General features: G+C 44.1%; 1 protein-coding gene, 2 long non-coding RNA genes and 1 other non-coding gene across 5 annotated transcripts; 2 read left to right on the top strand and 2 right to left on the bottom strand.

Moving 5' to 3' along the window:
- Nucleotides 1–38,073: 38,073 nt before the first annotated feature.
- LOC123159055 (uncharacterized) lies at nucleotides 38,074–47,699 on the top strand. Its single transcript, XR_006479460.1, has 4 exons — nucleotides 38,074–38,362; nucleotides 38,467–38,555; nucleotides 40,016–40,237; nucleotides 47,455–47,699. It is a non-coding gene; the product is annotated as an uncharacterized lncRNA (long non-coding RNA).
- On the bottom strand, nucleotides 40,411–50,899 carry LOC123159056 (uncharacterized). Of its 2 annotated transcripts, XR_006479461.1 has the most exons (5): nucleotides 50,426–50,899; nucleotides 50,270–50,351; nucleotides 49,985–50,164; nucleotides 40,798–40,892; nucleotides 40,411–40,700 (listed from the first exon to the last, which is right to left on the bottom strand). It is a non-coding gene; the product is annotated as an uncharacterized lncRNA (long non-coding RNA). The 2 variants fall into 2 exon arrangements; XR_006479462.1 differs by lacking the exons at nucleotides 49,985–50,164; nucleotides 50,270–50,351; nucleotides 50,426–50,899 and adding an exon at nucleotides 41,121–43,233.
- On the top strand, nucleotides 45,335–47,410 carry LOC123159054 (glycosyltransferase family 92 protein Os08g0121900). Its single transcript, XM_044576855.1, has one exon. The coding sequence runs from the start codon at nucleotides 45,516–45,518 to the stop codon at nucleotides 47,250–47,252; it is 1,737 nt and encodes a 578-aa protein (XP_044432790.1). The 5' UTR covers nucleotides 45,335–45,515; the 3' UTR covers nucleotides 47,253–47,410.
- A 185-nt stretch (nucleotides 50,900–51,084) lies between the features above and the next one.
- Nucleotides 51,085–51,167, bottom strand: TRNAL-CAA (transfer RNA leucine (anticodon CAA)). Its single transcript has one exon. It is a non-coding gene; the product is annotated as a tRNA-Leu (tRNA).
- Nucleotides 51,168–72,089: the final 20,922 nt, after the last annotated feature.

The following is a 72,089-nucleotide window of genomic DNA, read 5'->3' as shown; positions in this document are numbered from 1 at the left end:
GTTCGACCCCTTTAGCTATCAGGTCATTCTCAGCCTTGTCCCACAAAGGTCGGGTTTTGAGGTAGCCACCTGACCCTGTGCGATGGTGATGCTTCTTCTTTTCAGCATTTTTCTTGTTTATCGCTGACATCTTCTTACTCTTTTCCGATGTCTTGTGGGCCACAAATGCGGGCCAGTGATCTCTGATCTTCTCATACTTTCCGGTGAATTTTGGTGTCAAATCTTTGTCGACAAACTCTGTTTTCAGCTCATTCTTCCACCTCCTGAATAGTTCTGCCATCTTCTTAAGAGCATGAGACTTGATCAATTGCTCTTTAACTGGCTTCTCCAGATCATCCTCTGGCGGTAGGGTGAAATTTGCCTTAAGCAATGTCCAAAGATCTTCTTTCTGCATATCGGAGACATAAGACACCTCAGGGTCTTCCTTCTTAGGCTTTAACCATTGTTGGATACTGATCGGGTCTTGTCCCTACCAAGAACCCCACACTGAGCATGAAATGCATCCCTTGTCCAGATGGGTTCAATCGGATTTCCATCGCGCGCGATTGCTGTGATCTCAAACCTTTCATCCGAGCGCAACTTTTTCTTCGGGCCTCATTTCTGTATCGAAGTTGTGCTTGATCCGGAGGGCTAGAGAAAAGAAGAAAAGATGAGAGTTAACTAATATGTGTACATACAAAAACAATGAATGCATCAATTAGCTAGTCAGCACAGGCTATACTAATATATATACATGGTCGGACTCGGTTCAGTCATCGGTGCCGTCATGACGGTCTACTTCTTGTACTGGCATTGGGTCACCGGAGCCATCTAATCATAACCTTCTTCTTCACTACCCTGTCCTTCCAGACCATCGGTGTCGTTGAGAAATGATGCAACGACATCACTTCCTTTTGCGATTATGTCCCCCAACATCTCTTCTGTTTCTTCGTCTCGGGGGTGCTCCATAGTTTCTGCAAATATTTACAACATGGCAATTATTATTCAAACATGACAGCTGGATATATTAGTGGCAAACGTAAACTAGCTAGCTAATATAATCACAATAAGGAATCATATTAGTGGCCTCGATGCTGCTTCTCTAGGGTTTGGGGTGGCCTCGGCAACGCTTCAAGGGTTTGGCGTGGCCTCGACAACGCTTCAAGGGTTTGGGGTGGCCTCGACGACAACGCTCTTTTAACTTGGTAAATTTGGGTAGCCTCAAGAGAGTTTGTCGGGTAGGGGCGCGATGGGAGGGGGTAGGAGACAAACACCATTTTTTCTAGGGGTTTGGGTGTCCTCGAGAGTTTTGGACGAGCGAGAGGGCCGAGGGGGGGTGCTCCCGTGGTATAAGTTATCACGGTCGGGAGGGGGTATATATATCGACCGCCCCTCATGTCGAAGTTATCTGGGAGGGGGTTATATCGACAATGACGCGACATACATACATGGGAAAATAATGTTATCGGGGAGGGGGTATATCGACCCCCCCTCGTGTTGAAGTTATCGGGAGGGGGTATATCAACAATGACATACTCGATAAAAAATAAGAAGACAAAAGAAGAAATAAAAAGAGGAGAAGAAGAAAGGAATAGAAGAGAAGCAATCGAAGAAAAAAAAGAAGAAAAAAAGGAGAAGAAGAAAAAAAATAGAAAATTTTCTATTTTCTTCTTCTTCTCCTCTATCCCTTTCTTCTTCTCCTCTTCTTTTTCTTCTTTTTTCCTCTTCTTATTTATTTATCCTCTTCTTCCTCTCCTCTTCTTCTTTCTTCCTCTTCTTATTTTCTTTTTTCCTATCCTTCTTTTTCTTCTTCTTCCTTCTTAATTAATATCACTTAGCAACTTTTGCAACGATAGGGGGGGTGCTCCCGTGGTCTAAAATTGGTCTATGGACGATAGAAAATTCTAAAAAAATTACATCCATGATCCCTCGACGTCCCCGCCTCTCTCATGAACAAAAAAAATCTATGAATAAAAAAACAAGCATATATATATATGTATATATGAAAAAAAATGCTAGATGGCGCCTGCCGGACCAAGGTGAGGAGGAGCGCGGGGTCGGCGGCGAGGACGGTGACGGGGCAGTGGGTGCGCGCTTGGGGTAGGGATCGACGGCGACGGTGACGACGGGGGCGGGCCGGGGCGGCGCGCGTAGGGGCAGGGGATCGGGCGAGGGCGAGGGTGCGGGCAACAGCGAGGGCGCGGGCGACGGCGACAGCGGGGGCAACGGCGACGACAACGGCGGGGGCGGCGGGCGGCGTCGGGGCTGCCTGGCAGCGTCGGGGCTGCCTGGCGGCGTCGATGTCGTTGGTGTCGTCGGGGCGGCAACTGCGAGATGAGAGTGAAAATTTCCTAAGTGTGAACTTATATAGCAAAGACTTTAGTCCCGGTTCGTGGCACCAACCGTGACTAAAGGTGAGCATTAGCCCCGGTTGGTGCAACCAACCGGGACCAAAGGCCTCTTTTCAGCAGCCCAAAGGGCGGGAAGCAAGGCCTTTAGTCCCGGTTGGTGCCACGAACCGGGACTAAAGGGGGGTCATTGGTACCGGTTGGTGTCACGAACCGGGACCAATGCAGACCTTTAGTCCCGGTTGGTGGCACCAACCGGGACCAAAGCCCTTGTGCTGGCGCGGTGCGGTGGGAAGTTTAGTCCCACCTCGCTAGCTGAGAGAGCTCAACACCTATTTATAAGCTGCGTTGCAGCTCAGGTGCTGAGCTCCTCTCTAATATGCAAGCATTAGTTGCCTACCCTTGCCATTGCCATGTTGGGTCTATTGGGCATGCGGGCCTGCATCCTGGCCCATGTACAGATGGATTTCTAGTCGTATGTAGGCCATGTGGTCCATTAGGCAGCATTTTTTTCCAGTATTTTTTTTTGTTTTTTGAATTATTTATTTTCTTTTGATTTCTGCTTTATTTTTTTATTCTTTTTGCTTTTAGCTCAGAATAATTATAATCTTTCTGTTACCCCATTAGTTTCCAAATTTGAATAGTTTAAATTTTAATTCTTTGAAATTTGTGTGAATCACTAGTTTGTGAATAACTTCACTATAAAAATATATATTGAGTGACTCTTTTTCCTGATATTTAATATTACTGTGTTTTATCATTATATTCAAAAACAGATTTTGTTATTTTAGTTTTTATCAAAAAAATCTTTATGAAAATTATTTTTGCTACTAAAGTTTCTAACAAAAAATTCTTTATGATAATTCTTTCTGCTTTTCATGTTTTGAACAGAAAATACTTTGATAATTTTAGTTGCATAAATTTTATTTAATTTTAGTTTAAAAAATACTAGAGGTTTATAAAAGCTTTTTAGTTGATTCCTTTTGCTATTAGAGTTTTATAAAAGCATTTACTGGTTTTTTTTGACCTATAAGACCTTGAAATTGAAAAGCATTTCAAATGAACTCTGAAAAGATTGAAAGTTGGCATGGTATCATCATTTCACCCACATAGCATGTGCTAAAAAGTTGACAGGGTCATTTTTTTGAACTTATTTGAACTCCATAGTTTTTCTGTGTTCAAAATGCACCATTCAAATCCACATCATCAATTTACAACCATTTTGTGACTTCATTTGTTAGTTTTCCTGCATTTACTGATTATTTTGAGCTATAAGACCATGAAATTTAAAAGCATTTGAAATGAACTCTGAAAAGGTTCCAAGTTGGCATGGTATCATCATTTCACCCACATAGCATGTGCGAGAAAGTAGAGAGGGTTACGGCAAAAATTGGATGCACTTCGTGTACAAAACGGACAATCTCTTTCGAAGTATCATGCTTTCATACGGAAACTCGTCTATTACAAAGGGATTTCTTTTCCGAACTTATTTGAACTCCATAGTTTTTCTGTGTTCAAATTTCACCATTCAAATCCACATCATCAATTTACAACCATTTGTGACTTCATTTGTTATTTTTCATGCATTTACTGATTATTTTGAGCTATAAGACCATGAAATTGAAAAGCATTTGTAATGAACTCTGAAAAAGTTCCAAGTTGGCATGGTATCATCATTTCACCACATAGCATGTGCGAGAAAGTAGAGAGGGTTACGGCAAAAACTGGATGCACTTTGTGTACAAAACGGACAATCTCTTTCGAAGTATCAGGGTTTCATACGGAAACTCGTCTATTACAAAGGGATTTAATTTTTTTGAACTTATTTGAACTCCATAGTTTTTCTGTGTTCAAAATGCACCATTCAAATCCACATCATCAATTTACAACCATTTGTGACTTCATTTGTTATTTTTCATGCATTTACTGATTATTTTGAGCTATAAGACCATGAAATTGAAAAGCATTTGAAATGGACTCTGAAAAAGTTCCAAGTTGGCATGGTATCATCATTTCACCCACATAGCATGTGCGAGAAAGTAGAGAGGGCTATGGCAAAAACTGGATGCACTTTGTGTACCAAACGGACAATCTCTTTCGAAGTATCAGGGTTTCATACGGAAACTCGTCTGTTACAAAGGGATTTCATTTTTTTGAACTTATTTGAACTCCATAGTTTTTCTGTGTTCAAAATGCACCATTCAAATCCACATCATCAATCTACAACCATTTGTGACTTCATTTGTTATTTTTCATGCATTTACTGATTATTTTGAGCTAAAAGACCATGAAATTGAAAAGCATTTGAAATGAACTCTGAAAAGGTTCCAAGTTGGCATGGTATCATCATTTCACCCACATAGCATCATTAATAGAAGTTCCAAGTTAGCAATTTTTCTGTTTTTTAGTTATATAAATATTAGAATTGTTATGGAAATGTTAGTTATATAATCATGAAATTTTAGAATTAGTTTTAGTTAGATGAATTAGATTAATGTCAAATTGTTAGAATTTGCATATATATATATATATATAGAATTTTAGTTATCACAATCCAATCATTTAAAAAATGTTACTTTTTGCGGGCATATAGTATTTGTTCTCGACGATATGCCCGGCCCGCATCCTTGCCGTCGACCCGTTCGCGACGACGTCATGCTTCAGGGGACCCATGTCCGGGACTGGGCTCCGCCGGGCTGGCACTGGGAGGTGCTACCTGGAGGGGCGCGCTGCTTGGTGAGGAACCCGACCTCGGGTCCCGTCGTCGACCCTGATCTTCTTTGGTGGTTCGCGTGGGCCACATTCGGTGCAGAGGCAGCCGGCCCCGCCGGAGGTGGTGCATCGCCGTGTCAGGGAGGAAGATGAGCACGTCCATCGCTACATGGCTGCTATGGACGACGTTAGGTTCTCCACTACTTGGCGGGTTCTTTGGGCAGATGACCGGAGATATGATCCTGTGATGGTTCCTTCTCTTTGGGTGTGCACCGCCCGCGCCCCAGGAACCGCGAGTGGCGCCCTAGATTCTTCTGTAGTACTCGATCTTTATTAGGTACCTAGCCAGTGATGTATTCAATATATAGTATTCGAGACGATGTATTCGAGATTATATATATTAAGACAATGATGTATTCGAGATTATATATTCGAGAGGATGTATTCAAGATTCAGATTTTCCTTATTGATTAATTGCATCCATGCATTGTAATTTGAATACTAAATTGTTTTATATTTCTTCTGTATTATTAGTAAAGTAAAAGCTATGGCGGACAATACCGGCAGAGAGAGAGAAGAGGAATTGTTCGACATCATACGCAGCCCTCACGGGCTAGAAGATCTGAATGAAGCAGATGACGGCTCCCAATATCTTAACAATACCAGTAAGGGTTATGAAAAGATATTCGATCTCGACGACCGGGCTGATGAAGTCATGAACTATGATTATGATTATGACACAGACAATGTTTGTGATGACACAGACAATGCTGATCTTCAAATAACAAACACTATCGGCAAGGTATATTTATATAAGCATGCATCATGGTGATCATCACATGTTTTTTTATTGAAGATATATTAACGAATCGATCTTTCTTCTTTCAGCCCTCCGGATCGAGCAAATCTGCTTCTACAGACAGCAAGACAAAGCGAGGCCCGGGCAGATTGTTGAAGGATGGTGTAAAGTACCACATCGAATCCATCAAACCTAGTGGCGAACCCCTCATGCCTAAGAACATTGCGAACAAGTGGACTCGTCAGTGCGGAGTTCTTGTGAAGGACAAACTCCCGATCTCCATTCAAGAATGGAAAGAGCCAAAGACTAAACGTCCAGGTGTTACTTGGGTCGATGGCAGAGCCAAAGAAGACCTGGTGAAATCTCTGATGGAACATTTCACCCTACCAGATCATTTCACTAAAGCAGATGTGGACAAAGTCAAGGCCGCTGCTCTTAAGAAGATGGCAATTGCATTCAACACCCACAAGAAAACTGTATGGGCCAACTACCTCGCTAATGAAAGGAAGACTCCAGATTTCAAGGGAACACTGGAGAAGCAAAGAGAACATTGGGACGATTTCGTGACCTTCAAGGATTCAGAAATATCTAAGGAACGGTCGATGAAAAACAAGGCAAATGCCGCAAGAAAGACGCAGTTCCATAGGCTGGGTCCAGGTGGCTACGCGGTGGCATTGCCTAAGTGGGATAAGTCTGAGCAAGAGATGGAGGATGCAGGGGTCACTCCGGTTACCCGGCACTGGCCCCCCAGGTGTAGAACTTGGTTCTATGCGCATGGGGGAGCGTTGGACCCGAAGACAGGCGGAGTTTCGCGGAAGGCAAGTCTAAAAGGAGCCGAACAAAAGATAATTGATGCAATAGATGAAGCTCGAAGGGGGGTGTTCACGCCCAATAGAGAGAACGACGAGCTTACGCGCGCCATGGGAAATCCTGAACACCCGGGAAGAACACGAGGCATGGGCGTTATTCCCTGGTATGAGGGCTTTTCAGAATGGAACGAGGACTACAGGAGCCGTGCAAGAAGGAAGATGGAGGAGGAGAAGAAAAGGAAGCTGGAGGAGGAGCAGAGGAAGCAGGACGCAGAACGCCTTCAAGGCCTAGAAGCAAGGCACGCGGACCTGGCACTCAAATTCCAGCAGCAGCAACAACAGATCGACTCACTTAGCCAGGAAAGGGGGTCTCAGCAGCGGCAACAGCAAGCGGATGATCGTCCAGCATTGGATAGCACCATCCCATCCATGCCGAGAAGCAGCGTTGGTTCTGCCCCGGGCGACACACTGCTGGATAAATACCCTGTGGATGACATCATAGAGAACACTATCTGCGAGCTACACTCCAAAATGAAGAACATATCCATGAAGGTGGCGGACGGCGTTGCTTTTCCAGTTACCCTCGAAGCAACCTACCATTGCATCCGGATTCCAGAGGGCTATGCTCGTGTCATGGTTGATGAAGTGGTGGACCCATATTCAGGGCTAACGCTTGACATTCCTGGAGGTGAAGACGAGCGCACACTCGGAGAGGCCATACATCGTATCATCCTATGGAGAAAGGATTGCATAATCTTTCGAAGTCCACCAACACCGCGTCATCTGCCGACTCCTCGAAGTCCGCCACCGAGTCAGCAGACTCCCGCTCCTCCAAGTCCACGAACGCGTGAGATGACTCCTCCTCGAAGTCTGCCACCTCCTCCAAGTCCCCGAACGCGTGAGCTGACTCCTCCGGTTTCAAGCCCGGCACAGCGTCATGCCACTTCTTCGGTTGCAAGTCCGGCACCGTGTCAGGCCACACCTCCTGCTTCAAGTCCGGCACATCATCAGGCCACTTCTCCTAGTCCAACTCCACGTCAGCCGTCTCCGACGTCTCAGCAATCGCAGTAGAGACATAACGCAGCTTGGGTGCGTAGCGGTACGAGTCGAGGTAGTTCAGGAAGTACAGGCGAAGGCAAGCGATATAAATATGGTCCAAGCCTCGCTCCTCTTCCTCAGAGGCCTTATGACATGACTAAGGAGCAAAACACAGCCATAGTGCAAGCCCAAGTGGACGCCCATTTTGGACCGAAACCGGCACCGCCGCCAAAGGAGAAAGTGACTGAGAAAGTAATTGACCACTTCATTCGTATGGCTAGAGAACCAGCTCCCAAGCCTGTTGACTCGGACTATGAGCGCCAAATCAGGAAGGCACATCGAGCACGACTACAGAAGGAAGCGAGCTCAAGCTCGAGCCAACAAGCAGCTGGCAAAAAATGCGGGAAAACCGTTCCCCAGTTGGGAGAACAGGCGGCGCAAGCGATCCCCCCGCTTGTTGTGCCAACAACACATGAGAGGAGTAGTACGCGCGCCAAATATTATTGTGGGCAAACCGTTAGCGTTCCCCAGCATGGCGATGTGGTAATAACAGAGGATCATATAATGCAGGCTCAAATGCTCAATATCTCTGTTGGACAACTCCTCGAAATCGAGCCCATGCCTACGCTTAAAGAATCGGAAATAGCATGGCAATATGTCCGGGGCAAACCTTTGGTCCATCCAGACAAGGTCAAGGACCTCCCAACGAGAATGTATCAATTGCATCAATGGTACATGAACATTACCAAGATTTCCAATCGAGAGTCCCTCATGGTGAATGTCAAGCATGAGCATTATTACCATGAGAAAGCTCTGGCCATTGAGTATCCAGAACTATTTCAGTTATTTAATCAAGACGCACTCGACAAGTCTATCGTCAGTTGCTATTGTCTGTAAGTGATTTCTTTCTGTAATTTAAGTCTCAAGCTAGTTATGTAGTGATAATTTTGATCAATCATTACATGTAATTATCCTCACTATATTCTTTTTCTGTGGTATTATATGCAGGATGAAGATGTATGAAATGAAAAAAGCTGGACGCTATGGCGTTGGGTTCATTGACCCAAATACCATTAATCAGGACATATGGGAGATTGAACATTGTAAAGCTGCTGTAGAGGAAAGCATGCTAGAGTTCTTGAAGCGCCTCAATACCTTCGAAGATATACTACTTCCTTACAACTTCCCGTGAGTCACACTGTCTTGTACTACAAATTCTGTTTTTGCTTACTAGCTAGCTAGATGTTAATAATTAAGTGTATACGGTTTACGGTAGTTGATTAATTTTATGCACATGCCCGCTTAATTAAGACATGCAAACGTGTGCGTATGCAGTTGGCACTGGGTCTTGATAGACATTAAAGTTGAGGAAGGAAAAGTTGAATTACTGGACTCACTAACTAAAGAAGATAAAGACTACACCATCGTGAAGGGGATAGTCAACAGGTAATTTCAATCATTATTAACTATTAGTTCCTGATATGAACTATTTAATAACCCCTTTATTAATTTTCTTTGCCGGCGGGCAGGGCATGGGCAAAGTTCATCGCGGTGACTCCAGGAGAATGGCCAAAAAAATTGTTTTGGCATCGACCCAAGGTAAGTAATTAAGTAGTACTAGCTAGCTACCATCTCTTTAATTCTTGTTTCAATATCATTAATTAATTATTATGCTTGATTAATCATTATCTGATTCAATTCCATTCTCGTAAAGGCCCTAAGGCAGGCGAAAGGGAATAATCTGTGTGCATACTACGTTTGCGAGAACATTCGCATGATGACGTGCGAAAGGAGCAGATCTGATAGACAGGACTGGGTATGTTTTTGTCAGAACACTATTCACACCATTATCGATATCTAGTCACACAACTAACACACATGCATATTGATCTCCTTCTTAACAGTTCAGATCGGTGTGGGATAAGCTCCTACCATCGGACCGCATACAAGCACTTCAAGAGGAAATAGCCGGATTTTTGCTCGATCAGGTCATAGATCCGAAAGGAGAATACTATTACCCGCTACCGCCCCCATGAACCACTTGTCATCATGCTCCGAAGGCACCAAGGCAACATGTAGTAGAAATTGTATATGTATATACATGTGTATATGTGTGAATAGTTAATGGTGTTGGCTGTGAGACATTCGATGATATTATATATATATATATATATATATGCGGTTCTACGTACGAGAAAATCTATTTAATATATATGCATAATGTGTACAATTTGTAGTATCATGAAATACCAGCAAACAAAAAAGAATTAAATGGAAAATAAAGCCAAATTGAAAACACAAAATTAAAGCAAAAATAAAAAAAACAAACAAACATTTAGTACCGGTTGGTGTTACCAACCGGTACTAATATCCTACACGCACACGGGCCTGGCTCGTGCCACGTGTTTGCACTTTAGCGTCGGTTCGTGACGAACCGGTACTAAAGGGGGGGGGGGCTTTAGTCCCCACTCTTTAGTGTCGGTTCGCCAACCGGCACTAAAGGCCGTCACGAACCGGCACTAAAGCCCGGTTCTGCACTAGTGAAACAAAAGATAAAAACACATCTAAAAAGAAAGTAGAAACAAAATTTAACACTAAACATGAACAAAAACAAAGAACATAAAGAAAATTAGGTTGCCTCCCAACTAGCGCTATCGTTTAACGCCCCTAGCTAGGCATAAAAGCAAGGATAGATCTAACTAGTGCCATCTTTGGCACTCGTCTTTTTAATTTGGTTATGCTCAAGTCCGGGAGGCTCTTTGCATTTCCCTTCATATTCAGAGATCCTAAGATCTAAGGCATCTAACCGCTTATTGTAAAGTGTGATCAAATTATTCATGCGGTTGATACTTGCAACAATATTCTTAAAAGGTTCAACAAGTTTTTGCAATTCAAGAAGTTTCTCTAAAATTTGGGTTCCTTCAAGAGATAAAGATGATCTTTCTTGTCGGGGAAGTATTCCTACTATCCCCTCTAAAATTTCATAAGCGGAACTAGGATCAATCTCAATAAATTCCCCTTCTGCGGCAACATCAAGGAGTTGTTTGTGAGGTAAGGTTAACCCAATGTAAAAATTGCGAATTAAAATCTTGAAATCTCCTTCTAGGGCACAACTACGATAAGATTCTAACATCCTAAACCAAGCATCTTTTAAATTTTCACCTTGTCTTTGTTTGAAGTGGAGAACTTCAAAGTCGGGAGACGAAAGGATAAAAACTGAGCTAGCCATAAAGACGGAGCCAATGAGCAAACACACGGGCAACGGAAAAAGGCAAGCGAAAAGAGAGGAGGAGATTGGGAAAGAGAGGGCAAATAAAACGGCAAGGGTGAAGTGGGGGAAAGGAAAATGAGAGGCAAATGGCAAATAATGTAAATGCGAGGGAGATGAGTTTGTGATAGGTACTTGGTATGTCTTGACTTGAGCGAAGACCTCCCCGGCAACGGCGACAGAAATCCTTCTTGCTAGGTCTTGAGCTAGCGTTGGTTTTCCTCGAAGAGGAGAGTGTGATGCAGAAAGTGTAGCCTAAGTATTTCACTCAGTTTTTGAGAACCAAGGTATCAATCCAGTAGGAGCCTCCTCAAAAGTCCCATGCACCTACACAAACAAACTGAGAACTCGCAACCAACGCAATAAAGGGGTTGTCAATCCCTTCACGGCCACTTGCGAAAGTGAGATCTGATAGAGATAGTATGATAAGATAAATATATTTTTGGTATTTTATAATATAGATGCAAGAAAGTAAAGATGCAAGTAAAAGTAGATTGAAAGCAAATATGATAAGAGATAGACCCGGGGGCCATAGGTTTCACTAGAGGCTTCTCTCGAGAGCATAAGTATTACGGTGGGTGAACAAATTACTGTCGAGCAATTGATAGAAAAGTGAATAATTATGATGTTATCTAGGCATGATCATGTATATAGGCATCACGTCCATAACAAGTAGACCGACTCTTGCCTGCATCTACTACTATTACTCCACACTGATATGTCTCCAACGTATCTATGATTTTTTATTGCTCCATGCTACTTTATCTACTGTTTTAGGCAATATTGGGCTTTATTTTCCACTTCTATTTTATTTTTGGGACAAACCTATTAACCGAGGCCCAGCCCAGATTTGCTGTTTTATGCCTATTTTAGTGTTTCGAGGAAAATGAATATCAGACGGAGTCAAAACGGAACGAAATCAACTGGAGAAATTATTTTTGGAAGCAAAGCCACCGGATAGACTTGGACTCTACGTCAGAAGATACGGGAGCTGGTCACGAGGGTGGGGGGCACGCCCAGCCCCCTAGGGCACGCCCCCCTGCCTCATGGGGCCCCCGAAGCTCCACCGACGTACCCCTTGCACCTATATATACCTACGTACCCTAAAACTTCCAGAACAGAAGATAGATCGGGAGTTCCGCCACCGCAAGCCTCTGTAGCCACCAAAAACCTCTCGGGAGCCCTTCCCGGCACCCTGCCGGAGGGGGGAACCCATCACCGATGGCCATCTTCATCATCCCGGCGCTATCCATGACGAGGAGGGAGTAGTTCACCCTCGAGGCAGAGGGTATGTACCAGTAGCTATGTGTTTGATCTCTCTCTCTCTCGTGTTCCCTCTATGGCATGACCTTGATGTATCCTGAGCTTTGCTATTGTAGTTGGATCTTATGATGTTTCTCCCCCTCTACTCTCTTGAGATGAATTGAGTTTCCCCTTTGAAGTTATTTTATCGGATTGAGTCTTTTATGAGAACACTTAATGTATGTCTTGTTGATCAACTTGCGGGTTTCGTGACATTGGGAACCTATGCATAGGGGTTGGCACACATTCTTGACTCTCCGGTAGTAGCTTTGGGGCACTCTTTGAAGTACTTTTATGTTGGTTGGATGAATCTGAGATTGTGTGACGCATATTGTATAATCATGCCCACGGATACTTGAGGTGACAATGGAGTATCTAGGTGACATTAGGGCTTTGGTTGATTTGTGTCTTGAGGTGTTATTCTAGTACGAACTCTTTTATAGATTGATCCGAAAGAATAACTTTGAGGTGGTTTCGTACCCTACCATAATCTCTATGTTTGTTCTCCGCTATTAGTGGCTTTGGAGTGACTCGTTGTTGCATGTTGGGGGCTTGTTATATGATCTATCTATGTTATTATTGTTGAGAGAACTTGCACTAGTGAATGTATGAACCCTAGGCCTTGTTTCCTATCATTGCAATACCGTTTACGCTCACTTTTACCACTCGCTACCTTGCTGTTTTTATTATTTCAGATTACAAATACCTTTATCTACCATCCTATTTGCACTTGTATCACCATCTCTTCGCCGAACTAGTGCACCTATACAATTTACCATTGTATTGGGTGTGTTGGGGACACAAGAGACTCTTTGTTATTTGGTTGCAGGGTTGTTTGAGAGAGACCATCTTCATCCTACGCCTCCTACGGATTGATAAACCTTAGGTCATCCACTTGAGGGAAATTTGCTACTGTCCTACAAACCTGTGCACTTGCAGGCCCAACAACGTCTACATGAAGAAGGTTGTGTAGTAGACATCAAGATCTTTTCTGGCGCCGTTGCTGGGGAGGCTAGGTAAATGGTACTCACACCCCGTCCACTAAGCTCTTTTCTGGCGAGGTGAGTGCTTGAAGGTATATCTTTAGATCTTGCAATCGAATCTTTTTGTTTCTTGTTTTATCACTAGTTTATTTTATAAAAGAAAACTACAAAAAAAATGGAGTTAAGTTTGTCTCATACGCTTCGTCTTTTTAATATCTTTCGTGAGTATGATGGAAAGGAAAATTGTGCTCAAGTGCTAGAAGAAGAATTACATAGAATTCTTGGCATAAAATATGTGAATGATGAGCATGATCGCAATGTTGTTAGTATGAATTGCTTGAATATCCACGATGCTAATGATATGCAAAGCCACAAGCTTGGGGAAGCTATGTTTGATGAAGATGATATTTTTTGTCCCCCAAGCTTTGATGAGCAAAATTACTATGATGAAAGCATGCCTCCTATCTATGATGATTATTGTGATGACACGTATGCTTTAAAGAATAATGATAACCATGAAACTTGTCATCTTGATCTTAATTTTCAATCATATGATAGTTATTTTGTTGAGTTTGCTCCCACTATTATTCATGAGAAGAATCTTGCTTATGTGGAGAGTAGTAAATTTTCTATGCTTGTAGATCATGAAAAGAATGCTTTAGGTGCTGGTTATATTGTTGAATTCATTCATGATGCTACTAGAAATTATTATGAGGGAGGAACATATGCTTGTAGGAATTGCAATAATATCAAGTTTCCTCCCTATGTGCTTAAATTCTTGAATCTATGCTTGTGTTACCTTCCTATGCTAGTTGATTATTGTTCCCATAAGTTGTTTGCTCACAAAATCCCTATGCATAGGAAGTGGGTTAGACTTAAATGTGCTAGTCATATGCTTCATGATGCTCCCGTTATGTTTCAATTCTTATCTTTTATGTGAGCATCATTGTCATCATCATGCCTAGCTAGAAAGGCATTAAAGAAAAGCGCTTGTTGGGAGACAACCAAATATTTACCATTACTGTTTTTGTGTGTCCACATGATTATGATACTGTAGTAATCATGTTTTATAGCTTTTGTTTCAATAAAGTGCCAAGTAGAACCTTTGGGAAGACTTGGGTGAAGTTTATATGATCTTGCTGTAAAAAACAGAAACTTTTGCGCTCACGAGAATGGCTGCCATTTTTTACTGAAAGTGCTTTTAGGTTGATTATTTTTGCAGATGATTAATAGACAAATTCCTCAGGTCCAGAAATTTATTTCAGAATTTTTGGGGTTCCAGAAGTATACGTTTGATACAGATTACTACAGACTGTTCTGTTTTTGACTGATTCTGTTTTCACTGTGTTGTTTGCTTATTTTGATGCATCTATGGCTAGTATTAAGTGGTATGAACCATAGAGATGTTAGAATACAGTAGATATTACACCAATATGAATTTAGAATGAGTTCATTACAGTACCTAAGTGGTGGTTTTATTTTCTTATACTAACGGAGCTTACGAGTTTTCTTTTGAGTTTGGTGTGGTTGAAGTTTTCAAGTTTTGGGTAAAGATTCGATGCACTATGGAATAAGGAGTGTCAAGAGCCTAAGCTTGGGGATGCCCAAGGCAACCCAAGGTTATATTCAAGGAAAACCAAGAGCCTAAGCTTGGGGATGCCCCGGATGGCATCCCCTCTTTCGTCTTCGTTCATCGGTAACTTTACTTGGAGCTATATTTTTATTCGTCACATGGTATGTGTTTTGCTTGGAGCGTCATTTTATTTTGCTAGTTTTTGCTTGCTGTTAGTTATAATAATGTTTTGCATCTTTAGTTTCAATAAAAAAAGTCAAGGATAGCCTTTGCCATGCTTATTTTGCTAGTATACATGTTTCTGTTTGAAAACAGAAAGTTTACCACTGTTGCAAAAATTCCTTAGAAGATTCAGAGAGTGATATAATGTTGAATCTTTTTGCATGATGAGCTCTGATAAATTTATTACAGTGGGAATTTTAGTTCATAATTTTTGGAGTCAGGGAAGTATTGTTACTCTTGCATTCTTTACAGACTGTACTGTTTTGGCAGATTGCTGTTATGGTTGCATTGTTTGCATATGTTTGCTTGTCTAATGATTCTATTTGAGGATAGGAGTATTAAATATGCAGAGACATTTAGTATTCAATGTTGAATAATAATGTTAGTGATTTGTTACAGTAGAAGATGATATGGTTTTGCATTGGTTTATACTAACCTATCTCACGAGTTCTTGTTGAGTTTGTTGTGAATGAAGCTTTTGATAAAAAGAGAAACCATGACATGAAAGGAATTAAGGAAACACAAAAGCTCAAGCTTGGGGATGCCCAAGGCACCCCAAGATAATATTTCAAGAAGTCTCAAGCATCTAAGCTTGGGGATGCCCCGGTAGGCATCCCACCTTTCTTCTTCAACAACTATCGGTTAGTATCGGTTGAGCCTAAGTTTTTGCTTCTTCACATGAGTTATGCTATCCTTGCATTGTCATTTTATTTTGCTTTGCTTGCTGCTTGAATACGATACCAAGATCTGAAATTATTTAATGAGAGAGAGTCTTCGCATGGTTGCATAATTATTTGACTACTTATTGATCTTCACTTATATCTTTCAGAGTAGTTTGTCATTTGCTCTAGTTCTTCACTTATATCTTTTAGAGCACAGTGGTGGATTTGTTTTAAAGAAACTATTGATCTCTCATGCTTCACTTAGATTACTTTGAGAGTCGTTAATAGCATGGTAATTTGCTTAATATTAATACACTTGGTATTCAAGATATGTGAAACTTTCTTTTGAGTGCGTTGAATACTAAGATAAGTTTGATGCTTGATAATTGTTTTGAGATATGGAGGTGATAATATCAAAGTGATGCTAGTTGGGTGATTATGAATTTAAAGAATGCTTGTGTTGAAGTTTGTGATTCCCGTAGCATGCACGTATGGTGAACCGCTTTGTGATGAAGTCGGAGCACAATTTTATTTATTGATTGTCTTCCTTATGAGTGGCGGTCGGGGACGACGAGCGATGGTCTTTTCCTACCAATCTATCCCCCTAGGAGCATGCGCGTAGTGCTTTGGTTTTTGATGACTTCTAAATTTTTGCAACAAGTGCATGAGTTCTTTTGATTAATGTTGAGTCCATGGATTATACGCACCCTTTCACCCTTCCATTATTGCTAGCCTCTCTAATACCGCGCACTTTTCGCCGGTATCATACACCCACCATATACCTTCCTCAAAACAGCCACCATACCTACCTATCATGGCATTTCCATAGCCATTCCGAGATATATTGACATGCAACTTTCCACCGTTCCATTCATATGACACACATTACTTTTGTCATATTGCTTTTTGCATGAACATGTAGTTGACATTGTATTTGTGGCAAGGCCACCTTCATAATTTTCATACATGTTGCTCTTGATTCATTGCATATCCCGGTACACCGCCGGAGGCATTCATATAGAGTCATATTTTGTTCTAAGTATCGAGTTGTAATTGTTGAGTTGTAAGAAAAATAAAAGTGTGATGATCATCATTATTAGAGCATTGTCCCAGTGAGGAAAGGATGATGGAGACTATGATTCCCCCATAAGTCGGGATGAGACTCCGGACGAAATATTAAAAAAAAAAGAGGCCATAAAAAAGAGAAAAGGCCCAACAAAAAAATGAGAGAAAAAGAGAGAAGGGACAATGTTACTATCCTTTTACCACACTTGTGCTTCAAAGTAGCACCATGATCTTCATAATAGAGAGTCTCATATGTTGTCACTTTCATATACTAGTGGGAATTTTTCATTATAGAACTTGGCTTGTATATTCCAATGATGGGCTTCCTCAAAAGTGCCCTAGGTCTTCGTGAGCAAGCAAGTTGGATGCACACCCACTTAATTTCTTTTGTTGAGCTTTCATATATTTATAGCTCTAGTGCATCCGTTGCATGGCAATCCCTACTCACTCACATTGACATCTATTAATGGGCATCTCCATAGCCCGTTGATACGCCTAGTTGATGTGAGACTATCTTCACCTTTTTTGTCTTCTCCACAACCACCATTCTATTCCACATATAGTGTTATGTCCATGGCTCACGCTCATGTATTGCATGAAAGTTGAAAGAGTTTGAGATTATTAAAGTATGAAACAATTGCTTGGCTTGTCATCGGGGTTGTGCATGATTAAATACTTTCTGTGATGAAGATAGAGCAATAGCCAGACTATATGATTTTGTAGGGATAACTTTCTTTGGCCATGTTATTTTGAGAAGACATAAGTGCTTAGTTAGTATGCTTGAAGTATTATTATTTTTATGTCAATATGAACTTTTGTCTTGAATCTTTCGGATCTGAATATTCATACCACAATTAAGAAGATTTACATTGAAATTATGCCAAACTAGCACTCCGCATCAAAAATTCTTTTTTATCATTTACCTACTCGAGGACGAGCAGGAATTAAGCTTGGGGATGCTTGATACGTCTCCAACGTATCTATAATTTTTTATTGCTCCATGCTACTTTATCTACTGTTTTAGGCAATATTAAGCTTTATTTTCCACTTTTATATTATTTTTGGGACTAACCTATTAACCGGAGGCCTAGCCTAGATTTGCTGTTTTATGCCTATTTCAGTGTTTCGAGGAAAAAAGGAATATCATACGGAGTCAAAACGGAACGAAATCAACTGGAGAAGTTATTTTTGGAAGGAAAGCCACCGGATAGACTTGGACTCTACGTCAGAAGATACGGGAGCTGGTCACGAGGGTGGGGGGCGCGCCCACCCCCTAGGGCGCGCCCCCCTGCCTCGTGGGGCCCTCGAAGCTCCAACGACGTACCCCTTGCACCCATATATACCTACGTACCCTAAAACTTCCAGAACAGAAGATAGATCAGGAGTTCTGCCGCCGCAAGCCTTTGTAGCCACCAAAAACCTCTCGGGAGCCCTTCCCGGCACCCTGCCGGAGGGGGGAACCCATCACCGGTGGCCACCTTCATCATCCCGGCGCTATCCATGACGAGGCGGGAGTAGTTCACCCTCGAGGCTGAGAGTATGTACCAGTAGCTATGTGTTTGATCTCTCTCTCTCTCGTGTTCTCTCTCGTGTTCCCTCTATGGCACGATCTTGATGTATCCCGAGCTTTGCTATTGTAGTTGGATCTTATGATGTTTCTCCCCCTCTACTCTCTTGTGATGAATTGAGTTTCCCCTTTGAAGTTATTTTATCGGATGAGTCTTTTATGAGAACACTTGATGTATGTCTTGGTGATCAACTTGCGGGTTTCGTGACATTGGGAACCTATGCATAGGGGTTGGCACACGTTCTTGACTCTCCGGTAGTAGCTTTGGGGCACTCTTTGAAGTACTTTTATGTTGGTTGGATGAATCTGAGATTGTGTGACGCATATCATATAATCATGCCCACGGATACTTGAGGTGACAATGGAGTATCTAGGTGACATTAGGGCTTTGGTTGATTTGTGTCTTAAGGTGTTATTCTAGTACGAACTCTTTTATAGATTGATCCGAAAGAATAACTTTGAGGTGGTTTCGTACCCTACCATAATCTCTACGTTTGTTCTCCGCTATTAGTGGCTTTGGAGTGACTCTTTGTTGCATGTTGAGGGCTTGTTATATGATCTATCTATGTTATTATTGTTGAGAGAACTTGCACTAGTGAAAGTATGAACCCTAGGCCTTGTTTCCTATCATTGCAATACCGTTTACGCTCACTTTTACCACTCGCTACCTTGCTGTTTTTATTATTTCAGATTACAAATACCTTTATCTACTATCTATTTGCACTTGTATCACCATCTCTTCGCCGAACTAGTGCACCTATACAATTTACCATTGTATTGGGTGTGTTGGGGACACAAGAGACTCTTTGTTATTTGGTTGCAGGGTTGTTTGAGAGAGACCATCTTCATCCTACGCCTCCTACGGATTGATAAACCTTAGGTCATCCACTTGAGGGAAATTTGCTACTGTCCTACAAACCTGTACACTTGCAGGCCCAACAACGTCTACAAGAAGAAGGTTGTGTAGTAGACATCACACACATCGACCACTATCCAGCATGCATCTAGAGTATTAAGTTCATAAGAACGGAGTAACGCATTAAGCAAGATGACATGATGTAGAGGGATAAACACATGCAATATGATATAAACCCCATCTTGTTATCCTCGATGGCAACAATACAATACGTGTCTTGCAACCCTTTCTGTCACTGGGTAAGAACACCGCAAGATTGAACCCAAAGCTAAGCACTTCTCCCATGGCAAGAAAGATCAATCTAGTAGGCCAACCAAACTGATAATTCGAAGAGACTTGCAAAGTTAACTCAATCATACATAAAAGAATTCAGAGAAGATTCAATTAATATCCATAGATAAATCTGATCATAAACCCACAATTCATCGGATCTCGACAAACACACCACAAAAAGAGATTACATCGAATAGATCTCCACAAGAGAGGGGGAGAACATTGTATTGAGATCCAAAAAGAGAGAAGAAGCCATCTAGCTAATAACTATGGACCCGTAGGTCTGTGGTAAACTACTCACAACTCATAGGAGGGGCAAGGATGTTGATGTAGAGGCCCTCCATGGTCGATTCCCCCTCCGACAGAGTGCCGACGAAGGCTCCAAGATGTGATCTCGCGGATACAGAAGGTTACGGTGGTGGAAATTGTGTTTCGTGGTGCCCCTGGATGTTTTCGGGGTCCGTGGATATATATAGGAAGAAGAAGTACGTCAGTGGACGCCCGAGGGGCCCACGAGACAGGGGGGCGCGCCCTACAGGGGGGGCGCCCTCCTATATCGTGGGGCCCTCGGAGCTTTCTTGACTTGCACTCCAGGCTCTCCGGATCAGGTTTGTTCAAAAAATAACGCTCCCGAAGGTTTCATTCCGTTTGGACTCCATTTGATATTCATTTTCTTCGAAATACTGAAATAGGCAAAAAAACTGCAATATGGGCTGGGCCTCCGGTTAGTAGGTTAGTCCAAAAATGATATAAATGTGTAGAATAAAGCCCATAAACATCCAAAACAGGTAATATAATAGCATGGAACAATCAAAAATTATAGATACGTTGGAGACGTATCAGCATGGTATCATCATTTCACCCACATAGCATGTGCGAGAAAGTAGAAAGGGTTACGGCAAAAACTGGATGCACTTCATGTACAAAACGGACAATCTCTTTCGAAGTATCCGGGTTTCATACGGAAACTCGTCTGTTACAAAGGGATTTCAATTTTTTGAACTTATTTGAACTTGATAGTTTTTCTGTGTTCAAAATGCACCATTCAAATCCACATCATCAATCTACAACCATTTATGACTTCATTTGTTATTTTTCATGCATCTACTGATTATTTTGAGCTATAAGACCATGAAATTGAAAAGCATTTGAAATAAACTCTGAAAAGGTTCCAAGTTGGCATGCTATCATCATTTCACCCACATAGCATCGTTAATAGAAGTTCATCATCATATTAAAACCAAAGTACATACATAGTTCTCATTGAACAACATATAGCTCTCCAGAACATCTAACTAAACCATACATTGAAATTATGTAAAACATTTCAATGCAACAACAAATGCAATCATAATCGCAACCAAGGTAACAACTGATCCAACTACATAATGATACCAAGCCTCGGTATGAATGGCATATTTTCTAATATTTTTAATCTTCAACCGCATTGCATCCATCTTGATCTTGTGATCATCGACGACATCCGCAACATACAACTCCAATATCATCTTCTCCTCCTCAATTTTTTCTTATTTTTTCCTTCAAGTAATTGTTTTCTTCTTCAACTAAATTTAACCTCTCGACAATAGGGTCGGTTGGAATTTCCGGTTCAACAACCTCCTAGATAAATAAAATCTATGTCACATTGGTCCGCATAATTGTCATAAACAATAAATGAACCAAATAGTTATGAAAAGATAATATATACCACATCGGAATCATAGACAGGACGAGGGCCGACGAGGGCCGACGGGGGCGGATACCAAAACCATCGCACTATATAATAACAAGGAATAATAAAAGTAAGAAAATTAGACAAGTATCTATCTGAAGTAAGAATTTTTTTCTTTCAGAAAGAAGATAAGAACAAGAGGCTCACCACGGTGGTGCCGGCGACGAGAACGGCGCGGGCGATCGACGGCGGTAAAGACGGGGACGGGGCGGGACGGACCGCTAAACCTAGACAAATCTCGGGGAAAATGGAGCTCGGAGGTCGAGTTTCGAGAGGAGAAAGATTAACTAGTGTGGCTCGGGCATTTCATCGAACACCTCATGTCCATAGGAAGTGAACTAGAGCACCCAAATACCCTCCCCTCGCCGGCCTGAAAAAACAGAGCACTGTGGAGTGCTCTGCCGCCGTGATGGGTATATATAGGCAAATTATTTGTCCCGGTTCGTGACACGAACCAAAACTAAAGCCACCCCTTCTATACCGGTTCAAGGCATGAACCGGTACCAATGGCTGTGGGCCAGGAGCGTGGCCCATTGGTCCCAGTTCGTGCCTAAAACCGGGACAAATGAATCCAGACGAATCGGGACCAATGCCCTCGAGGCCCCGGCCGGCCCCCTGGGCTCATGAACCGGGACTAATACCCCCGATCGGTCCCGGTTCGTAAGGAATCGGGACTAATGAACTGGCCAGGACCGAACGATAACCCTATTTTCTACTAGTGCTCGCTGAACAAAACAGAAACCTAATTAACTAAACGGGACCGCATTCCAAAATACTAGATGTGTATATTACTTTCGACGGGTCTGACCTCTTGCTAATCTTCTGCCTCTCCCTAATTAATTAGCAAGAGGAAGGAGTAATATACACAAGTCTGACCTCTTCCTAATTAACTAAACGGGACCCATACTAGTACTCAAGAAGATTATTTTCGACGGGTCAGACTTGTGTATATTACTCCTTCCATTCCAAAATATAGTGAGCCGCGCTTTTCGAGGTTCAACATTGACCATAAATTTAACCAACGAGACCGACTACGGCGGGAGAAAAAATTATATAATTGAAAACTAGTGAATTCGTATTCAAAACAAGTTTTCAATTATATAATTTTTGTTCCCGCCGCAGTCGGTCTCGTTGGTTAAATTTATGATCAAAGTTGAAGCACGGTAATAGAGAAAGCACTACATTTTGGAACGGAGGGAGTAGGTTTCTGTTGGTGATGTCATCATAGCTATGCATGCAGGCAAGCACGCGGAAAAGGAACATTCGGAGCTGCTCCTGTGACTGTTCCGGCGGCTGGCCGGCCAGTGGGAAGATCCTATTCCTTCCCTTTCATTCTTTCTGTCCATTTGTTCTCGCAATGCTCGCATCCACCCGGTTGAGACCCATATATGCATTTCTAATCATGGGTCAGCGCGGCGTGCAGCGGATGGGATGGGATGGGATTCGTTGGTTTGTTGCGACGACCATCACCCACCCAGCGTCTCTCACCCGTTCCTTCCTTACTTGGCCTGGTGTTGGTGCCTCGTGGTGTATGCTCAGATAGATTTGCTCACGGTGACCATACGTGGCAACATCACCGATCGACTGTGCGCGTGCGGTGCTCGACGCCTCTTTGGTAACTGTCGTCACACCGCCACATATGCTCACTCGATGTCGATTTTTGTGGCAGTCTTTTCTTCATTTCGAGCTGATTATATTGACAAGCTGGTCGATCGATCTGATAACAAGGACGTCGTTTTCACAGCGGAAAATCCAAAAAATATACAGCACACGTGACAGGTGTGCATTTTATTTTTCGTTTCTCCTTTGCAACGTGACAGGTAGGTATTACGCGCGGTTGCTTTCGACTGACCGGTCCACATCCCCGGTCTTTAATTTCCCTGCCCGTGTTACGACCGTCTCTCTTTCAGGTAAGGTGGATTGTGTGAAGCCATGGTACGTATAAATCGCATGCAGAGAAGGTTCTCTCTTCTCCGGCCTGCAACATGACGAAGCAGCAATTTCAGGGGTGCATTCGTACATTTGTTTTAGCTATATACAGTTCTGGACTCTCTGTAATGATCCAGTTTGATTTCCAACCAAAATGGTCTCTTTGATTCAGCGGGTCGATGCGTGGAAGTACGTAACTAGTTAGTGTTGTTTACTGTCGTCAGATTAACTGAACCCGGCTGCCATCATTCGTGTGGCACACGTTGCATGACCTGAAGAAACATGGCGCAGCAAGTTTGTTAAGAGAGAAGGCATCAGATGTGGGTGTCTCTTTTTAATCTCTTTTCAACGGCCAGAAACATCCTCAACAGCAGGTTGGCACAATATATACATGTTAGACTTGTAGTTATACGTAAATACGTATTATAACTTGTATACAACTGTACCTGTATCCAGAGAGGTTTCTCTCCATATATATATATTGTCGTGGCCGACCCTTGTGGTGTCGAAGCCCACAATACCCCAAAATCTCTTGCGTAACATGGTATCAGATACGATCGTTTCGATCCTGCCCTAAATCGCTACACCGCCGCCGTCGCCGCCCATGTCGTCTTCCACTGCTGACTCCTCGGCGGCCGCCGCCGCTGCCCTCTCCGGCGCGGCCACCCTTGCTGCTCTCACCGGCGCAACCACCTCATCTGCTGTCGCCACGGAGCTTTCCGCCCTGCCCTCGCTCGCTGATCCCATTGGATCGCGCGCGCCCGTCCTTGGTCCGCCGGCTCCTGTGCCGCCGTTCCTGGCTACTCTCCTCCAAGGAGGACCTGCGTCTACCCCGCTGATGACCAGATCGACGGGTGCTCTGTTTTCCGGGTCTACTTCTTCGGCCCCTCCCGGATCGCCGGCGTTGCACCACAACTATGGCACGCTGGCGCCCTACGCGCCGTCGCCGTACACGCAGGATCCTGCCGCCTACGGTGCGTTCTACGGTGCTCCTTACGGCGCCCCCTACGGTATGTCCTACGGCGCCCCATACGGTGCTCACTATGGCGCTGGACATGGCGCCCCTCATGGTGCTGGCTATGGTGCTCCGTACGGCTCCGTCTACCCGGCGTTCCCGAGGCCTGCTCCTTATGGCGCGTCGCTGTCTCCTCCACCACCGGTTCCTCCGGCTGCAATGCAGTCCTCGCCCACGGTGGATGTCGCTTCTTCTGGTGCTGCTACTGTACCACCCTACGACTTTTCCCTCGACGTCATCACAACTCCGCCGTTCTACTTCAGCAACCTTCTCCCGGTGAAACTGAAGATGGACAACTATTTGTTCTGGCGTGCGCAGATTCTTCCCCTCCTTCGCAGTCATTATCTGGAGGGTTTTCTGGATGGAACTTTGCCATGCCCTTCGCCAGATCATCATATGTACCGACCATGGATTGCTCAAGATCAAGCGATTCTCTCGGCGATACAGTCCTCTCTCACCGAGGGCGTTGCCGGCTTGGTCCTGTTTGCTACTACATCACATGAGGTATGGAGTGCGCTGGAGTCTAGCTTCTCTGCCCAGTCTTCATCTCAGCATATGGCTCTACGTACCCAGCTTAATGAGACTCGCAAGGACCATCACTCCGTCACCGTCTTCTTCAACAAAATCAAGCGTCTTGCCGATCAGCTTGCCTCTATTGGCGAGCCCCTTCATGACACGGAGTTTACTACGTATATTCTCCAAGGTCTCGACGCCGAGTATGACTCCCTTGTTGAGGTGATCCAGGAGCGCAAGGTCCCCATCAAACCGCAGGAGCTCTTTCAGCGTCTTCTCTCCACGGAGCAGCGCCTCGCCAGCCGCCATCCAGATGAGAACCCCTCGGTCAACGCCGCTGTTCGCAGCGGGAAGGGGGGTGCTCGTCCCGGCGCCCACTCTGCTGCTCCTTCGGCTGCTTCGACCCCTCCTGCGGGAGGCAAGGGTCCTGCCTCTCCTACTGCACCTACTCAGTCGCGTCCCACCATCATCATCAAGAACGGGCGCCCATGTGCTTGTTGTGCCGCTTGTGGAGCTGATGCCCCTTGTCAGCTATGTGGGATCCCTCGCCACGTTGCGTCTCGCTGTCATCGTCGTTTTCAGCCCGAGTTTCTTGGACTTGGTAACAACGGCAAGGGCAATGAGCGTCAAGTCAACATGACGCAGCATCAAGGGAAGGCTCAGTCTTATAATGTTGATCCCACCTGGTACATGGACACTGGTGCCACCGAGCACGTGACAAATGAATTGGACAAGCTTGCTATCCATGAGGCCTACCATGGTCCTGAGAAGGTTTACACAACCAATGGGGCAGGTATGCACATCTCTCATGTTGGTCAGGCATCTCTACTCACACATACATCTAGGCAGTTACGTCATAAGAATGTTTTTCGAGTTCCCACTGTTGCCCGTAACTTGCTATCTGTTCCTAAACTTACTTATGACAATAACGTGTTTTGTGAGTTTCACCCTTTTCATCTTTTCATCAAGGATTGGGCTACGCGGGACGTTCCGCTTAGAGGGCGACTTTGTCATGGACTATATGCTCTTGATGTGCCGCACTCTATCTCTCGAGCTGTGTCTCAAGTTTTCAGTGTTGTTCGAGTGTCCCCCTCACAATGGCACTCTCGTCTTGGTCATCCCGCCACACCCATTGTTCGCCATATTCTTCATCGGGATGAGCTGCCATCCGTGTCTAGTAACAAAGATATATCAGTTTGTGATGCTTGTCAGCAGGGAAAGAGTCATCAGTTACCTTTTTCTGTTTCTAGTCATGTAGTCAAAACTCCTCTTGAGCTTGTGTTTTCAGATGTTTGGGGTCCCGCTCAGATGTCTGTTAGTGGTCATGAGTACTATGTCAGTTTTATTGATGCTTATAGTCGCTTTACCTGGATTTATCTCCTTAAACACAAGTCTGATGTGTTTGATGTTTTTCTTAAGTTTCAAGCACATGTTGAGCGTCTCCTACAACACAAAATTATTCATGTACAGTCGGATTGGGGGGTGAATACCGCAATCTCAATACCTTTTTGAGAAACTTGGGATTTTGCATCGTGTGTCTTGTCCTCATACACATCAGCAGAACGGTTCAGCTGAACATAAGCATCGTCATCTTGTTGAGACCGGTTTGACTTTATTAGCTCATGCCTCTGTTCCTTTTCGTTTTTGGAGTGATGCTTTTACTACCGCCTGTTTTCTTATAAATAGACTTCCATCGCGGCTTCTTGGCATGAAAACTCCGCTAGAACTCTTGCTTCATGAGACTCCTGACTACACTTTTCTCAAAGTCTTCGGCTGTGCGTGTTGGCCGCATCTCCGTCCTTACAATAGTCGCAAGCTTGAGTTTCGCTCGAAAAAATGTGTCTTTCTTGGGTACAGTTTGTTGCACAAAGGTTATAAATGCCTTCACGTTCCCACAAATCGTGTGTATATTTCACGTGATGTTATCTTTGATGAGCATGTTTTTCCTTTCTCTAAACTTCCCACTCCTGTCACCACATCCACCGAACCAGTGCACTCATCTTCTTTATTGCCTGATCAATTTGTAGATGCTACACACTCGCCTCTTTTGTTGTCTAACCATGGTGCAGGAACTGGTAGAGGGGCCCGGCTTGTTCTTCTGGAGGATTTCTCCGCTGCTCCCACGGCTCCTTCGACGGATCACGTCGACCCTGACTCTGCGGCTCCTTGCATGGGGCATGCAGGGTCCCCTTCGCCTGTGCCCGCTACGCACTTGGAGCCGGCTCCGGTAGCGGCGGGCTCGCACTCGACGGATCACGTCGATCCCGCATCGCCTCCTCCCTGCATGGGCCATGCAGGGTCGTCTTCACCCGCACCCGCTACGCGGGCGGACCCGGCTCCGCTGTTGCTGGAGCTCCCCGCGTCCCCTGGGCTGGATTCGCCCGCGCCTGGGCTGGACTCGCCTGCGTTCACCAGTCCGGGGACGCCCGCCTCTCCTGGGTCGCCTTTTGGCAGCCCGCCCTCGTCGCCCTCGTCGTGGTCACCTTAGGCTGACCGCCGTCTGCTGCTACCACCACCTGCCATATCTTCTTCTCAGGAGATGCGGGCCTCTTCGTCGACGGTTCCTACGGTTTCCATCGTGCCAACTGCTCCTGTTGCTTCGCGTCCTCACACTCGCAGCAAGAGTGCCATTTTTCTTCCGAAAAAACGCACCGATGGCATGGTTGCATGGCTCGCGGCCTGTCTAGCTCATTCTGCAACTGATCCTTCTGCTGAACCCCGTCATTATCAGGCAGCTATGGGTATCCCTCACTGGCGTTCTGCGATGGAACAAGAGTATCAGGCATTGTTGAAAAATGGTACGTGGCGTCTTATTCCTCCGAAGAGTGGTGCTAATATCATGGACTCTAAATGGGTATTCAAAGTTAAGCGACATGCTGACAGTTCTATTGAAAGGTATAAGGCTCGGCTTGTTGCTCGTGGGTTCAAACAACGTCAAGGTCTTGATTATGATGATACTTTCAGTCCCGTGATCAAGCCTACGACTATTCGTTTGCTCTTGTCTCTTGCTATTACTCGTGGATGGTCTCTTCGGCAGCTTGATGTTCAAAATGCTTTTCTTCATGGTGTTCTTGATGAAGAGGTCTATATGCGCCAGCCACCTGGTTTTGTTGATCCTGCTCGTCCACGGCATTTGTGTCGCTTGGTCAAGGCTCTTTATGGTCTTAAACAGGCGCCTCGTGCCTGGCATGCGCGTATTGGTTCTGCTCTTCGCGCACATGGATTTGTTTGTTCGACAGCTGACACGTCCTTGTTCATGCTACAGCGCCCTACGATCACTATGTACCTGTTCGTGTATGTCGATGACATCATCTTGATCAGCTCGTTGGCCTTTGCTGCGGATCGTCTTGTTTCTGCTTTGAGTGGTGATTTTGCTATTATAGATCTTGGCCGGCTTCATTATTTCCTTGGCTTGGAGGTCTCTCATTCTGATGCCGGTCTGACTCTCACTCAGCAGAAGTATTCTCTGGATTTGCTTCGTCGTGCTGGTATGCTTCAGTGTAAGCCTGCTACTACTCCCATGACAGCTTCTGATCGCCTCTCTGCACTTGATGGTACTCTTCTTCCTTCGGATGAAGCTACCACGTATCGCAGTATTGTTGGTGGTTTACAGTATTTGACGATCACTCGTCCTGATATTTCCTATGCGGTTAATAGTGTGTGCCAGTTTCTTCATGCTCCTCGGGATACTCACTGGACTGCTGTCAAACGCATTCTGCGCTATGTTCGTTTCACTACTGCTATGGGTTTGCATCTTCGGTCTGCTTCTTCTGGTAGCCTCTCGGCTTTCTATGATGCTGATTGGGCTGGAAGCCCGGACGACAGGCGATCTACAGGGGGATATGCAGTGTTCTATGGTCCTAATTTGATTGCCTGGAGTGCTCGTAAACAAGGTACAGTATCGCATAGTAGTACTAAAGCTGAATACAAAGCAGTTGCCAATGCCACTGCTAAAGTGATTTGGGTTCAGCCCTTGCTTCGAGAGTTGAGAGTGCCTCAGATTCATCCTCCTGTTCTTTGGTGTGACAACATCGGTGCTACATACCTTTCTTCAAATCCGGTATTTCATGCCCGAACGAAACACATCGAAGTTGACTATCATTTTGTCAGAGAACGAGTTTCATAGAAGTTACTTCAGATCAAGTTCATTCCTTCGAAAGATCAACTTGCTGATATCTTCACGAAGCCGTTGCCATTGCCTCAGTTTGAGGGTTGTCGTCGCAATCTTAATCTTCTGAACTCTTTAGATCTCGGTTAAGATTGAGGGAGGGTGTTAGACTTGTAGTTATACGTAAATACATATTTTAACTTGTATATAACTGTACTTGTATCCAGAGAGGTTTCTCTCCATATATATATTGTCGTGGCCGACCCTTGTAGTGTCGAAGCCCACAATACCCCAAAATCTCTTGCGTAACAATACGTGGTCCATTATGCAGTGCCCACGCGCACAGGCCAGGTATAAACCCAAGCATATATACTTGTCACGCCCTTGTTCCCACGAAAGCATTATATATGTTCCATATTGCAAATACCAACAATGATCCATACATACATAATATAGTACTACTAATCAAGCTAAGCATGAATACATAATGGAATATGTTTTACGAGCCGACTAATTATATCGTTGTTTCGCTTAATGAGAACGTTTTATGTGCCTGCCGGTATGTGAGCTAGCCCTGCAATACGAGGACTTCCAGATTGGTCGACTCTGGCAACAACCTCGCCAGCTCTAGCGCCAAATCATCATCATCCAACCCTCAATTTGTTTACTTAACTACCAGTTACAGCACACAATCAGATACTAAAAAGAAAATCACTAGACACTAAAGAATTCTCCTGGTTGTGTGACTTTTTCCTGCAAAAGACCAATAGAGATGGATGAGAGGAGATATGCTTAGTTTTATTCACTTCAATGATTGGTTGATCGATTTGTTTTCGTTATTGCATTCATCATTGTTGCAGGTTTTTGTTTTTACATTGGTGTGAAACCGTTTCCTTACAACACTGTGTATAATTTCGTTATTTTATCTTGGCCAACATAAAAGTTTTGGTGGTTATATAACACTATAGTACAATACTAGGCAGACTAGAAGAACGCCCGTGCGTTGCAACAGGGTCACATTAACTTTAAGAGTTCAATATTACGACATTGGCGACCTTTTTTACCATCAAATCCTCATACACACACACTCTCCTCCCTCCCTCTTCCTCACTCTCTCTCCCTCTCTCTCTTTCTAACACACACACATAGCCTATTTCCCCGCCAATAAGACTTACTCAATTGGCACGGGCTTTTTAAAAACTTACTTATTGCGTATATAAACATAATGCATGTCAAATTTCAGATGTGTAGAAAAATTGAATTCCACTTTAATTGCAATGTATTTAGATAAAAAAATGTAATTCAATGACCTATACTGACTCATCTGATGCACAAAATAAAAGAAGGTGGTTTAAGAATATACAACAGTTTTGCACTGCATCACAAACGATAGATAACACCTGAAAGCGTTTTTATACAGGTGCTATCTACTCCCTCCATTCCTAAATATAAGTCTTTTTCGAGATTCTAACGCGGACTACATACGGAGCAAATAGTTTAACATGTCATATATTTGGAGTGTTAAATACTTCAAACAAAAGGCAAACAAGCCATCACGTTTGACCACATAGATTAAAATATCTGAACCATAAATTTCACATATTAACAGATGAGATTTAAAAATGTAGCGTTACTTATAAATATTACCATGTATAAATAGTTTAACATGTCACATATCATTCTGAAAAAATTACAGATAGATCAATGCCTTTCTATTAAAAAACTTAGCTGCGTAATACGACAACCACAAGGTTTTCGGTAACCATCTTATGGTAGACTAAAAAAAGAATCCAAATAAAAAAAGAAGACCCTAAGGAAGAGTCCAATCAAAACACATGTGATTATGTTCAATACCAAAAGGAGAAGTCGGACTCCTGCTTCTTTCTTATAACTTACTCAGCTCTTTAAAAGAAAACTTTGTGTACTTAGATTGGAAAATAGATTTGTAGTATACATATCAAAAAAAGCTTGGCAAAGATCAATTGATCTAGATTATAATGGTTGAGATCTAAAGTCTAATAATAGTTATGTACCATGTAATTTTTTGGAAGTTAAAAACAAAGAATTTAGTTTTGGTTCTTCGCCTTCTGGGCAAAGGCCGTGACGCAAGACCCTTAGGTTCTTGTCGCTAGTCCTGGCCTTCTCCTCCCTGAGCCAAGCAAAGGAAGCAAGCAAACGAACCGAGCGATGCAGCGTTGAGCTACACAGGAAGAGCAAGTCAGGGGAGGAAATCCAAACCAGATCAAAGCACAAAATCAGTAAATAAGCCATCCATCTCACTGGTCCTGTCTACAAAAGCAATTTTCCTCATATCCCAGGTTGGCAACCAATTTGTTCCACATACCAACACGAACCTCGAGCCAGAGCCTAAGATACTAATGTAAGATCTGTGAAATAATTAGAGGAAATGGACATTGTAGGTTTTAAATAATGCTAAATTGCATGGGTAAACTCAGGAGCGTGTATTATTTTTTCTTGATATTCCTCAAAATTAAATTCACCTGTTGTACTTAAAAATAGGTGTGTCCCTGAACTAAGAGATACAAAATAAGGCGTCAATTTGAGAAATCCAAACGATGAGGATGAGCCATCTAACATAACACAAACACACACACACACACACAGAGTGAGAGAGAGAGAGAGAGAGAGAAGAAAAGGAAAGCATGAAGGAAGAAAAGTGAATATAAATCACACATCCACTTATGTTTACTATACTGCAATAAATCATACACCCACATAAGACCAAAAAAAAACCTACACTGTAAGCAACAATGCAAGATAAAAAATAAAATGGATATACTGCATAATTTCTCATGTTTGAAGGTGCCACCTCCATTAGTAATGACAGATATGAACTTTACATGAGTTAAACGGGATAATTATTTATTTGCTTCACTTCAACCCATGTAGAAATATAATGACTACTTCTTGTAATTAATCTAAATGGTTCCAAAAAATTAATCAAGGTTGACTACATGGGAAAGTTGTATTCGAAATACATCCATAAGGAAGTTGACTAAAAGGTGAACAATGTACTAAAAAATATCATTAAAAGTTAAGACTTGCAAGTCAATACATATCATTAAAATCTCTAAGATTTATGTTATAACCTACTGGTAGATTTTGAGATTAAAGGGAGATTAAGAGCATATGCCCTTCTGTTTCAATACCCGTAAATTTCGATAATGGCTTACAATCCAGTCAGGATATACATGCATAGGAAGGCATCTACTTACTGAACAAGATGTTGTCTGCAAGACTGCAATTAAGACATTGTGTTTCTCACTTAGTCTTTGCATATTACTGAAGAATATACAATCTGCAATCAAAATATTGTGTCTCAGCCTTTTGTAGGCAGCATCTAAGATTTTGTAAGCTCTAATAGTAAAAGACCAACGAGTGCCAGAGTTGGAACATAGAAGAATCTTACCTGGGCATGATGCCATCAGGTTCTATGCCATTATCGAGGTAGTAGAGCTCCCTCAATCTCTCTTGCCAAGCCCTCCCTCTGACCATCAATAGAACAGTCACTCTCGCTTGCCCTGCTTTTGAAATCTCCTTCTGCGCCGCCGCAGATCAGTTGGCAGCATAGGCCGAGCTCTACCATGTATCATCACATTGAACAAAATACGCATCTATGCTTACTTCTCTTGTATCATCACAACGGATGCTATAAATTTGCTTGTGTCCTTGTCATAAATCTGAATCCTGCACAATATGAAAAAGAAAGAAAGTCAGAATTGTTAATACAACATAATGATAGTTCTTTGGAAACACGTACTACGTCAAAACTGGCCATGATAGTACGGATGTCATGTGGATGGACGTATTTGTCCAGGAATAACCAGGAAGAGTACTCAGAGCTTGACAACCCACCGGAGAGATCAGTGCACCCTACTTTAAACGTAGTTTCGTGGTTATGGCCGAGGCACATGTCGCCTCGGTGGTTGATGTTGCAGCAGTACCTGAGTCTGGCTTCAAAATTCAAAGAACATGGCGCCGTCGACAACACCCAAGGTGTACATTTAAAATTTAAAATTTCCAATTGGTTATATTTACATGTACATAAAAAGGTGGGAGTCAATATTACAATACGCTTACTAAAAATGTTCCTCTACGAAAAATTATCATGAAGAACCACCTGCCAAGAATAAAAACTGAGAGCAAGTCTGCAAAATAACAAATTGTTAACAATATGTTCAGTAATATAAATCTCACTGTTCTTGAACACTCTTGAGACTTGAGAGCATATCATTTTTTTCCCTTCAGACTATACTCTCATCTATGAACAGAAAAAGAAAACCATAGAAACTAAATTCAAGTCTGCAGAATAACACAAAGCATCACTAACAGTTCAGTATCATGTGAATGGAGACATACCATACCATCATTTACCTTCTGACTGCACTTCTATTTGTGAGAATTCGAGTAAGTAGATGGGCAATTTAGCAAAAATACAACCATTGGAATATGGGAAGCCGTATAAACGGAATAATGTAGATAATATCACATGTGCATTATTGGCCTCTAAGATGGAACAAAATTGAATACTACCCAAAACAACACACAAATCTGACTGACACTTTTAAAATTTCATATCTCTCCTATACTACCTAATAAATTCAAGTTGTATACACCTTTTCCAATTGCACAAAAAATTAATTCAGCTTCTAAAGTCTGCAATAGCCCCATAATTCAAAACAGTCTGCAATACCTCCATTACTTACTCTAGTTCAGCAAATCCCTGAGGAAGAGTCATTGGTGAGGATGGGCTAACTCCGCCATATACCATAACTATTCTTAACTACCATATCCAGAAAAAGTATTGTTAATTTGACAAGATACCAAAATTGAGTTACAAATAGAAATAACAAAAGTAAAATGACAAGCATAAGTAGTCTATTCAGAGGAATCATTCCCAAAAGCAATTTTGAGCCGAACACCAGAGCACAACAAGTTGTGACAACTCACATCCCAAATGATAGCAGATTTATTTAAACTGCCAGTGGCATCACAGCACACACAGAGAGAGAGAGAGGGAGAGAGAGAGAGAGAGAGATCAGGGTATTCCAGGGTGAGGGATGAGAGAATCTGACCTACGGAGCGCGGCGCCAGTTGTGTGTCGCCGACTCGCCACTGCCGCTGCAGAGATAACACGACCATCGCCGCAAGACGCAGAATCTGTCGAAGCTCGCTCGCTCGGAACCGGCGAGGAACGCCACTGCCAAGAACTTGGAGTTCAAGCCCCGCCGCTGGACCTCCTCCCGCGCCTCCTAGATCATCTCCACACCGTCCCCGGAATAGGATCCGACTCCTACTCGCCTCCTCAGCCGGATCTGGCCGGAGATCGCCGTTTCCGCGCCCGGCAGTGCGCAGCAGCGTGGCGGGGCACTGGAGGCGGCGCACTGGAGGTGGTGGATGGCGTGCAGCAACGTGGTGGCGGGTGGCGGCGCACTGGAGGCGTGGGAGGGGTCGTGCGGGTGGGGGGTTCTTTTTTTATTTTCTTTCTTCGTTAGGAATGTAATGCGTACTTTATTAGTATGGAAGGAGATCGGTGGGAGAAATAAATAGGAGAGGGAAGTGATTTGTTTGGAAGGTGATCTTCTGTATATGGTATTATTTTTGAATTCTTAATTATCAAATATTTACATGATTAAATTGAATCGACACCTGCCAGATCAAGCACGAATATATGGTAACTAATCTGATGGGTTTATGTGGGTGGTGAAGCGAAAAGGCAGGTGGGAGGAGACGAAATAAAACCAGCGAAATAAAACCAACGAAAGTGGTGAGACGAAAAAACCAGCGAAAAATAACCGGCGGACTATTCACCAACTGCTCTATTAGGAGTAGAGATTCTGCTTTTGCACGTAGGCTTGCCTCGTGCTGACCAGACGCACACGCACATGCATGTGTTCATGCGTGCATTCACCACACTGTCACTGGGTTAACCAAGTGATTTTGTATCTAATAAAGACTTTGCTTCATTGGGAGAGATGCTTTCACTCCCATCACAAAACAGCACAGATTCTTTCTCGTGATCGGCTCGGAGCCTGGTATAACTTAGTGGACAAAGACAGGTGTTCCACATCTACGAAATAACTTAAATCATATTGCACTACTGCTAAGACCACCAATTAACCTGCATTCTCTTTACGTATGAATATTCTACTGAATTTTTCATAAAAATAAAATTGTGTAAGTATTGTGGTGGTGAATTTGACAATGTTATTTTGTGTTTTGAAATTCCCATTTTGGCAAGATATATATTGCCGCATACCAACAAGTTTCCTGTGGCACTTTTAACTAGATTCTGCAAAGAATTCATCTCTCTGGACTTCATCTGCGGCATTCTGACATGATGGACCCACTTGTCATGGTGATGTAGCGCTCATTGACACTAGTGAGTTGGAGGGCAACTAGGATGAACATTTACCTGATACCACCATAGCTGGACTTGGTGGAAGCTACATTCCACGTTGCCGAGGAATTTCTTTTTGAAAAAAGACGGCCAAAGGCATCTTAGATCTAATATTTATGAAGGAAAACTATAGTCATTACAATGAAAAGACAATGGTATGGAGAATGATCAATACAAAATAAAATTATATTGAAAATCATACTGGTTTTCTTCCACGATTACGCCATCCATCGGAGATTGAGAATTGCACCGAACCAACAGTAAAGAAAAGGGATGTCTGCAAACGCCCTCGCTATACTATGTTTTAAAGACCGTAATAGCCACTCGTCGCTTGCGATGAGATCTAGAAATCAATGAAGAGGCATCGGTTGGATCATCACCGCACACAATACAAACTTGCAATCCATCACCATCGATTGGATCATCACGTCACTCAAATACAGGCTTGAGATCCATCATCTTCGGTGCAGAGAGTTATAGAAATCACATTATACTGCACTACAGAACAACACGGAGTAAGATGGCGAAGTCGGCGCACAAATAGCTAGCCAATTGATGTCCTTGTTATCAACACCAAAAGCCTAGATTTGAAGAGTGACAACAGATCTGGCCACACACCCTTGCAAGCTCTTCGTCGTCGTCGGGTAAGCGTCATCAAGGAGGGGAGAGGCCGAAGAAACATTGTTACAACACGCTATCACAACCACCACCTTGTCGATGCCACCAAGAAAACGAGACCTAAGAAGAAGATAACTTGCACGCTTTGCTTTTTAGTTCGCTTTGGGCCTGCGTGCCTGGTTGCCGGTTGTGACCGGCTGCTACATTACCTGTGTGCTTGTGTGTTTCTGCTACCTTGGGTTTGTCTTGTTTGTTTTTAGCATCAAACCAAGCTTTATTCATGGAAAACCACAATATGTGGGATACATCTCTCGTCATGAGATTGGCCATACCAAACATGACGTCCCAAACCCAACGAAAGAGCATGCTTGGCTAAATTATGAGCCTCGACATTGAAGATACGACTCTCAAAATTAAAAGAACAGCTAAAGGAAGTAGCTAAATTGTTTATTTCATGAACAATAACTCCATTAGGGCCTTGGCAAGCCCTGTTGATCGATCTCACCACATCCTTTGCATCTTATGACTCTGCTTGGCTCCGTTGGGCTTTTATTAATTTAAAGTCGGAAGGGGGAACCACACTCCTCCGTGTGGGACGAGGGAGAGGAGGGGGGCCGGGCAGTGGCGGAGGCAGGGGTGCTGGCAGGGGCTTTGGTCCCCCCCCCCCCCCCCCCCCCCCCCGCAATGCTCTCAGAAATACAAGTACATGTGCTCTTGATGCTCTATTTGTCAAACAAAATTAGCAAGATTTAGATTATTTGGCCCTTTCTAACATCATATAACATGTTTGGCCACCTTTATATTGAGTTTCTGGCTCCGCCACTGGTGGGGCCGGGGCGGTGGTCCGAGTCCGACGGCACGCACACGCGCCACCATGTGGATAGTAGTAGTTGTAGCCACGACTAGTACTCTACTAGCTTTTCCCCGCGCGGTGGCACGCCGCGCCCATTCATACGGCACAGATACAACTTTTTTATGTACTAATATAACTGGTTCCTACACTAATTCATGCGCCACATGAATTAACACGCTATCTGACTTTTTTGAATGTTTGGTAACTCGTCCCAAGAGTTGATTCGTTGCAAAGTAGTTCATACAAGAAAAGGGTATGTCTATTTGGTACATGCATAAATGATGTACAATAGATAGTGATAGTGGATATTGGATGCAGAATGGCGAAGCTCTTGTTCTCTTGTTAGATTTAAGATATTGATCCTCAAGCTGTGTTTGTCTCTGTGATGTAGTGGTAGAGAGATGAGGCTAGTTCTTATGCTATTGTTCTTGATGGTTTGTTCCCTGTAAACACAATCTTGAAGTTGTTGCTGGATGCACGGCCTACCTCTCAACGATTCTAAATCATGACCTGACTCTCGAAGATTGCAAAATATCTTGAAATTGGAGACAAACCGTTTTGAGAATCCTTGTCACCTTGATTTCTCCCGCTGAAGATTAAGTGCACACAATAGCTACTTATTTGTTTAATAAGGTTGTAAACCTTGACGCATGTATCTTTATTTCTTTTCAAACTAAGTGGTCAAATTGAAGGTTCTTTTTTTGCTCGACCGCTACAATGGTTTCGGTGTAGTAGAGGAGCGAAAGATAAGTAGTACCGAAGTGGAGAAGTCAACAGATCCATACGCTTTCGTAAAAAAAAACAGATCCTTACGCTGGATGCATAGTTGACTGGTACAATAAGTTTTAATTAATCAAAACAAACATAAGTTAAGGAGGGAGGAAAAAATAATTAGCATGTGAGTCACTTCAAACAAATTGAGGCTAGATAGAGCAAAATACGCTGAATTAACTAAGCAATCTACAAGAAAATCAAGGAGTTGAGTAACCTTTGTGGATGATTGTGAGAGTGCTTGGTGTATGGATTAGTCCTAGTCAATTGCAAGCAGTTGACTGCCTTGTGGCCCAATTTGAACATGGGCCAAACCGACAATAAAAGAAAGTTAGAATTATCTTATTTTTCAAAGAAAATTGGTTATTTGTCACTTTCAACATGGGGCTTCGCAGAATTGTCACCGTCAAGATTTGCTTGAAAAAATGTCGTCCAATTCATGTTCACTTTCATTACCATGCAATTTCTCCTTTTTCCATTACTTTCCCTATTTCTTTTCCATTTTCTAGGCACCTGAAAGGACCAAAGTGCCCCTGATCCTATCTAACCTTATCTGATGCGTGTGGACTGGTTGGATAAGGATTGCTCTCAGGCTACCTCGCTCTTGCCGTCACGGGTTGCTCGTCGTCGAACCTCATCGCTGCCAGCGCAAGCCACCACAGCTCTCCGCCCTAGCTTGCCCACGCCTGTGCGAGCAACCGTAGCTCCCCGAAGGTTCTCACCCACGCTGATACCCGAGCGAGCCACTGCGACTCGCCGCCGGTTCTCGTCCACGTCTGCAGGCGCCGGCGTAGTTCTTCCTTGCCTCACGGATGCCTGCGCTAGATACCGCAGCTCGCTGCGGGTTCTCCCCCACGCCTGCGCGCGATAGCGCAGCTCTCTGCAGGTGCTTGCCATCCCCACGGCTCATTGGCACAGCTCGCCTTCCCCTGCTGGAGAAGTGTTCTAGTGGTGAGGGTTGTGCTGAATAGAAGATCATGGCTTGTGCAGGTCCTGAACAAGTGGCGTGACGGCAGCAGCGGCCGGAGGAAGAGATGGGTGCGTGTGTAGATCCTGAAGATGTTGAATGCAAGCAACATGTAAGTCACGTTTGTTGTAATCTTTTGCTTGATTATGGATTGCGATTTGGAAATTACATGAAGAAAAGCATGTCACATTTAGTTTCACAGCCAGGATCAAATGAGCGACAATATGACAAATGAGTAATATTGCAAATTTCAGTCCATAAGCTACTTGCTGCAATCTGTTTTGTTGCACTTGTTGTAGCTTATTCAAAGGCAGCAATGGAATTGTAGGTAGAAGTGGCACACGTATGTAGCCCTCCGTACATTGGCAAGGGACACTTCAACCATGATTCATACATGAATCTGAATTCACATCTCCTCCAAAAAAGTAAGGAGTTCACATAATGATTTCATAAATAAAACTAAAATGAGTTCACAACGCCAAATATATATGAGCTCCCGATTAATATAAGCTCACGGCTCAGAGCAATTGAAGAAACTGAGTTCAAATAGAAGAAAACTACTTGATGAAATAAGTCTGGAACTCACTGACAGGAACTTGATTTATGTTTAATAATATGGCACGGCTGTGTGCATCATTTGATGTAGAGTCCGGGGTAATCCCCTTTTCGAAAATAAAGTAAGTATAACATCAATTTCATAGAGACCAATCATCCAATTTGTAGCTTTCTCTTGGATGTAAGCTTCTTTGCTGGATATGTGGGGTTTGGAATGAAAATAATGTTAGACTGTCCAATAAGCGGTATGTGATAGTAGGCCTTCTCTGTGTCAACGGGCAATATTAAACTCATCTTTGTCTAGGGGGACAGTTCAGTAACTTAGAGACGTACTAAACATCTTTCTCCTCAGAAAAGAAATTCCCCACTCCACAAACAGTTCTTCTTCTTCCAGGTTGGTGCATTGATGGAGTCAATACACTGGTACAACCCCAGCATGGAAGATACAAATTACTTCATATTTCTTATTGTAATTTTAGTGGTGACTTCCGGGCAAAGCCAGGCGGCTGCCTAACATTGTGGGGTCGATTAACATCTGCCACTGAGTCGCTGGATCTACCTATTATTACTTTCAATCCAGTAGTAGAGCACCCTAACTCATTCAGCTCAGTAAGCATCCTTTGTTCCCTTTCTTTTGGTTGTTTGAATCATTTGATTCCACTTTGTTTCCATCACAGAGAAAAATTACCACCAATTAAATCGACCCGTGGTGATAATATATGTGATCAATTTATGTTTGTCATTCTCGTGTTCTTGTACTATTAACATCCATCATTTGTTTTTGGGATAAAGAAATGTAACTACTCTATATATATTTTTCTGTCATTTAGTCTAATTGTTTAGCATCTGTTGCAATGAGTGACAGAGTTTTCTATTTAATTAAATAGCTAACTTTTTTTCCTGATAGACCGCAATGTTATCTCTGCTGAGATTATTTGAGCACATTGTTTCTTGTTATCCAAAAAAGATTACCACCATGGCTATACAGTAATAAAATGAATTTATTCATTGTTGCAGAGAGAACTGTCCAACACTACTCTCTTGTCAATTTTTGCATGTCCAGCCTTCTCGGAAGATGGCATTAGGCAGTTTACTTTCTGATGGAGACCACTTCTGATGCTACCTAGATTGGCCGATCTACTTTTTTCATCAGCGACACTACTATCCATTTCATGAGGAAGCACTCGGCATATCTGTTGTAGGATCACAATGTTCAGCCTGGCTTCTATCTTGTATCTGGTATGTAATACATTTTTCATTGGTGCAAAACTGCAAATTTATCCGAATTGTGCTGCTAAAATAAAGTTCTTAATATGAGTTACCTATAATCATCAGGCGATGCTTATATAATTGTTTTGACAGTAAGACTCATGGCACAGAATAGATCTAATACTTCTGCCTGGAAAAGAAGCAATAGAGAAAATTAATTTGCTAGATTTGAAAGCACAACCCGGTATTTTAGTGTTTAGTGAATTGATAGCATCATCACAAACACCATACAAACAGAGGAATTTTGTCTAATTAGCTAATAACAACATACATGAACAGATACATCGGGTGAAGTATGTGTGCATCACCCATCTGTGTAATACTAATCGCAAGTACCAAAATAAGTTATCTTAGTTTTGTACAGAAAGCCCAACTGATGAAGCTAGCATAACTTCCAAAAGTCATTCTTGACAGGAACTTCCGTACTACTAACCTGAAAAAATGAAAATGGAAAAATATTAATAAAATTCAGAAACAAACAAATAAGCAAAAGAGAAGTTTTCTTGAACCAGATTTTTTCTTCTAATTACCAACAGAGAATTGATTATGTCCTTGTTAAACCCAACTAGTGAAGCAAGCATAACTTCCAAAAGCCAGTCTTGGCAGGAACTCCTGAATCACTAACCTGAAAAAAAGCATATCCATATAGAGATGAGAGCTAAAAAAAGCTCATCCACGGGTTGAACACTCGAGACTTTAGTTGTGCCTAACTATAAATAATAAATTGTGGTTGCTACATATAGGAGTGTTTCCTTCTATTTGTTTTCACATCAAAATCACCTTCTTACTTGTCGTCGCTAATTTAAAAATGGAAAATATCAACCAAGATATAAGAGCAGTTACAGTAATCCACCTGATCTTGTCCACGGGATCAATTTTTGGGAAATGCATATGCATCTCATGCCCAGAGATGAAGGTTCTCCTGACATTGTCATGATAGTACATGTCCCAGGCTCCCAGCAGTGGTACTGGTATCCTATGATCTGTCCTCGTCAATGGTAATGGGGATAAAACATGGAAAGCCCTGTCAGTGGGAGGGGATGGCAAGGGCCAGCACGGTGCCCACTCTGCAGCCCTTGGCACCGGCCGTCGCCTTCCCTTCCGGTAGGCTGGCGATGGTTCCGTAAAGGAACGGAAGTGAATCGGCATGCGTTGTGTGCTGGAGCGGGGCTCCGCCACAACCTAGAAGGCGGCGACAGCCATGGAGTTGCTAGTTGCTACAGGTGGTCGGCTGCTGCGAGTGGCCTGAACCGGCGAGACGAAATCGAGGGTGCTCGCGGGAGAGGATGGGGAGAGGAAAACAAACTTGGTTGGGCCAGCGGGGACCGCTGGGTGTCATCGCCGTTGTGAATTCGGCCGCCGCCACGCCATATGGGCTCGATCCGGCCTCTGCGCCATGATTGGAGCGCCTGGCTGGGAGGAGGTGGGCGCAGAAGTGGAAGAGAGAGCTACGCCGACCGGCGCTAGGAAGGGGACGGCCTAGCTGGTGAGAGCTCCGGCGATGCATCGGCCATCAATGAAGTCGGGAACGATGGGTTTTGCGTCGCCGAGAATCTGGGAGACGTGCGCAGTGAACTCAAGGGGAGGGGACAAGAGCTTTTTATAAACGACCACGGCGGTGGAGCGGCGACATGCTGTTGAGCGGTGGGTGGTGGAGGTGGAGCAACCACGGGATGCTTCGCGAGCCTTTGACAGAGAGGGACACACGGAGAAAATTGAGAGGGAGAAACGGGAGTCTATGCAATAACCGCATCACCATAAATCGGCCCAGGCCAGTCAACACACACATGCAAGAAACAAATCCAAATCAAACAGACTGCCCCGGATCATTAGGAAATCGCTGAAGCCACCCCAAGTGCACACACAAAAATGCGAATCAGTTAACAAAATTTACATCAAAAATCTAAAGTCACAATGAATTTGTACACCCCTGTAACCCAAATTAATACACGTGTCGGCAGCCCACAGCTTGTCAAGTTGCTTTCACCCAAGTGGTGAAACGTGAAGGCAAAAACTTGGTTAGATATAGTGGTTTTGGTATCTGGCCAGTGGAACATTCCCATTCCTTTCCTCTACCAATTTCCTTACTTTCTTAGCAATTAACCATTTGATGCAAAACGCATGGCTCCCTAGATTAATCGAGCGAGATCTGCATCAGATTACAATATTCAGATTTGGTATGTCAACGCGGCGTCCATCGCGGGTCTGAAGCACGTAGCCACCGGGCGGCAACCATAGGCAGCCAGCTAGAAAGGTAACGACGGACCCTTCTTCTCTAAGCTAACAGAAGAGAACTCTAATCAACTCCAACCGCTTCACCTCGGTGGCTCAGCCTCGGTCTACGTACCGTCCCAGACCCGCCAGCGTGCCTGACCGGTTACTATATTTTCCTCCTTCTGAGAGTGCATGACCCGTTAACGTTGTCACCCGAGAACCGCACGATCGATCAATCGGAGCCGCCTCGTCGGCCATCGATCTATTCTGTCCGACGCCGGTCATGTGACGGGGACTGTGATAGCGTGTTGTGTCACAAGCTTGATCGTCGCCCAGCCTGACCGATTGGACACAAGCTTGAATCATGGCAACCGATCGATCGATCGTCCTGTGATCGACGCAACGTCTACAGGCCGGCACGTCGCGCTCAGGCCATGGATCGGCCAAGCTCGATTGGGCGGCGGACATGGCGCCAAGTAGTAGTAACATCTATCTATCCGAACGAAACTTCCCGGCCTCATATGTACAGCCGTGCCACTTGGGCATGTCAATTGCCAGCACAGTACATGCGCATGGACGACAGCCGCGGCCGACAAGGAAGAATTGACCGCCCAATTTTCTCGACCGGGCAAAAGACGCAAGGTCATATCCCTCGAGATAATACCGTCCATCGTCCTCGTCGCGCGAAGAAATGTGACAAACCACGTCGTTCTCACCACACCAATTCGCATATATACGGGACGGGAACGGGACGGGACGGGTGTGCACCGTTGCTTTCCACCGGGCCGTCGACGTCGCCCGTTTCAATTTGCCTGCCCGGCCGTGTGCCCGTGTAGACAGGCAACCAACACGGGGCTGCAATCATGCATGCATCGGTTCATGCGTATGGATACTCGTTCCACAAAAAGGATTTTGCATTTAGGTTCTCTGACCATTCCGGCCGTTCCGACGACTAGTTGTAAACTCGTAATGGCTACTTGGTGTGTGATCATGAGGAGCAGGAAAGTTCCTAGAAATGTCCTCGGCCCCTTTTTCGGGAGTAATCCAGCATCGCCATCTCAGCAAGTTGTCAGAACGGCAATTCTATGATACGATGCTATGAGACATTATGACCCAGACTAGCCCCTCTGATTCTACGATTCTGATGAGTAGAATCTAGGTTTCCACTATAGTTGTGATCCTATTATTGAAGCTCCGATCCGATTCTAAATCATGGTTTTGACTACGCGTGACCTTGCGCATGCCGATGGCATGCTAATGTTGCCGCCGCTAGGGTTCTGCATCGCCGATGGACGAGAAAGTAACATCTATGCAGTCATCCAACAAGTGACGACGACGTCAACGTTGGGTCAATCACACTAGACATTTGCCTGAGTCAATGGAATAACCAAATTGGCGCCATTGCGCCGAAGCACCACCGGCCCAACGGAACACATGGTCAAACTTCTCGTGCATCCATAGATGAAAAGGAAAATCTACCTACCTGATCTCGTCAGTGGGTTCAACGGTGCAAACACGGCCGATGGCGAAGAATGGGTGGGAAGTGACCATATTGAGCACCACCACCAACACGTCGAAAGGACCAAAGTGATGCGAAATGAAGGCCTACCTGTCTGCCCTCACTTGCCACTGGATCTATCGACGCACGCACCATCAAAGCCAAGGGAGCCATTATTAAACACCTCCATGACCACTCTCGAAAGGGCCAAAGCAATGAACAAATGAAGATCTACCCAATGCGCCAAGATGGGGTAAAGTAAAAGCAGCCACCAGTAAATCATGGCCTCTTGTACAACTCAGCGACCGAGTCGAAGACGTGCCGGTGGAGCATGGGTGAGTGTGAGATGACCAGAATATTTGCATCAAGCCAAAACAAGATAGTCGGAATCGTCGGATTTGGAGCCCCGATGGTAGGATTGCAAATCATGTAATCTTTACTGATGCAATCGTGCAAATGGAGATTACACTAAGCAGAATTGTAGAACCGAAGTAGTCGGTTTGAATCATAGAGTCGTAAAATAATGCAATAAAATTCTGATTCAAACTACTTCAACCCCGAGCCAAAATTAAATTGATAGGTGATTAATTAAGCAACTCTAGTATATTCTCAATATATCGGTGATGGGAGCAACCTTATTGTTGTTACTTTTAGGACACCCTTAATTGGCGAACGTTTGTCAGGGAGGGTGGTATTTGCGAACGATTGCCTGGAGTCGTAGTTGTGAGTGAGTGGGGAGAGTTGGCAGTCTCAACAAGCGACATGATAGTTCTTCCCGAGAAGGCAATTTTTGTTTCAAACTACCGTCGTTTGATCTCGTTTTATAACTAGAACTGCCAGCAAAGATGGTTCGCTTGACAGCCCCTAACAGCGAACGTTCGCTCGGTACAATTACCATAGTTTTGATGTTACATCTTTTGTGGAGAGTCACTCAAAGACATGTGTTAGTGCACTATCTTATACTCTAAATGGTGTGAGTGATCCAAGAACCAATCCCCAGGCGACAAAGCCAACATCTAGATGAGTTGAGAATGATTGAAACGAGGAAGAAGAGTTCAAGAGGCAGCTTGTAAATTTAAAAAGCACTCCCCTAGTCACACAAATTGATTTTTTTTATTCAGCCCGTAAAAAGGTATGCAGTGAAAACAACCTTTTTGTAGGGCAAAGTTTGTTAATAGATAGGCAACTGCAATTTTCAAAACAGAGTGCAGTCGCGGAGGACTCTCAAAACTTGGTTGCGTTTCCTCCTTTATCTACGTCTTATCTCTTCCGTCGCCGAGTTTGTTCCTATAATTACGTCGGCTACTCGAGCTTTCCTAAACTAATCAGCCGCTTCCAACTCAAACTCGCCGCCGGACGGCGCCCTCCGGAAGAGTCAACGCCACGTATATAACCCGAGGGGAACGGCCTCTGACTGCCCGGCCGGAAGACTCCGTTGGTTTTTCGCCCTGTTGCTGCCGCGGCCGGTAGCCTGCGTGCGTGTCCGGCGATCGTCCCTTAATCTTATCCCCGCCGCCGCCGCCGCCGACGGGGGCCATGCAGCTGCACGCGCGCCGGCGGCACGCCGTGGCGCGGTGCCGCCTGCTGATCGCGGCCGCGGCCGTCGCCATGTCGCTCGCTGCGGTCCTCTGCCTCAGCCGCGTCGACCCCGCCGGCCTGCTCGCCGCGCCCGCGCGCGCGCTCCAGCTCGTGCCGCCTCGCCGGCTGCACGTCCGCCTCGGCGCCGTCAAAGGGACCACCGCGACCGCCACGCCCGCAGCCGGACGGAAGTCGCGGCCGCCGCCGTTGGAGACCGAGGCCGTGCTGCTGCCGGACTGGGAGGTGCTCGTCCTGCTCCGCCCCGGCGCCCAAGACGACGCTGGAGGGAACGCGACGTGCGCCTTCGGCCGCGGGGCGTCGTCCCCTGCGCGCGCGCTCGGGAAGCTGCCGGCGTCCGGGCGCCGCGCGTACCTCTGCGTCGTGCCCGTGCCGGCGCGCAGCCAGAGGCGGCTCCGCGCGCCGCGGCTCGTGATCTCCTCCTCGTCGTCGTCGAAGATTAGTACCGCCACCAGTCATGGCAAATCGCCCGAGATTCTGAGGTGGAGCGGCCGGCTGGTGTACGAGTCCGCGGTGGTCCACGGCGGCGACGTGCTCGTCTTCGCCAAGGGAGTCAACCCGCGGCAAGGCGTGAACCGGGCGGCCTCTGATGTCCGGTGCGTGTACTACCGCCGCGCGGGTGCCGGCGCCGGTGACGCCGTCGTGGCCTCGCTCCCCGCGGCCACCTCGGCGCAGCAGGTCTTCCGGTGCCCGCCTCCGCCCACGACCGCCGCATCCCAGGAGCTCCGCGTCACGCTCGCCGTCGCCGGCGAGGATCCCCTCCCGTCTCTGGCCGTGTACACCCCGCCGCGCTCTGGATCGTCAACGACGCCGGCGCCGGAGAAGAAGCTGATATGCGCCTGCACCATGGTCCGCGACGTGGCCAAGTTCCTGCCGGAGTGGGTGGTGTACCACGCGGCCGTGGGCGTGGACCGGTTCTACCTCTACGACAACGGGAGCGAGGATGACCTGGAGGACCAGGTCCACCAGCTCAACTCAGCCGGGTACAACATCTCCACCGTGACATGGCCGTGGGCCAAGGCCCAGGAGGCCGGGTTCTCCCACAGCGCTGCGGTGCTTCGAGATTCGTGCGAGTGGGTGGCATTTATCGACGTCGACGAGTTCATCTTCTCCCCAAGATGGAACCAAACGGAGACCCCGACCGAATCCATGCTCCGGTCGGTTGTATCATCAGCCGAACCAGACATTGGTCGGGTGTCAATGAGGTGCGCCGATTTCGGACCCTCGGGCCAGACCTCCAACCCGAAGGAAGGGGTCACCCAAGGATACACGTGCCGGAGGCGAGTCGAGGAGCGGCACAAGTCGTTGCTCCGGCTCGACGCGGCGGACGACTCGCTGCTCAACTCCATCCATCACTTCACGCTCCGCCCCGGGTTCCGGGTCGAGTGGAGCAAGCGGGTCCGTGTCAACCACTACAAGTACCAAGCTTGGGAGGAGTTCAAGGTCAAGTTCAGGCGCCGGGTGTCGACGTACGTGGCCGACTGGACCGACCCGGTGAACCTTCAGTCCAAGGACCGGACCCCCGGCCTCGGTTTCGAGGCCGTCGAACCGGTCGGTTGGACGCACAAGTTTTGCGAGGTGAATGATACTCTGCTCCACGACACGACCCGGAGATGGTTCGGCGTTGGGTTCGGGAACAATCTCACTAGTGTAGGACACAGCAGCAGCTCATCGTAGCTGATGCATTGCAGTGTACAAACCAAGAAGATTAGGATACAACAAACACTGATTCTTTCAAGACATAATTGTATAAACATTGTTACGTTAGGAAGTATAGGAGAGGGTCCCTTTCTTGTACAAAAGGTTGCTTGATTTTGAACATATATAGTATATTCTGTTGATGGATATGTGCTTGCTTGCCATGATCTGGGCAAGGCAGGTACTTCTTTTTCTTTTTTCTCCAGCAGGTTGCTTGGGTGGGCAGTTTATAACAGCTAATGGTCATAGGTTGCTCCAACAAGCAATTGTCAGAGACAAAAACAAAAGGTTGCTCCACCAAGCAACTGTGTTAACAGCATATATTATTCTATACAAGATACAAAGTGTGTCCTGGTTTTCATCGCATCACGACTTCTTTTGTCTCTTTTCTTGGCAAGATTGTGGTGACTATATATATGATGTGTAATTTTGTAGGTGAAATTTAGCTACTTAGAGAGTGCATCCTTAACTTTCCGCCAAAGGACAATTCTCCGATAATTCAGAATTCTATTCCAAAAGGAAACTGCTTTTCAAAGGGCATTGAGATGCAAAGGAGAGCCTTTCAAGAGATCATTCGATCCCAAATTGTGCATATTGGTGTGTAACTTGAAGTACACAAAAAGAACAAACAAGTTGTGCTTCGGGACCGCCCATTTGCTGCTTAAAAGGGTTGAACATGTGCCAGGTAATAAGAATATAACGGCTATATGAGAACGAAAGAAAGCAACCTTTATTGACATCCACTTATGCGAACACTTATCTTCTAATGAAGGCATTGCTCGGAGTTTGCTCAGACTTGATCTTCAGGGTGAAAATCCATGATCTGACCTTTGGGTATTGGATCCGGTGACGGCTTCACTTGTGTGTTGATTTCTTTCCGGAGGCATCACTTTTGAAGAACCTCTCTCGTAGTTTTTATGTTGTCATGAGATAGTTGGAGCCGATGTTTGTTTTTGTACATCAGTGATCACTATTTTTATTGCTTTGGGATGTTTTTCCTTTTTCTTTCCACCTAGGCATAGCTTCGGTCTAGTATGACTTGGCTCTTTGCCAGCAAGATCGTGTGTGTGTGTGTGCGCGCGCGCACGTGCGTGTGCGTGGGCATGTGCATGCGTGTGCGTGTGAGTGTGTCGCTCATTATAATTGTATCCATTGATGCTATATTATGAGTCAATAAAAATACCCTTTATAAAAAAACTTATGCAAACACTAAATTACTTTTATCTAATGCAGCTTCCACAACGTCCAACTATGGTGTATCAGGTAAATGTGCATCCTAGTTGCCATGCAACTCACTAGTGTCAATGAGCGCTACATCACCATGACAAGTGGGTCCATCATGTCAGAATGACGCAGATGTAGTCTAGAGAGATGAATTGTTTGCATAATCTAGTTAAAAGTGGCACAGGAAACTTGTTGGTATGCGGCAATATATATCTTGCTAAAACGGGAATTTCAAAACACAAAATAACATTGTGAAATTCACCATCACAATATTTTCACAATTTTCCTTTTTATGAAACTTCAGTACAATATTCATACGCGAATAAAGAGCATGCGCGTTAATTGGTGGTCTTAGTAGTGGTGCAATGTGATTAACTTATTTCGTAGATGTGGCACACCTGTCTTTGTCCACTAAGTTATACCAAGCTCATGTCTCAAAAAAAAAGTTATACCAAGCTCTGAGCCGATCGCGAGAAGAATCTGTGCTGTTTTGTGATGGGAGTGAAAGTATCTCTCTCAATGAAGCAAAGTCATTACTAGATAGAAAAGTACCGCACAATCACTTTGTTAATCCAGTGAGAGTGTGGTGAATGCACGCATGAACACATGCATGTGCGTGTGCGTCTGGTCAGCACAAGGCAAGCCTACGTGCAAAAGCAGAATCTGCCCATTATTTTATAGCGTCGTATAACCACCGAAACATGTATGTTGGCCAAGATAAATAACCTAAAAATACAAAGCCGTAAGTAAACGCTTTCTCACCAATATAAGATCAACGTAGTATAAAGCAATGATGAATGCAATAATGAAACAAATTCGATCTATCAATCATTAGAGCAAATAAAACTAAGCATATCTCCTCCCATCCTTCTCTATTGCTCTCCTTGGAGGAAAAGTCACACAACCAGGAGAATTCTTTAGTGTCTTACCCGCAAAAAAATAAAAATTCTTTAGTGTCTAGTGATTTGTTTATTAGTATATCTGATTGTGTGCTGGAACTGGTAGTTAAGTAGATAAGTTTAGGGTTGGAAGATGATGATTTGGGGCTAGAGCTGGCGAGGTCGTTGCCAGCGCCGACCGTTTTGGAGTCAAAGGCGTGCATGCATGTCCTCGTATTGCCGGGCTAGCTCTCACCTACCGGCACGCACATAAAACGTTCTCATTAAGAGTAACAACGATATAAGTAGTCTGCTAGTAAAGCATACTCACTCTGTAATGATCTAAACGCTCTTATATTTATTTACGAAAAGAGTATTCCATTATGCATTCATGCTTAGCTTGATTAGTACTCCCTCCGTAAAGAAATATAAAAGCATATAGATCACTATTTTAGTGATCTAAACGATGTTATATTTGTTTACAGAGGGAGTAGTACCTATTAAGCGTAACCATATTATGTATGTATGGATTATTGTTTGTATTTGCAATATGGAACATATATAATGCTATCGTGGGAAGAAGGGCGTGAAAGGTATATATGCTGATACCTCGCCTGTGCGCGTGGGCACTGCACGATGGACCACGTTTTGTTCCCTGGACGTTTTGATGCGCCAAGTTTATTCAGGTCATTCTGGATCATGTGGCACGCGCTCTTTTACTTTTCGGGTGACTGCCACACAGATCTCCAAGCATCCCTGGAGAAGACTGGTGCCACCGCCTCCACGAACCTGCACGCACGCATTGTGTGTCTTAAATTTTTTTTTAGAAAACTTTTCAATCTATTCATCATCAATCATGATAGTACAACGAATAACAGAAATAATAAAAGTTACATTCAGATCCGTAGACCACCTAGCAACGACTACAAACACTGAAGTGAGTCGAAAGCGCGCCGTCGTCATCGTCTCTCCCTTCCTGAAGCCGGGCAAAACTTGTTGTGTTAGATAGTCGAAAAGTCGTCGTGCTAAAGCCCGATAGGACCAACGCACCAGAACATCAACCGCCGCCGTTGAAGAGAAGTTTAGATCGGAAGGATCCAATCTGTAGATAAACGAACAAAAAGCGGATCCATGTGGATCCAGCGAAGACAAACGTTGACCGAATCCCGTGAAATCCGCCTGACTTGACGACTTTGTAGCGGCGTGTACCTGTGATCTCAAAGAAGAGGGAATGACATAACAGCAAGGAGAAAAGTGATTGCTGATGCCTTTGAGTCACATATAGAGCGTATGGGCACAAGTGGACTCCCCTGATTGAAATTGCACTTGGATGGAGGAGGTGGGGGGCCTAGGATCGCCACCGTGCGAATCAAGAATAAGGGTTACCCATCTTCTGATCCACTTCATTGGTGGCAGCCTCGTTGATGGTGTAGAGGAGGGGCGGGGGTTGCGGTTCTCTCCGACGGTTTGATTGTCTGGTCGCTACTCTTAATGGATTTATGGATCTAGTCGTGTTTTCGTGTTATGTAGACGGTCTCCAAAGGTGTCTTTTCATGGAGCGGACGACATTGTTTTGTGTCTTGGTCCTTTTGACTCCTTGTACAAGGGGCGAGGTTCCGCCAACATGGGCCTTTTTCGTTAAATCGTTAAAATGGCTAAAAGTAATAATATAATAAACAAAATATAGGAAAAGAACAAAAATATAAAATTGTCAGGAGTGGGGTTCGAACCCACGCCCTCAACGAGGACCTGAACTTGAATCAGGCGCCTTAGACCACTCGGCCATCCTGACTAATTTGTTTTTACTACCCACGATTAATCCACATAATCCATTTTTACGAAGCCCTTAATAAAACCGTGCGATCCAGCCGTCCATCCACCATTCACCCCACCGTATACTCACTTGATTCGCAAGTGGACTCGTTCAAAGGAATGGCCAGCACCTAGTACTCTAGTAGACGCAGTCTATGGATGCATATCGTTGCCGCCGTGTGTGGGCTTCCTAGTAGCGACCGAGACGGTCATATACCGGCAGGCAGAAATAAGGACCGGCCGGGGACGTGGACCGGTCGATCGAAAAGCAACCGCGCGTAATACCTCTCACGTCACGTTCTAATGAAGGAGAAAATGGAAAAAAAAATTGCACACCTGTCACGTGTACTGTACATCTTTGGATTTTCCGCGGTGAAAACGACGTCCTTGTTATCAGACCGATCGACCAGCTTGTCAAAATAATCGGCTCGAAATGAAGAAAAAACTGCCACAAAAATCGACATCGAGCGAGCATATGTGGCGGTGTGACGACAGTTACCGAAGAGGCGTCGAGCACCGCACGCGCACAGTCGATCGATGATGTTGGCACGTATGGTCACCGTGAGCAAACCTATCCGAGCATAGCTAGCTACATTGGGTACCACCTATGGGAGTCCGCTCGGCCGTGGTCAGAAGAAAGAACGAAAATTGGTTCTTCTCTGTCATGGTCCTTGGATGCTCTCATAAGATGTTATATATATAAACTAAATGAATGAACAAACACATTGATAATTTGATTTTTGAGAACAAACAAATTATTTTATATTTGTGAACGGAGGGAGGTGATAGATATTGCCCGGGGAGTTGGCTCCGACCTCAACGGTAAAGAAGGAACAAAACATTCACGACGCCTCAAACCCGTCTCATATGCCCGGGCGAGCCGTCCGTCCTCTGTCCGATCGCAATATTTGAACCTAGACGGACGCCTCAAACGGCCCTCAAACGTCGGGCTAACCGGTACCCCTCATATCCCAGCCCAAATATGAGGCGGATATGAGGCGCCCGGGCACGTCCGCCATGTCGGACCCGGCCCACGCTGACCCATCCGTCCCCACATATATTTCTCCCCATCCGCTCTCAGGACCAAACCCTAGCCACGTCACTCCACTCCCCTGCATTCCCCTCCACCACCCAAACTTGTCTCCGGCACTTTCCAGTCGTCTCCGGCATGGTGGACAGCAGATCTGAGTCCTTCAACTCCAGATTCGTTGATCCCGAGCTCATCCCACGCGGCCCCGAGGAGGAGATGGCCGTCCGGCTTGCGCTCTGCCGCGCCTAGGAGGAGGCCTGTGCACGGTAGCGCTCGGACTCTTTCCGTCGGGAATCCATTGCGTCCGCCCAAATGGCGCATGGATCCGGCACTAGGCCAGCTGTTGTTGCCTCGTTAGAGGCGGTGCGCTCTGTCTGGCGTCCGGACGCGGTGGCAGACACGCAACCCCTATGTTGGCGCGCCGAGCATCGGGACGCACAATGGGCCTCATCTGACGAGAGCATGGCACGGCGTGCCCGCCGTGCTAGGCACCGAGCGTGGGAGGAGGCGGCAGCCCTCCCGGCAATGGACATCGACAAGGCGGAGTCGCATTCTCGGCCGCCCCATATGGCGCATCAGTCCGGGTGCCGCAACCGCATTGTGGTGGACGTCGCCGGCTCGTCCGAGGACAGATCCGTCATCGATCTGACGTCCACCGGTACCTTTCTGGTTACGGGCTCCAACGAGGAAGAGTAGGCATGGAAGACGCTGACGCCTTGAGTCCGTGAGCCGGCACGTGTCTCATGCCCTGCTCTACCATGCGGCGACCGAACCAACACTCTGAGGAGCGCAGCTGGCCGCCGGACATGGCAACGGCAGAAACAGGCGAGCTCCGGTTAGATTAGGTTTCACGTTGCATATAATAATATGAATTTAAGATTTGTAATTTGAAATGTCCGGTTGTAGAATCAAATATTTAAGGCGTGATCGAATAGTGTCTGCGGACGCGCCGGGCACGTTCACGAGGGTTTGAGGGGCTGAATTTGCTCATCGCGGTGTAGATGCTCTCACTTGGTTAAGCCGGCGACCGTGTTTCAGCCTGTCATATCAGATCAGGTCAGGGACTCAGGATCATGGTCAGGCAGGAACCCCAGGTGAGGTGACCTCGCCAAGTAACGAACGGGTCAGAGATGCTGGGTGGGTGATGGTCCCAACAAACCAACGAATTCCATCCCATCCGGTGCACGCCGCGCGGACCCATGATTAAATAGGGGTCTCATCCGCATTGCCAAAACAAATGGACAGAAGGAATGAAAGGGAAGGAATAGGAACTTCCCACTGGCCGAACTTCCCACTGGCCGAACTTCCCACTGGCCGGTCAGCCGAGGGCGCGCGCAGAATGTTCCTTGCCGGCTTGCCGTGTGCTTCCTGCATAGATATGCCATCACCAACATGAACCTAAATATGGCCCATCAAAAATAGTACACGCACCTGCGCGGCCAAAGATTCGTGAAAAAGATGACTTCTATTTTTTGTCATTCTGATATCTTAATTTTGTGTTAGCTTAACTAACCTGTGACGTATGCGAAAACGTCCATGCTTGTTATATTAGGCTAAGACTAGAGTGTAAATTTCACTTTGAACCAGCTCAAAACAATGTTTTTGACCTTTTGTACTAGCTTAAAGAGGCTATACTGCTTTAAATAGTAAAAATAGTAAGGTATGTTTGGAGTGCTTAAGGCATCTCCAACGTTGACCCCCCAAACCGACGGTCCGAATCGCGCTGTCCGGATCGCGGAAGCCATCCAACACGGTCCTGTATTGGTTCGGGTGCGATTTCTCCCGCAAACCGGAGAGAAACGCCGGGAGGTTTTCGGGAGTCTGGACCGATCCCACGCCCGCTTCTGACCGCCCTAGTGCACCAAAAACCCGTCACTCGCCCTTCCCGTGCTTTCCTTCGGATGCACGCGCCGCATTCATGTCGGGCAAGAGTACACGGAGGCCAGATTGATACCGCGATGTGACCGGAGGGATGGAGGGCGGCGCTGACCGACGCGACTTCTCAGCAGCAGCCGCTTCAAGGCTGGGCCAGGTCTACACCGACATCCACATGAAATTTGAGGAGTAGGTGGAGCTGATGCTCCGTTGCTCCGTCAACCACATCAACGCCTCGGCTCCACCCCTGGGGCCGCTCCTCTCCATGAAGCCAGAGCCGGCATCCCTTCCACGCTCTCCACCGCCGCAGCCCCGACATCCAAATCAGACGCCGCGTGAAGGAAGAGCAGCTCTTGTCGCCGCCCCGACACGTCAAGGAGGAGCGGCTCTCACCGCCGCCCCGACGCGTCGTGAAGAAGGAGCGCCGCTCGCCGCCACCCCTGCACGTGGCGCGCGGTCGCATTCTGTACTATCTCAGCGGCAGCGGCTCCTCGTCATAGTCCCGGAGCGCCATAACGGCTCAGGAGTATGCTGACAGGGAGCAATGCCGGCGGGACAGCCGCCACGCCTCGCGCCGATCGAAGTTCGTGGACTCGGATGTCCCACCGCCACACATCATGGCGGACCTGAACTTGGCATATGTCTGGGCCATGGACTGCTCCGTGACGACGTCGGAGATAGCCAAGCACCATCTCGCCACCTCGACGGGGAGATGACCAGGTACAGTGAGGAATGGTCCCTTGCCGAGATCGCCGCTGCCAACAATGCCTCCTCCAATGACCGCCACCCTCTCCCACAGCCCACGTCGTCGGTGGCCGCGGCGGCACTGCGTGCGGCGCAGGAGGAGGTGGAGAGGATCATCGGCGAGCGTCAGGCAGCTGCCGGGAAGCGTTGTCGCGATGCTGCCACCTTCCGCTAACCCCGAGCCCGACAACGATGACTCCGATGACGGGTTGGGCCACGATGACGGAGGGGGAGCCGCCGGCCAGCCCGGCATGGCCTACGAGGTCACCATGAAGTATATGATAGTTTAGGGTTTTATTTTTTGGTTTTTAGTTCACGGGACGAAATATCGTCCGGTATTATGTACGAATTATCCTAGTTTCAATGAAATCCGCCGTGTTTATATCAAATTTCGTCCGGTTGGTTCGAATTATTGTGAAAATGTATGCTGCTATGGTTGAATGGCTGCCTCCCGCATCCGTGTCCGCGGATTGACCTCCCAGTCCGCGGATGAATGTGAGAGAAAATTTGCGGGTCGCGATTGAAGATGCCCTTACATAGTATCATCATGAAGTCACATCCGTGAAAGTCATCGCTAAAAAACCGATGCTCCAAAATGCGTTCGAAAGAAACAATTTTGGATCATCGACTTATGCTTTTTCTTTGACTTCCACGAACGTGATTATTCATGATGAAACTTTGCAACCACCCAGAACATTTCTTAATGTTTGCTACAATTATTTTTAAGTTTGTTATCATTTTTTTGAATTCACTGTTCATCCGAAAGCATATGAGCTCGAGAGCCGATACTCCGTGTCCAACTTTTTTTTTGACTATGTACTCCGTGTCCAACTTTCTTTCTCCTTTCCCAGCAAACTTAGTTACACCAAGCTCTGATCCGATCGGCGGACGAACCTATGCTGTTTTGTGACGGGAGTGAAAGTATCTCTCCCAGTGAAGCAAGGTCTTTAGATAAAGTACTCCAGTAAAATTCACTTAATTAATCCAGTGACAGTGCGGTGAATGTGCTCGCGCCTGAACACATGCACACCTGTGTAGCTCGTGTATCCATTTGGGCCATTTTGTGCAATGAAAATGACAGTATTATCAGAACGACAATTGTATTTTCCGAACTTTCGAACTCCGCACCTGAAGAGTCGCATGCTGTCTTCGCTATTCTTGATAACCACCTAGGCCTACCGTAGGATCTAACTAGGTGGAGTCTCGTTACTCTAGATACTTTATTCCAGCGAATAGGCCACTGGCCCACTGCTATGATGCAGCCGTCAATGTTTTTTCTGTTAGGTGCTGGTAACACTCAAATTTTGTCTAAAAATAATAGTAACGCTCGATTTTTTCAGAAAAAAATAGTAACACTTGAATTCAATACTTGTGGGAGGGAGAATAATAGTTCCTATGTTGAGTGCGAACTATGATCTCTACTCCACACACTATACTTGCTGTAAACCAAACGCAAACTAAGCCATTTGACTCTTTTTTACTATTGTATTGTATTAGTGTAATTTTTTTTACCAGGATTGTTTTTGAGAGCGTTACCTAATTTACTCTCTATATATTTTTCGTCTGTTTTTTCTGTCGCACAAACTTTTAGTTGTCGTTATCTATTCAGATCAAAACACTAGTACTCTTCTATTGCTTTTATTTTTGGCCAAAAAATTTCTTACAAAATTGATAGAGATGAGTATCTAACTCACAACATCAATAGTGAGGACTAGATTGGGGGTATACCGCGCTTAAAGTCGGAACTTACATATACTACGACTAAGCTTAAATGTAGTAGTAGTATCTACATGATCTTTTGACAATTTTTTTTTAATGAAATATTACCCCCGATAAGTTATGTATAAATATCACGGTAATTTAGTCATCACAGACCTGATAACTTACATGCAAACATCATGATAACTTTGACCCAAAGGAAAAAATTGTTGGAACATACCCTAGTAATTTCTATGTAAAAAGCATGGTAATATACGCACCTTACACTAGATAACTTACGTACAAACACAACAATAACTTAGGTACAAACACCACGATAACTTAGACCCCGAGAAAAAATTGTTAGAAAATATAAGCTCGATAATGTTTGTGTGTGCAGATAACACGGTATTATACACACAATAAAGTTGATAACTCGCTGTAAATTCCACAGTAACTTTTGACCCCGGGATAAAAGTTTGTTGAAAACATAACCCTGATAACTTGTGTGTAAATAACATGGTAATATACATACAACAGAGCTGATAGCTTACTTAATCCAGACGTGGTAACTTTGTGACCAAGGAAAAATGTTGTTAAAAAATATCACCCAACAACTAACGTGTAAACAACATGATAATACGCGCACATGAGAGCTGATAACTCATATAGAAATATCGCGGTAATTTTTTGACCGAGAAAATGAAAATTGTTGAAAAACATATCCTGATAACTTTCGTGCAACATGGTAATATGCACAACAAAGCTGATAACTCACTGCAAACATCATAATCACTTTTTGACCCTGAGATAAAAGTTTATTGAAAACATATCCCAGAAAACTTTTGTGTGAATGACATGATAACTTATGTATGACAGACGTGATAACTTACGTAGCCCAAATGTGGCAAGTTTTGGTCCGAAAAAAAAGTCATCAGAACATATCAACATGGGATCTAGTTTTGATCGTTGAGACTGTTTTTTTTTTGTGAAGATGGTTTTTCAATCGGTGCGATGGTTTGAGCAAGAAAACATTTTGAAGTTTGAAAAAAGAAAGAATTTAGGATGACATCAGCTTTTCGTTATTTAGCGCATATATGCATGTAATTAGAGGGAGGAGTGCACGTGAAAAAAAAATTAGTCATTCTAATGCATGCATGAATATAATTAGTGAAGTAAAGATTGTTCTTGCCTATTGCTAAAATCCGAACGTTTGGTAGTTATAAAAGTCCTTATCAGAATGATTTGCCATAAATTAACGAGATTGGAAACATGGGACTAAAAGATAAGATAGGTCAATTCGGCGTTGTGGGCTTTGCTTCTATCCACACACAATGCTTGCGATCGTGTGCTTGCTTGGCGAGATGTGTGCCGCCCAGTTGTGTATGGCTGTCATCGGTACCCATGAAGCCAAGTCGTCTTTCGATGGAGACTTAAGAAATAGAGCAGCAATACTACTTGATTAATACGGTGACAGTGTGGCGAATGTCTGCGGTGCGTGTGTGTCAAAGCGGGCCACAGACGAAGGTGACGCGATGGAGTCTGGGTTGGAAAAAGCGGCCCCGTTTAGTTAATTAGGTTTCTGTTTTGTTAGTTCAGCGAGGAAGCCACGGTCCCGTCAATTATAGGTAGCTAGCTGCTAGTGTCGGCGTGATGGTGGTACCCCGTCTCGGACTCAACAACTATCCAGTTCGAGCGGCAATGATAAAAAGCCCAGCGTTCGTTCTCGTCTCCGCCGGCGACGTCGCGGCCAACCACGCCGCCTCGGATAGCAAACACGGGATCTTGTGAGGTCCATGAAGCAATTAAGAATGAGAGGAAAGGAATGTGAATGTTTCGTTGGTCACATCAACTAACTAGTAGTAAGTACTAATCGTGGGACAGTCAGGGATGGAGGGCTTACAGGTGTACAATAGTACCTTAATCTGGATGATGCGTGTGGCTTCGCTAAAGGAGACCTATAGACAAATTCGGCCCCTCGAAAACCCAAAACCGTGCATGGATGCACCCGCCTCAGATCCGTGATCGAGAGATCATACTTTTTTTAGTTGGTGGGGTCATACTTTCGTGGCTTCACTCGTGATGCATGTGATGAGGGTACTTAAGCTTGTCATGTTCAATCAATTAGTAACAGAGTGATTATTGAAAAGTAAATAGTACCAATTAGTAACGGGATGTGCTTCCTACTTGTCATGCAAGCTCGCTACAATGACGGCCTCAGCAACTTCTTTTTCGGGGAAATTTATGATCTATTCATCAAACATCATTGCTGTATGAAGATCAAAAGTAAAAGAAATTACATTCATGTCCAAAGACCACCCAACGACAGCTACAAGCACTGAAGCGAATCGAAGGTGCGTCGCCGTCATCGTTTCTCCGTCATCGAAATCGAGGAAACCTTATTGTACTAGACAGTCAAAAAGTCGTACTGCTAAGGCACCAAAGGACCAGTGCACCAGAACAGCAACCGCCGTCGATGACGAGAAACTTAGATCAGAAGGATCCCACATGACAGAATGGTGCAAATGTAGTTCAGTTGGGTCAACATGCAAAATCTACTTATAGTGTCACGTGAAATTTGCTATTATGACGGATTGTATATCTTGCTAAAATTGGATTTTACCCAAAGTAATATTATTAGATTAGCCATCATAACATTTTGTACTTAAATCTCAGTTGAATATCCATACATACATACATACATACATATATATATATATATATATATATATATATATATATATATATATATATATATATATATATATATATATATATATATATATATATATATAAGCAAGTTAATTGGTAGCCTTAGTAGTGGTGCAATATAGTTGTTAGGTTTAGTCCTACATCGATTCTGAGAGGAGAAAGAGCACACTTATAAGGACGAGAGTGTCCCCTCATATCAGACTAGCTTTTTGAGGTAAGAGGGCCCAAGCCCTGGTATAGATCTGTGTTGCTCTCCTGTTGGGGCTGGTTGTTGGGCCAAGTGCTTGTTGTGCAGGCTCATCATGCATGTGAGTCTGAAACACCAGTTAGCGGACCTAGGATTGTGTGACAGTTGGTATTAGAGCCCAGAGGTCCGGAATATATATTTCAATGAATTAACGGGTAATCGGTCATGGTTGGTGGGCTAGAAGCATTGGTGTTAGCTGGCCCATGATGACCGATGTATAAGGGGAAGATTTGTTGCCTCTAGTAAAGCCCTGATATAGGTCTATGTTGCTCTTCGATTGGGCCTAGTTGGTGGGCCAAGACACTCATGGAGCAGGCTCACGTTGTATGTGGGTTGAAAACACTGGTTACATGATCCGAAATTGTGTGACATGTGCAACAACTATCTTTGTCCACAAATTAATACCAAGCTTTCTCACAAAAAAATATAAAAAAAAAGTTATACCAAGCTCTCAGCCGATTGCGAGAGGAATCTCTGCAGTATTGTGATGGGAGTAAAAGTATCTCTCCCATTGAAGCGAAGTCTTTATATTTGGATAGAAAAGTACTGCACAATCACTTGGTTAATCCAGTGACAGTGTGGTGAATGCACGCACGAACACATGCATGCGCGTGTGCGTCAAGTCAGCACAAGGCACAGCCTACATGCAAAAGCAGAATCAAAGCTAGTGTCATACTCAATCAGCAGAGACTGCATGGTCGCAAAAACAGAATCAAAGCTATTATCATAAACTAGTATCATGCATATGATACTAGTGTATAATAGTACATCCGTAGTGTATAGTATCATATGTTGGTATCATAGATGACTTAATTTATTATTGTCCATGACACATAGTAGTGTATTATTTAATATGATACGGTATCATGATATGATACTCTATCCTTTTTTTCTTTATTTAGTTCTATACCACCTCATTAAAATTGGAGTCAATTACACCGGTGGTGCTAGAACTTGGCGTAAACCATCACTTTAGTGTTAGAACTTGTGGCATACATTGAAATGGTGCAAAACCTTAGCTCGGGCGTGCAAATACGGTGCTAATCACGTTTGTATATGCCCGCAACACTAACGAGGCCTACTAGCATGGTGTGGGGCCCGTTGTGAGTGACCCCCTTGTCTTTTATTTTTTTCACCAAAAAGATCCTGACAGGTGGGTCCCAGCTATCAGCAGCAAAAATAATAATTGAACGGAAAAAGGGTGCGCTTACGTTTTGAAGCAGCGACCTCCAATTAAACGTGTCCATTGCTAACCACCTGACAAATATCAGGCTGGTTGTCTGAAGAGGATATACAACCATATATTCTTCAATAATTTTTTAATTAAACAACACAATTACGTTTTTTAGATAATGCTACAATTTACGTCTATAATAGAACGTACTCATGGGCCAAAACTGACAACAGTTTGTCAGTTAGTGTGGCCTATTTTTAATATGTTACTATTTTATTTTTAACTTTTGCAGTTTGTAAAAATATATTTAAATTACAAAATAAATAGCATACATATAATTTTAAATATGTATTCATTTGAGGAACAACAGTCTTCGTACATATATTTATATTTTTATAGTTAAATGTTTTTGCTGAAAACACACAAACTTTATTAAGAAACATCTGACAAAAAACCCTTTCTTAAAATCGCATGAACACTTTTAAAACAACACAATTCTTTTAAAGACTGGACACTTTAATATACTACTAAACTAATAATTTATTTAAAACATGAAAATATTTGTACTTATATAAGAATTTATTTACATATACATATTTCTATCAATGACTTTAATTTTTTATTTAACATGTGCAAACACTTTTAAAATTATAAAAATATGTTTATAATTCATAATTTAGTTTTTTGAATTTTTATTAGTTTAATAGGTGAAAAAAATATGAAACTCATGAGCATTTACTTAACATTATTTATTTTATTTTTATGTATATTGTTTAAAACTTTAATTCCATTTTTTAGTTGAAGTAACATTTTGAAATGTTAATAGAAAACAAACGGTACGCTCAGGGTTCGAGTCTCTGCGTCTGCATCATTTTTACGATGTTTTCCTACTTTTTTTATTCAATTGAGGATATATAGATTGTGTTTCCTTTTTTTTTTTGCAAAAATATAGCCATGTGTTTCTTTAATGCACATGAATGGTGAATGGGTTGGATGGCTAACTTTGCGAGCAGGGAACTTGAGGTTGCTCGGGTTTGAAACCTGAGCATACATTTTTTTTCCATTCAATTAAAATTTGTGCTGCAGATAGCTGGGACCCGCTTGTCAGCAGCTTTTCTATGAAAAAAATAAAAAACAATGGGGTTCCATGCAAAAAAAGCATGCCACACGCCTTGTTTTCATTGTTGGGTCACTGACAAATGGGCCCCATGCCACGCTAGCATGCCTCGTCAGCATCGTCGGTGTATACAAACACGATTAGCACCGTATATGCACGTCCGAGCCAAGTTTTTGCACCAGTTTGATGTATGCCACAAGTTGTAGCACTAAAATGACCGTTTGCATCAAGTTCTAGCACCACCGGTGTAATTGACTGTTAAAATTGTCTAGTTGACATGCATGATACTATCTATAATACTGCCATTACGGGCAGCCATAATACAGAGTGTCCTAAGTAAACGTTTTTTTTCAGGAGCACACAAATAGACTAGACACTAAACAAATTCTTCTAGTTGTGTGACCTTTTCTCCAAGAGACCGATAGAGAAGGTTGACATGAGATGCTTAATTTTGTTTACTTTACCCCCGCAAAAGTGGATTATTGTTGGTATTTACAATATGGAAAAAGAAGAGAAACATGCCACAAAATTATCTTAATGAACAATACTATTATGGGTGGATTATAGTTGGCTTTCACAATATGAAAAAAAAAGCACACCATAGAACTAGTTCGTTGTTTTTCCCCGTTATCTTGCATGCCGATCGAGATAGGGACATATGCAAATTAAGCTGTCGTGGGAAGAAGGGCAGGCATGTAATTGAGGTGACAAGTATATATGCTTACCTGGCCAATAAGCGTGAGCAGTGCACGATGGACCACGTGTTGTGCCAAGAGCGTGCTCTTGAGGACATTCCTGGCCCTCGAAAAGAGACACATCTGATGCCTTTTCTGTACACTTAAATCGTCGGCTGAATGAAAGAATCGGTGCCTTGTATGTGTAGATTAGATTAGACTATATGTGCTTTCATGATTTAATTTTTTTTGAACATGCTTTCATGATTTACATGGACGCATGTCCAGAGAATGAATAAAAGTGGAGACCCGATCCATGAGTCATATCAGTGTGGATGATGTGTCGCCCGTATTTTTTAAATCTCGTCTAACTGCGCCACCACACGTATCTCCAAGCATCCTTGGAGAAGATCACCTCCACTAACTATGCTTCATTAAATTCCAGGAAGAACAACCTGAGGGAACATCTTGGCGGAATTCATAAACTCACAAGCTCTGAAAGATGAGATTGCCAGTGGCATATATAATGTACTCGTTCGCTGGGACGGACTGGAAATGCAGTCACCATTTGGTCTGCTTCGTAGTGGAGAAGAAACCACGTCCAACTTTTCCGGGAACCGCGTGCTGAAACACGTGAAGAAACCACGACACGAATGATGGCAGCCGGGTTCAGTTAGTCTGACGACAGTTCTTGCTCTGTTGGTAGATTCATCATCTGCAAACAATCATCCAGCCCAGTTAATTTGACGCATCGATCTGCTGATCAAATAGACCACTTTAGCTGGAAATCAAAACTGTTGGTCATTCCAGAGAGTTCACAACTGCTGATCGAGGTAACCGTTGCTGTTCCCGAATGTTGCCCACAGCCTTCTCATTATGCTGCTGCTGCCGGTACTTCGACGAGGCAGTGTCGTCCCACACGCACAGGGAGCTGTATGCATACTTGTACGCTTGTCCAGAGATTGAACAGAAGTAGAGATCACCTGATCCACGAGTGATATCTTTCTGGATCATGTGTCGCATTTTTTTTTTCGTCCAACTGTGCCACACGTACGTATCCCCGGGCATCCTTGGAGAAGACCGGCGCCATCCACCCCTTCCACGAATTAACGAAGAACGACGTGAAGGAACATCTTGTCCAAGGATAATGTTGCCGACAGCCTTCCCGTTATGCTGCTGCTGCCGCTACTTCGGCGAGGCAGTGTCGTCCCACACGCACAGGGAGCTGTGTGCATACTTACACAAGATCGATGGATATCATATGCTGTCCGCTGTCGACCTGTGCTTGACCATGTTGCAGGCCGGAGAAGACACAACAATCTCTGCATGCGATTCATAGCATGGCATCACACAGTCCACCAGACCTGGCGACTCTGTGGCGGCGCGTGCCTGTGATCCCGCATTCGGAGCGTACGGGCACAAGTTGGCTCCCCTGACCTGAAAATGCAGTTGTGGACTCGGGGAACCTCTTGCATGGCAATTCCTAAACGGTGCCTTAAGCGCCGTTTCCTTCTAGGGCAACACTCTGCGCCGCCGCACCGGCGCAACGATTCGGCCGGTCCAACCAGGACCGTACGATCCCAGGAATCTAGTCGTCCGATATGCCTTTTACCCTTCGTCCTTCTTCTCCATGGCCTTCCTGAAAAAATTGCAGCACCGCATAGACGAAGAGACAGGAGGCTGCGGCCAGCGCCGTCGACCCCCGCCGTAATTTGCCGCCTCGCCGCCGGTCGCCGCAGCTTCGCCGCCAGTCGTCGCCCTCGCCGGTGGTCGGCGCCTCCCATGTGTCTCTCATCGGGTGCCACAACCCCCACCCCCCCCCCCACACATGTTTTGCTACGCCGCGGGAGATCACCAGCGTTGGCGACGGCGACCAACGCGCTGTAAAACCACCATCGCGCCGCCGATGCTTCCCGGCCATGGATTTTTCTCGAACCGTCGATGTGGATGCTGGAAACATATTTGGAAAATGCTGGAACCGGCTATTAGAGATGTTGCATCCGATGATGTTTTTTGTTGAAACCAGAGCTGTAGCCAGAAACGCGGTCGTCGTCGTTTGTTACAACCGTACCCGATAAAGGCTGCATCCACTGCAACCTTTTCACACCAAAAGCTACATCCAATCGAGGACATATGTTGACAAATGTTACAACTGCACATTGAAAAAGCTTCGTCCATGTTCGCGAAAGCTGCAACCGGCGAGCGTGGTGACCGCGCACGGTGATTTTGCTTTTGCTACAACCAATTTCGTTTTCTTTGCTACTACCGGCTTCGTTTTTTGATACAGCCATGGCTGGTGAGCGTGGTGACCGCGGGCGGCGAGGACGGGCAGCCCTGCTCCAAGCAACATTCGCGCGAGGACGGCCTTGTGGATTTATGCTACATGCTATAACCGGCATTGAAAATTGCTACCACCACATGCCGTATAGCTACAACCACAATCGTGATTTGCTGCATCGCACGACAATGCGTTTTTTGCTAGAAGCGAGATCCTCATAATTGCTGGAACGGGGTGAGCGAGATGTTGCAACGGCGAGGGATCTGTGCGATGAGCTGCGACTCACGGACATGAGCGGCGGCAAGCCCGCCGGTGAGCTGCAGCTATCTTCGCTGGAGCTACAACCGTCGCGTCGAGAGCTGCAAAACAATAGGTTGTGTGGGTGCGCGAACGACGACGAGGACGGCCAGCGAGGGCGGCGAACAGCGACGAGGACGGTCGGCATGGGCGGGGACCGACGACTTGGACGGCGGGCGTGGGCGAGGACCGGAGGTGCGGCCGGCCAGCCCGCGAGATGAGAGAGAGAGATGGAGCAGCGCAGCCGCATAGGGCGTTGATGGCGAGCAATTGGTTTGATGGCGAGCAGTTGGTGGACCCGGTCACCACGCATCCCACCACGCGAGAAGGCTGTCGTACGATAAAAGTAGATCCCACGGGTCGCGCGCGACCGGCCGAACGTTCGGCCGGCGTGCCAATTGTAAACGTTTACCTTCCTTCTATTTTCGCAATCGGATGCACACCCTCTTCTCTGCGCTGGGCCGGCCCGTCTTCATTTTTGTATTGTTCTCAAACGGAAAAAAAAATCAGTGCATGGTTTGGTCCGGACCGGCAATCTTGATTCTATGTACGTGCTTCACTAACAAACCGGCCACCTGACCTTTTTGTGTTCGCTTAGAGCTTTTTCCTTCTTTCTTTTTTCCTTACTTCTTTGAAACATATTATCAGGGTTTTTCCTTTTTTCTTTCTTCATGAAACTGTTTCATTTGGTTGTTCACCTTTTCTTTCTTTCTTTTTACGAACTGCGTGAACCTTTTTCATATATATGTTTGTGAATAAAAAAATGCACTGATTTGTGAACAAAAATATTTGTGAATAAAAATATTTGCAAACTTAAAAAATGCACAAAAATTGAAAACACTCATCAATTTGAAAATGGTCACAAATCGAAAAACAGTTTATGGATTTGATAAAAGTACGCGAATTTGGAATATGTTTGTTAATTTAAAATATTCATGAAATGAGAAATCTTAATGGATTTAATAATAGTTAACTAACTAAAAAGCTTACGAATTTGAAAAAGAAATAGCTAATGAAAATATATGGGAAATTTTGAAAAGTGATTGAAGGAAAAATATATTGGAAAAAACATAAAAGGTAACAATTAAAAAATAAAATAAAAAGATAAACAAAAGGAAAAAAACCATGTAAAACCGTCGGGAAAAAACCTAGAGAAAACCAACCGCTAAACCGGTGGAACCTTGCCCAAAACCATATGAGAGTGAAAACGCTATATGGGCCGATGCAGTATGAAAAAATCTGGGAGCTGTTGTGTGCGCTGCGTACCCATAATGGTGTATCTGGCGTGTAAAGCGCTAAATAAGAAGTGGCGAGACCAACTAGTCGACAAGCGCTCCTTCGGGAGCCTCACAACGATCAGCGTCACTTGGCGCGCTCTCAGCCGCCACCACATGTCGTGTTTTTTAGTTTTATTTTTTCACACGCGTTTCGGCTTTTTAAACGATATTGTTTTCTGGTTTTTTTTGACTTTTTGTTTTTTCATCGGTCTTCCTTAGCTTTCAAACCAAAACATTTTTTTGACAATTTTGATTTCGTGAAAAAACGTGTTTTCCTTTTTTTGGCTTGCGCTAGAGGCACGGTTTTGTTTGCGCAAGAGGCTCGGATTTGCTTTTGCGGGAGGCTCGGTCATGCCTCTCGGAAACAAAAAAAAACATGTTTTTTATTTTTTTTTCATTCTTCCGCAAGAGACATGGTTTTGCTTTTCACGAGAGGCATGGCCATACCTCTCAGAAAAGGAAAACATAAGTCTTTCTGTTTTTTTCCTTCCGAGAGAGGCACGGTTTTGCTCCCGCGAGAGGCACGGCCATGCCTCTCGGAAACGGAAAAAAACTTGTTTTTTGTTTTTTTTCCTTCCATAAGAGGCACGGTTTTGCTTCCGCGGGAGGCACAGTCGTGCCTCTTTCGGAAAGGAAAAAAGATCGTGCTCCCGGTTCGGTTTTTTTGTCAGTTTTTTTAACCGTTTTTTTTTGTGAAAAAAAGTTTGTCAAAACCTATCAATATGGGATCTAAATTTTGAAGATCTCAACATGAAGAATCCAACGGTGAAAACGGTTCGAGATTTGTACGCACGGCTTAAGAGATAAAACATTTTAAATAAATGGATCTACGAGAAAAGGAAAAACTACCAGGTTGCGACAATTGGCGCACATGCAGAACACCACTTGTTTTTTTGCGAGGGTAAAGGGAGTTTATTGAAGAGTTATAGAGTTACAGTCGAGAGGCCACAAGTCCTCGATACAAGGTGGAACCGAGCCAAGCCAAACAGCCGTGGCATGCTCGGTGCGGCTATACTTAGCCAACCGATCGGCAACTCTATTTTGAAGTCTAGTAATCTTTTGAGGAAAAAACTCCCTAGTACCTAGAAGTGCTTTGATCTCCATGACGATCTGTCCATACGCCGAACGAAGAAGTTCATCATTTGTCAAGCTAGACAAAGCTTCAGACGAGTCCGTTTGAACCACCACCGGTAAGTCAGAATGTTGTAGTGCTAGGGCCAAACCTTGCATGATCGCATGTAGTTCTGTTGCAGTAGAAGATGAAGCGGTAGGCTGCCATTAGGACATCTCCTTTGTCGTTCCTAAGCACCATGCCGACAGCTGCAGAGCCATCCTCCTTCAGGAACGAGCCATCAACTGACAAAGCCACCCTGCCTAGCGGCGGTGCCGGCCAGGGAGTCGTTATGACCCTGCCCCCTTGGTCTGGCAACGACATCTCCCCGGTCTGTAGCATGCGGCAAGCTTTACAGAACACCACTTTTTACAACCTGAGGAGTTGGGAGTGATCTTTGTAAGGAGTACTCTTCAATTAATGATTTCGGGAAGTGGCGTGCCTACCGCTTTAGCGCCATATCTGATGTTAAGAGAGTGTTCCTTTCGTTTCATTGTAACAACTGGCCAGCCCAGTTCTATTGGTTTTTTCTTTTGCTGGTTCGTTCGTCTTGCTCGGTGGGTTGGTTCGCTTCGGGTTTTCTTGTTTTTTTTTCGTTTCATTTTTGCTTTTTTTCTCTGTTTCTTCATTGTTTTTACTGTTTCCCATGCTTTTTCATTAGATTTTCCCTTTCTTTACCAGTTTTCATCGGTTTTGTTGTTTTTTTCTTTTTTTTAATTTTTTCATTGGGTTCTTGCTTTTCATTGGTCTTTTTTTCTTCTTTCATCCTTTTTGCATTTAGATCTTATGTTTTTTTATTTTACTTTGCTTTGATTTATTTTGTTTCTTTTTCCGTATTCAAGTTTTTGGTTTTATTTATTTCTTTTGGTTATTATATCAACAACATTTTTAATACATGTTCAACATTTTTGCAATATAATTTTTAGAATTTTTAATACATTCTCAACATTTTTAACATTTTTCAAATGCTTGAGTTTTTTTAAATAGATGATTAACATTTCTTGGTTACTTGCTCAACATTTTTCCTATTCGCATGTTTGAACTTTTTGAAATGCTTGATTAACAGTTTTCTAATAAGAATACTAACATTTTATTCATACATGGTCAATATTTTTTCTACACATTTAACATTTCTAAATGCTTGGTGAACATTATTGAAACACTTGCTCCACAATTTTAATGCATGATTAATATTTATATATATATGCTAAAAAAGTATATAATATATTAATAAAGGGTCAACATTCTTCAATACACATTTCACGTTTCCAAATATTTTATTAACATTTTTCAAATATTTGTTCAACATTTTTTTTTCAAATTCTCAATTTTTTATATACATCATAAAATAAATTGATCATCTTTTTTAATACATGATACACAAATTTCCTATACATTTTAACATTTTCCGAATGCTTCATTAATATTTTTCAAATAACTGTTCAACATTTTCCAAATGGTTGGTTAAGATTTTTCAACATTTTCTGAATAATTGTTTAACATGTTTCAAATACTTGCTCAGCAATTTCCGAATGCTTGATTAACATTTTTCAAATACTTGTTCAAATGTTTTCAAATACTTAGTAAATATTTTCTGAATGCTCTATTAACATTTTGCAAATACTTGTTCAACATTTTCCGAATACTTGCTTAACGTTATTCAAATACTTGTTCAAAAAAATCTATATGTTTCTGTAGATTGTTTTTTGTAATATGATTAGAATATTTTAAATGATAAACAAAATTAAAAATATAAAACAAAACCAAAAAACGAAAACATAAAAGAAAAACAGAAAAAGTAGCTGTGGCGATCTGATTTTTTAATTTTTTCTGTTTTGATTTCCTATTGATGAACAAGCACATTTTTTTAAATTCACAGATGTTTTTTCAATTTGTGAGAAAAGGTTGAAACAAGCAGATTTCTTGAAATCCTAAATAGTTCTTTTTACTAAGCACGAGTATTTTTTGAAAAATCCCGAACAGTTTTCATAGGGAGAACTTTTTTGATATTCTATACGATTTTTGGAATACATGAACAAGTTTTTCAATATTACTGAACACTCGTAAAAAATACGAACAATTTTCTGAAACCATGATTTTTTTAAACCATGATGCGAACATTTATTTTCACTTCCTGAACATTTTTCGAAGAACACAGACATTTCGTAGAAATTAATCAGAAAAAGTAAAGAAAAATAATCATGATCTTTTTCATTCTACTTTTGATTTTCTTTATTCAGTTATCAAACATTGGCGCAGCTTGTGCTTCCAGGACTCATACATGCAGTCACCCAAGGTTTTCCTTGTACTTTTTACATCATGTTAAGATTAAGATACCGATATGCAAATTTTCAATCTGCTGGATTTAGAGGCCAGGAACTAAAGAAGTGTATTGACAAGGCTAGCTACTCCTACACTAAACATGGGCATGAACTAGGCATGGCAGAGCTGAAAGCATAGTTTGAAGATGCTTGGAAATGGTTCAAAAAAATTGAGGTCTCTACTGGGGCTAGGTTTGCTAAGGATCATACTTGCAAAACAGATTTAATTGTGAACAATCTAAGTGAAGTCTTCAACAAGATGATAGTGGATATTAGGGCCAAACCAATAAGGACAATGTTTGAAGGGATTAGGACCAAGCAAATGATCAAGAGGCAACAAACAAGGGAGAAGTTACAGATTAGCAGATAGACATTCACACCTACCTACTCGGAGATTTTAGAAGAGAACAAGCAGTATGCCAAGTATTGCCAGGCTGACAGAGCTGGTCCAACTATTTGGCAAGTTACTAGCAAAGAAAAACAGTATGGTGTGGACATGGAAGGGTATACATGTGACTGCAAGAGATGGAACATGACTGGTGTACCTTGCAGTCATGGCATATCTGTAATGACAAAGCAAAAGTTGCATCCTGAGGACTATGTCAATGAGTTTTTCAAGAAGTCACTTTATTTGGAGACATACAAAGAAATTATATACCCTATTCCTGGTCCAGATTTCTGGCCTCACACAAACACTCCAGACATTGAACCTCCTGTGTTCAAAGAAAAGGCAGGGAGAAAAAAGACTGCAAGGAGGAAAGGAGAGTTTGAAGTTCCTGCCCCAAGAGACACCAGTAGGATGGAAGGACACAAGGATACAAGTTGCAATGAGACTCTAAGTGCAAATGAGGAAAAACAAACATCAGGTAATTATCAAGCATCAGAGCAATGTTTCCTTTTACATAGTCTAATGATTGTGAAGTTGAACATTTAATGCAGGAAAACATGGCAGTCTATGCACCTGCTCCATCTGCTCTAGTACAAACTCCAAGAGCACCAACCCCTACTTCAAGAGTACTAGCTCGTGCTGCATTAGCACGAACCCCTATTGCAAGAGCAACAGCTCCTGCTGCATCTGCACCAGCACCTACTACAACAACTAAAAGGGGTAGTCCTGCAGGTGGAGGGAGAGGCAAGGGATTTAGTGCACCAAGATCTGTTGCTGCAACTTCAGATGTTTTGGCTGGTACCAAAAGGAAGAGGTTTGCATGCAGCAAATTAAGGGTTACTTCTATGCAAGTGGTAACTGACACAGTGGTAATATAAAACTTCTCTCTTTGAACCTGTTTGAATTAGTTTTGAACCTGTTTGACTTTGTTTTAAACCTGTCTGTACCTGCACGAGTCTGTCTGAATTTGTGTGAACCTGACTGAACCTGACTGTACTTCTATCCAATTTGTCATGTAACGTGGGCCTGATGGTGGGCTTTCGTGTTGGACCTAAGTAACCCACCAAGCCTGCCACACTGTGTACATAAGAGAAGCCACCAGAAACCAATGGATCCCTGTGCCTCATTTCCCTTGACCAAAACCTAAACACCACTGATGGATACACAATTAGGAGAGGTAGTTGATGAACAAGAGGAGGTTGCTAGGGCTGAAAGGAGGGCCAACTGTCAAGCATAGGCACAGGAGCGATGCCAGAGGATTGCTGCCATGATTATGGCGGAACGCAACCAGAATGATGTCAAGCAGTTCAACGAGGTGTTCCCAGAAGGAACTAACATCACAGATGAACTAATCATCTAGTGGGCCAGAGACAGGGCATCTTTCAATCGATTCCAAGCAACAAGGAAGAGATGGACTCAGATCCTGGCTGCAGCAGAAGGAAGACATGATTAGTTCAACGCGGTAGTTTTTGTCTAAATTGTGGTGTTCTGAATCTTCTTGTCTTGTTCTGAATATTGCTCTGAATCTTCTTGTCTTGTTCTGAATCTTGTTCTTAGTCTTGTTCTGAATCTTGTCTTGTTCTGAACTTTTTGAACTTTATGATTGCAGTGAAGGATGCAGTTTAGGAGATGCAACAACCATGATGAAGACGATGCAATGTGGCTGCCTAAATCTATGTTAAAGACTATGTTTATTTCTGAACTTTCTATGTTTGGGTTGTTGAAAAATCTATGATAAATACTATGCTTATTTTGTAAAAAATGTATCCATGGCACAATATTTTTAAGTCCGAACTTATGCCTGAATCCATCTATCTGCATTTATCTGAATGTTTCTATACTTGGGCTTTGCTGAACTTGGCTGCTGAAATGTGATTATTTTGTCACTCTAATTTAACAAATACTTTGACGAGCAACTACTCCACTGTTTTAGCACAAGTTCCAATCTGCTGGGTTCCA

Source organism: Triticum aestivum, chromosome 7B (genome assembly GCF_018294505.1).
Source record: "Triticum aestivum cultivar Chinese Spring chromosome 7B, IWGSC CS RefSeq v2.1, whole genome shotgun sequence".
NCBI lineage: Eukaryota > Viridiplantae > Streptophyta > Magnoliopsida > Poales > Poaceae > Triticum > Triticum aestivum.
This window is presented reverse-complemented; position numbering and strand designations above follow the sequence as displayed.

Coding starts and splice junctions, on each gene's coding strand:
- LOC123159054 (XM_044576855.1), top strand. CDS start 45,516: ATGCAGCTGCACGCGCGCCGGCGGCACGCCGTGGCGCGGTGCCGCCTG.